Source organism: Onychomys torridus, chromosome 22 (genome assembly GCF_903995425.1).
Source record: "Onychomys torridus chromosome 22, mOncTor1.1, whole genome shotgun sequence".
In the NCBI taxonomy this organism is placed as follows: Eukaryota; Metazoa; Chordata; class Mammalia; order Rodentia; family Cricetidae; genus Onychomys; species Onychomys torridus.
The window spans coordinates 4,754,232-4,818,492 of NC_050464.1; the positions used below are offsets into that span (position 1 = coordinate 4,754,232).

Genomic DNA, 64,261 nt, shown 5'->3' on the forward strand with positions numbered 1-64,261 from the left:
GGCATAACTCTTATGGCTGCTGTTAGGATCCAAGCCAGGAATATCCTTTGGGAATGGATATATGTAGCTCTCCATAGGAACCTTGAATGAGGGATTTGTCTTCTAAACACCAGAAACCCATTGCCTCAGTTCTAGAGGCTGGAAGACAATGATGGAGGTGTCACAGAGCTCCTTCTGAGGTCTCTTTCCTTGACTTGTTAGAGGGCTGTCTTCTCATGAGTTGTGGTGGCACAAGCCTGTAATCCGTGCACTCGCTGGGCTGAGACAGGAGAATCTCTGACTTAAGAACAGCGAGACCCTGTCTTAAAGAGAAGGTGTGGAGCTGCAGCACTGGGGAGAACGGGCCCTGCACCTCACTTGGGCAAAGCAGTAGAGCTGGCCCAAGTGGTGTGGGTTAGCCAAACACAAAAGTGTGAGAGCAGGAGAACTGGTCCTGCTCCTTGCTGTCTGTGAACTAGCAGGGGCAGTCCTGGAGAGCTCACCCTGGTGGTGTCGATGAGGGAAAGCTGGCAGGCTGGCCAACCCAACAACCACCCAGGCCCAGAACCAGGGCTGTGAGTTAGCCCATCCTAACATCCACTGAGGGACTCCTTTTCCTTGGGGGTCATTGGCCACCAGTCCACTAAAGCATGGGGACCAGAAGTGGCGAGGAGGCTTTGGAGGGCCGTGAGCATGACAGAAATAACTTCCGGGAGTTAGCTTCAGAGAAACAGCCCATTTGATTGTTCCAGGGGTAAGGCATATAAGAGTTCTTAAGGTTATGGGCAGGGAGGGCTGTTGGTCATGACACAGCACCTAATTAGCGTAGGGGCAGGAGGAAAGAGCAGGACTTCCGTGCTGAGTCATACAGAGTTTGCAGGGAGCTCTGTGCAGGGTCATCCTCCAAACAAGGTCAGCCATCTGAGCTTAGAGACCCTCTCCAAATAAGGCTAGTGGAGAGGAGGAAGCCCCACTGAGAAAGGGGGTCCTCTATTTTGCACCAAGCTCAGAGAGCTATCCGGACATGGTGGAATGACATCTTAAATGCAGGGTTCTCCGATACCTCTACCTGTTCTAATTTATAATAGAGAGGTGTCATCATAGGCTTTGAGAGCCTTACAAGCTGTATCAGAGGAGTTCAGGGTCTGATAGTGGACCACAACTTGATTGGTGGTCATTCTAGCGGTGGGTGGTCTGTCACTGGAGAAACTGTATAAGGCTGGGAGTAAGCATCAGAATAAAACAGCATAATTAGAGGGCAAGCAAGGAGTAGGAGCCAAGAAAACAAGGGACCTGCCTAATTGTTCAGTGGGTTGGAATGGTCTCAACAACATTTGATTCATTTGCATGGAAGCACATTCTTCTCCCAGTAGTGTGCAAGTCCCCCATGTTCAGCAGTTACTCAATCTAGACCCTCTTTGTTTGTAGTACAAACTCCCGCTAGGAAGAGGGTTTTTTTTGGTTTTTGTTTGTTTGTTTGTTTGTTTGTTTGTTTGTTTTTTGGTTTTTTTTTTGTTGTTGGTGGTGGTGGTGGTGGGTTTTTTTTTGTTTTTTGTTTTTGCCACTGAAGAGACTCAAAGCTGTTTGTGGTTGTGACTAGTAGCCAGGCAAGTTCCTCACGTTCTATGGGTGGACCTGTGAGATAATCATTACAGGGGTGCAAACACCTGTAAAGGATGAGTTAAGGCAAGGGCTAGGGGTGCCTTGACAACAGAGAAGGGCATGGGAGCTAGCACAGACTGCTTTAGTAACAGTGATGTGGGAAGAACACCTGGGATGGGTTTAGAAGAGGGCCCCACAAGGCAGAGGGGGAGGTGGGTGTCAGCAAGGGGGAGGTCATGGAGCTTTTGTAGAAGAGAGGGAACTGAAGAATTCTATTGTAAGGAGACGTTAATGGGAACAGCTGTAAGCAGGGGCTGAGAAAGTGAAGCAGGAAAGAAACATGGAGAAGCATTAGGGTGGGATGTGGGGGGCAGCAGGGAAGCAGCATACTGCACATACTGTAGCCAGGGTGGGCCGAGCATTTCTTAGTTATGTCTCCTGTTTAAAAGTGTTTTTATGGGTTAGTGTGGACTGGGAAGCCCGCACCAACTATCGAGAAATATGAATATCCCCAGAGGGATGTACAGCATAACCAATGGGATATAGTTTTCCCATGACTCCTGCTCTCCATCTTTCATCCCAGGGGCCCTCTATAATAATGGTGAGATGGTTATTTAGGTTTTGAAACAGGCTGCTTCTGTGGGAACTGAGTTCAGTTTTGCAGAGCTAGTAACAGCAGCTGCCATAAGGGTCCTGGTTCGTGAGGCAGCTTCTCCTTTGCAGCCCTTTTGTCCACAGGGGAAGCAGAGAAAGGGGTTGGAGTTAGGGTAGGCAGGAATAGAAATGGAGTTTTGGCATCTTTGGTTGGGGCGATGCACGGACCTGATCTCCTGGTTCTTGCCCTCCCTCGTAGGTTTCCTGAAGGCAGAACACAGTGGTGTGTGTTGGGTTGAAAATTAGGAGGTTGAAGGATGGCAGGACAGTCTTGTGAGATAACAAAGACTGTCACTAAAATAGCAGAGAGGGAGGCTTGTGGGGCACATGCCTTGGGCAGTGGCCACAGGTCACGGACTTCCTTCCAGGAGGTCTTGTTGCTCTGCAAAGGGGTGGCCTTTCCTCCGTCTCTTCTGTCCCCGACCATCAGGGAGAGGTAGCCATCTTTCTGGTTGGTGGGGTGATGTCAGACATTTCTGGCTGGGACCCAAATCGGCTTTGGTTGGTCCTGCAGAAAAATATAAGCAAAAGCCCCTTCCCTTTGTGACGAGGGGGTTAAGTCCCTTTCATATTCCACACAGGGGGTCACTCCATCGAACCAAGATGGGAGGGATTGCTCCTGGTTTGTGCCAGTGGAGGGAAATGGAGGGGTGTTTGGAATCTTGTAGCTATTGAATATATTTAGGGTGTCGAGGGCCATTGCCAATTGTATGCTAAAGGTATAGATGCTTGTTTTTTGTCTTTTAAGTTGACCCTTTAGAGTCTGATGTGTTTTTTTTTATGATTCCTGGACCCTGGGAATTGTGAGGAATTCCCGTTTGGTTGGCAGTCTCTCATTGTGAGCAGAAGGCCTTGAATTGGGAGCTAGTAAAGGTGGGACTATTATGAGTCTTTAAGATTTAAGGCGGGGTTGGCTTGGGGATTTAGCTCAGTGGTAGAGTGCTTGCCTGTAGCAAGTGCAAGGCCCTGGGTTCAATCCTTAGCTAAAAAAAAAAAAAAGATTTAGGGTGGGGTATGTGAGCCTTACGCTGTGACAGGTAGGATTGAGGGAAGCTGGGAGAACCTGGCAGCCAGGTCCAGCTTTGATATGTTAAATAGACATCTCAGTCATTTGTCCCAGGTTTGAAACAGGTATGTATTAAAGAAAGAAGGTAAAGTTAATTTTTTTTAATTTAAGCAAGCTTAAATTAAAAATGTAAATACTGACCAAGATGGAATTTGGTCAGGACCACCATCTGGAAACTCTCCAGCTGTGTAGCCTCGAGATATGTGTTCTTGGGGCTAATATGGACAAAACCCACTGGCCACCATTCTCTCCTATGAGGCTTTGTTGTTTTCTAAGAACTACAGCTCCCCAGCATTTCCAGAAATTCCAGTTACCTGGTCTTTGGGCAAGTGGAGCTTACAGGTTAACTTTGGGTCTAGTACTCCCCCTGAAGCTGTACTCTGGTTCAAATCCTTGACTCTATGATGGGTACTGTAAGGATTCTGCCTTAATCGTACCAGTTTACATTTGGATCTGATAACCACCAGCTTAATGGTATACCCAGATAGGAATCATCATTCAGTTACTGTAGGAATGATGTAAGAGCCAACTGTAATGAGCAGAAAATAGGAGGGCCAAAGGCCCCATGATGGATAATATCTCTTTGTTTTGCATAAAGCAGGCCAAGTGTCCTATCATATTGTAGAACCATTTCAGTTACTGAATCTACCTGTTGGTAAATCTGAGCCCATTTTTCCTGGTATATCAATTGGCATTATAGGTAGCCATTTTGTCCCCTGTGTCAGGGAGTTTCCTTAGCCTTTTTCAGTTGGTTATGGGAGCAAGGACAATGTATTCTCTTCTGTAGCTGCTTCCAGCTGAAATGGGGTGTTGATTGTGAGGGCTCAGGAAGGCTGAAAGGCTAGTCAAAGGCTGGGCAATGGGGCATTTATCAGAAGCATCTGATTGGCTCATCCAGGTGAAGTGACAGGTAGCAATCACAGCAGCTGGACTGGATATGAATCAGCTTTCAGCAAGTCCAGAGCTCAGCAGCTTGTAGTTTACAGGTGCTCCCTGGGGAGTGTGTCTGTCAGCCAAGTGGAAAGCTGCTGAGCTATAGACAAGGGACAGAAGTTAAAGTTCAGGAACTTAAGGAAAACCTTACATTTGGAACCTTTTTGTTTGACCTGTTGACGAGTAGATCTAAGCCTTATGACCTTTTTTGATTTCCTGAAGTTTATATGAATTTAGTTTACTAAAAGAGAGAAAAGTTTTAGATACACTAGCATAACCATTGTATTGAAATCCACATTGTAGAAAAGGCAGTTAACTGGTCTGTAAAACAGCTGAAGTAACCTGGTGGTGGTGGTGGTGGTGCACACCTTTAATCCCAGCACTCGGGAGGCAGAGCCAGGCGGATCTCTGTGAGTTCGAGGCCAGCCTGGTCTACAGCGTGAGATCCAGGACAGGCACCAGAACTACACAGAAAAACCCTGTCTCAAAAACAAACAAAAAAAATTTAAAAATAAAAACCAGCTGTAGGGAGCTGCCATTCTAAGATGGCGCCGATTTCCTGACAGCTTTGCTGTAAACAACTCCATATTTGGCTGTGCTTGCTGGGCTGTGTGCCTCGAGGCTTGTGCATGCGCATATATGGTAATTTGGCCTTATGTCCTCAGCCTATCCCGTGGCTCCCCGTGCTTGCATTCTGGCGGGATCCAATCACAGATTGACCCGTTCGCTTGGTTCCCTATATAAGCAGCTGCCTTTTGGTTCTTGGGGCCCCTCACCTCCTGCTCTCCCTCAATCAAGAGGTGCTCCAATAAAGTGTGATCTGAGAAGAATCCTCGAATGGTGGAGCTCGCCGCAACCAGCTGAAGTAGATTCATGTCCATGAGTCCTAGCAAAGCTATAACTTTGGGTTAAAATGCATGAACATTTTTTTTTCTGTCTAGAGAGCCAGATATAGATCTGACAGAGATGTCTTTAGTTCAGTGAAAAGCACCTTTAAGTCTATACTTAGAGGACAGCCAAAGGGAATTTAAAATCTTGAACTTGTGACTATGACAATAGTAGCCAGAGCTACATTAATAGCTTGTCAGAACTCTATCGGTTATTGCTAAAACTCTGAACTTTTGAAATCTTTATGTAACAATAGTGTAGTGAGGGAAAGAAAAACCATTTCTTATATATCTTAAGCCATCTTTTTGTACCTTTGCAAATTGTATCCATCCACATACCTCAAAACACTTTCTCAGATCCTCACAACCCCAGATCTCCATGACTTGCATCTACACACCTTAAGTCACTCCCTTCACGTTCTCAGACATTTATACAAACCTTAGAACACCTTCTGAGACTCTAAAACATTTTCTTCCATCCTCAGAACTTAAGCTTCTGTATCCTCAGCTCTTACATAAACGTTACACCTTTTTTAGTTGATCATCATAAGAAACAGGTGGTTGATTAGTGAGAGCAGTCATTGTGAAGACTTTAAATAAGCAATAGTAAAAGTTACACTGAAATCTGTTTTGAGAGTTTACCTCCTTTTTTGGAGTCTGGTAGTGAAAAGGTAAACTGTGTTTAGACCCAGTAGTAGCTCTTAGGAAAGGGAGGCTTGTGGCCTGAATTCTACACACGAAGAGAACTAAGAAAGAGCCTTGGGAAAGGAGGTGGGAGCTTGCTGCTGTTAAAGCAACCTATTTATCAAGATTGTATATTATAATAAAATGTTTTGTAAACTCAAAATGTTTCATAGCCTTATAAAATTAAATATTTTTAAAAGCTGTTTCTTAAAATATATCAAGTATTTTTTGTACTTTAAATGTTTTATAAAGTTCCCAAATTTTCTCTTAAAAAGGTTTAAAACCTCTCAGAAATAAAGTACCCTTTTCTACTTCAAGAGAGAAAAAACAGGGCACAATCATAACCCACACAAGGCAAAAACAAACTCTAATAGTGCAAACTATTTAATATTTAATATCTGGCATTTATTTATAAACTTTGTTTTTAGGATAAGATAGGAATTGTTGCACAAAAATCCATCCTAACATAAAATACCTTGGAGACCTATTGTTGCCTCCTTGGTAGGCACCCTCCACGTGGTCACTGTTAGTTAAGATGGCAGTGAGGTCACATGGCATCCATCTTCTCCAACCCTGGAAAGATGGTGACCAGCCACATGGCTGCCTAAGATGGTAACAAGCCACATGTTGCTTATATCCCAAAATGGTTTCTTTAAGACTACCTGGGGTGAAGGATTTAGTTCAGTGGTAGAGTGCTTGCCAACAAGTGCAAGGCCCTGGGTTCGATCCTCAGCTATGAATAAACAAACAAACAACAAAAAACAAAACAAGATTGCCTATGCATAGATTTTTAACTACCAACCACAGGTTACAAGTTTTAAGTTAACCTTCTTCATAGATTTTGTAGATTTTTAACCGTATCCAATAAAATGAATTTATAAACCTCGAGGTGTAGAATGTTCACATTAACCAAGTCTAATTCTTTGGCTGCTCTGCTTTGCTCTCAGCTCCAGGTGAATCAACCTGACACAAGGCATATGGAGCTTTTAAACATGCTGGAATCTAGAGAGGGGTGAGCCAGAACCCAACACTAGAGCCAGCTTTCCAATAAAATAGCATAGTATAAAAGAACTCTAATGTTATCCCCACCAAAAAGGCATCGAAACTCCTGCTAACCCAAATCCAGGGACCAGAGAGCTCAGAGGTCTATTCTGAGGCCCAGCCACCAAAGCAGACGCATCCTTACTGGTGGCAGTAGAGACAACAAAAATACCTGACCTATTTTTGCCTCCTTGTCATATTTAAACATTTATGGACGCACTAGAATGCACAGACAGACAAACTTCCTAATGACACAGACAGATACAACTTTCTCAAGAAACAGATGCACAAAACTCTCCATGGGAAACACATTTTGTTACCAATTGTATAGATTTTAAACCATGCCTGATGAGCAGTTCACAAACACCCAGATAAGAGTTTACGGCATAATCTTAAGATACAGAGCAGAGTACAAAGAAATATTAGGGATAAAAGTTTTTTAAGAGGGGGGCAGAACCTCGGAGGTAAGGGACTTTGGAAATGTAGCTGAGCAAGTTTAGCTATGAGAAATTTGGGGACCATTTGTTTGCGGCAGTAACAGTTGTCAATGATTTGGGAGGATTTGGAAATCAAGCGCTCCAGTTTGGACCATTGATTTGTATTGAGACCATGTGATTATAATAAAATCTGAGTCCGTGGAGGAAGAGATGGGGTAGCAAAGCTGAACACTGTGGGGCGAGCTTCAGGACTGCAGCAGGAACTGAGAGATAGCGTAGTGGGTCTGCAGGCTGACTGCAAGGCAGGAGAAAGCCAGGAGAAAGCAGAAGAGAAAGGAGGTGTCCATGTGGGTGCAGCAGGCTGCAGCAGGCTGCAGCATTGTGCCCACGTGGCAAGAACCCAAAGCAAGACCACCACAGAGCCGATATCTGATGCAAAACACACAGGGGTATATTATAACAAGCAAGCCTGAGCTTGATCTGTGTCCAACACTCACACAGCAGGTGGAGGAGGATGGCCCTGAGGTCTCAGTCAGAGTGAGGGATTTTTAAAGGGAAAAACTGCAAACAGGGTGGTACAAGCCCTTGCATTATATGATTGGGTGAGGGTGTGTAACCTTCGAAATTACTGGTTGGGAGTTACAGTTTTCATTTTTGGGCAGGCCTTCACAAGTCCCAGGCTCTGTCCTTGAGCTGCCATGGGGGCTGGCTGGCCTCACATGTTCACATTGACCCATGCACATAGCTCTATGTTGGTGAGGGGTCCCAGACAGTAAACAACTGGCTGAACCTTGAGCAGTCAGAGTCCGTGCAGAAAGGGAGCTAATACAAGGACTATGTCCTTTGTTCATGGCCCTCCCAGAAACTGCTGCTCAAGTCTCAGGAAACTGAAACAGAGGCCTGATCTCTAAGAGAAGACTGACAGCCTGTTATGGCATCTGCTTGGTCCTTTCAGCAGGAGCCAGAGAAGCACACATGTGCCCACGTGGAAGGTGACACAGGGCAGAGGAAAGGCAGCAGCTGAAGATCCAGACTCTAGAAATCGGAATCAGATTCACAGATAAAGGATCCATGCATACCTTATTGAGGGTTAGATCAGCAGATGATGTAAGGGAGAACAGGCGTGTGCTGGGTGTGCTGCAGCTGGTCTCTCTGGCTCTGACTGCCATATTGCAACAGGGGTACGGATGGGGCATTTTCACAGTTTAGGGTGGGAGAGCAGACAGAAACAAACAGGAAGAGTAGATCTGTTGCAGGTGGGGTGGGTGGGTAGGATTCCAGCATGGCCAGACCAAGGAAATACTGAGAGAACCTAGTGAGTCTTTGGCACCCATGAAAACACCAAGTGGATACCTTTCCACAAGCCTTGCCAAGGTGTGCCACTAAGAGAACACACCACTCACAACAGAGTTAGAGGTTTTTGGGGGGAGGGGGAGGACTGCTGGACCCACAGACCCAAAGCTGCAGGATCTCCACAACACAGGGCAACAACAGGATGGATATCCAAGAAGAGTCCCAGTGAGGGCCCAGTGTGGGGGTGTAGCAGAAGCCAGAGGCCTCGAGCCAGACAAATGACTCATTGCAATGGACACTTACAAATAAAGATGTACAGAGCTGGGCGGTGGTGGTGCACACCTTTAATCCCAGCACTCGGGAGGCAGAGCCAGGCAGATCTCTGTGAGTTCGAGGCCAGCCTGGGCTACAGAGAAAGAGATCCAGGACAGGCTCCAAAGCTACACAGCAAAACACTGTCTTGAAAAACCAGAGAGAGGGATAGACAGAGAGAGAGAGAGACAGAGACAGACAGAGAGAAGAGTAGAGATAAGAGAAAATGTCTTCTCATCACTTTGGTTTGTTTTTTTGTTTGTTTGTTTTTGTTTTTGTTTTTGTTTTTTTCAAGACAGGATTTCTCTGTGTTAGTCCTGGCTGTCCTGGAACTCAACTCTGTAGACCAGGCTGGCCTCAAACTCAGAGATGCACCTGCCTCTGTTTCTCGAGTGCTGCTATCAAAGGCATGCGCCACTGCTGCCCAGCCGCTTTCATTTCTGTAAGGATGCTAGCCACACCAGGTTAATTAAGGTCTTTGCTATGAGCTTGTTTTAACTTAATTACCTTCTTAAAGACCCAGACTCCAAATGCAGTCACATTCTGTATACTACGGAGTAAGACTGTACTTTAGGACCCCAGGGGACACACTTAGTCCATGACCAAAGGACAGCATGTCAGGAGAGCAAATCCACGTGCAACTGTAGACACCAATGGGGTCATCAAAGGCTGCAGAAATGGAAGCTAGTCACAAGGAAGCCCCTAGAAGTTTCTTTGTGCTCCAATCCAGCACCCTGCTCTGGGGACCAGGGACACAGCTGTGGGTGGTCTGGCCGTGCCAGGCCTTGGCTTCCTGGCACTTGACTTTGCCGTCAGGCTCACAACACACTCAGAAAGAAACCAGCACAACCTTGACGCCCACCGTTCCCATTTAAAGCAGTAGTTTTTGAACACCAAACTTCTGGTTCCTGAACAAACTCCACATCGGAAAGACCTTGTCCTCGTCTGCATGTGACAAGAATCATAGCCAAGTGGCCCTGAGGGGCATCACTTTGCCTCCAGCTTCCCAGCACAGACAGACTAGGAAAAGGAAAACTTCTAATTCATGATTTAGTCCAACCTCTGACAGCCATCAGCTCTCACCCAGGGAACTGGATGGACCCCGAGTCCACTAAGGTTCTAATATTTTGCTCTCATAAGACCTAGAAAGAACGATTTAGGCAGTGAATGTTTTGCTCATTCCTTCTCTTACATGACAAACACATCTTTCTAAGTGCCTGCCGTGTGCTGGAGCTCAGGGAAGGGGTGGAGATCAGAGGACCCTGTGTGGAGGACAGAGGCTTCAGATGACCCTTTCAGATAGGGAAAGCTTTTGATGAGGAAAGGAGTTCCGGCAGGAAGGGCCTGAACAAAGGCCAGGAAATGGGAAGACAAACCGTACTTAGGGTGTCCAGGGAGCTGCCGTCTCACGGAATGAGAGAAAGGGCTGTGTCAGACCAGAGGGGACTGCCATCTCCATGTGTATGTTAGAACCATTCTGCCGGGGAGGGAGAACCCCACCACCCCCTCCTCTGCGTCTGCTTGAGGTAAAAGAAAGGAAGAAATTAAACGGGGGGTGGGGGTGGGGTGGGGGTGGGGGGGGTGGCGGAGATATCTTCCTTCCGGGGAAAGGATGCATCGAGAGAGAAAGCTTCGATGATTGCAGCTGCTTTGCTGAACAAGCACACTGTGGTAGAGTAACTGGAGCTCTGGATTCAGCTGGTGTGGTGGGCGGTGGGATTTGCATGTCAGAGTGGGAAAAGTGACTTGGCTGAGGCCTATTTCTGAGCATCTAAATCAGTCACCAGATGAATGATTTTGTTTGTATGCCGTTCGCAGAGTAAGTCTCAGTGCTTAGGCAAATACTTCCGTTCAAGTGGGATAAGAGAATCAACAGAAGCTGGCGCTGTACCTTGTGATGGCCCATAGGATTGGAGTCAGCGCCTATTGCAAGATCCCTGAAACACCATCGTAAGTGAACACCATGGCCTTCCCAAGGAGAGGGTTTGTGGCTGCCATCTCCGTGTCAGAGGACACTGTCTCCTGACAGCTGATCACTGCAACCATCACGGGGACTCCTGCCCAAAACTGTCAGTCAGACACCAACATGTGTGAGATTCAATGAGTGAGCACCAAGGAAACAGCAAAAGGAAGCTTGAAAAAGCCACTTCCCTTCTGGAATACAAAGAGAAAGTCAGGAGTATGCTGTGATGTGCCAATCAAAGAGGCTGCCTCTCCAGAAATACCAATGGCATTTGGATGCACAAGAGATCCAAAACACTACTTGAACCATGTTCTTTTTAAAATTGCATGTGCCTGTAAATACTCAGCTAGATCAAAAGAGACTTAAAGACACGCCAAATAAATCTTAGATCTCTTGCTGGAGAAGCAAAGGTGCCGTAAAGAGTATGATTAGGGCCACGCCTGTGATCCCAGTGTTTGGGAGGCAGAGGCATGCGGATCTCTGTGAGTTCGAGGCCAGCCTGGTCTACAGAGCTAGTTCAGGACAGGCTCCAAAGCTACAGAGAAACCCTGTCTCGGAAAAGAAAAAAAGAGAGAGAGAGAGAATGATTAGGGTGGGGGATGGCTAAGTGGCGAGATACTTGCTGTGCAAGTGTAGGACCAGAGTTCGGGGCCCCAGAGCCCATTCCAATGCCAGTGGGGACTGTCAGCCTACCTAGACCTCCAACCTTGGAAGACAGAGGCCGGGCATTCTCAGGACAAGCTGGCTAGCCAGACTCCCCATATTGGCTCTGGGTTCTCCTGAGAGACCCTGCCTCCACAAAACATGCGGGGAAGAGCAATTAATAATGATTCTCAAAATCAACCTTGGGCCTCCACCCATGCACCCACACACGTGTGTATACATCCGGAATACCGTATGCACACCACATGGACATGTGAAAATGGTTTAAAGAAAAAGAAGTCATTGGACAATGGGCCCTTATCAGGTTCATTTGACACTACAAAGACAGATAATAGTGTCGGTAAGGATGTGGGAAACTGGAACTTTCTCAAGTTGCTGATGCAAACATAAACTGGCAGAGCTGCCTTGGAGAAAGACAGAAGGTACCATACAATCTAGCAATCCCACTCCTGGGTATGAAAACAGATCCAGACAAGAATTTGCATATGTATTCCTCTTCCTAACAGCAGTCACACAAATGTCCATTGACTGACAAGTTGATAAGTAAATGTGTTACTGCCTGATGTAGCACAGAAAACAAGCCATTAAGGGATGCAGAGGGCCAAGCATGTTGGCACATACCTAGAGCACTTGAGAGGCTGAGGCAGGATATCCACTCAAGGACAGCCAGGGCTGTAGAGACTGTATCTCCAAAGCCAAAATAAACGAGAACACAGAAGAATCTTCTGTGCACACTGCTAAATGAAAGAAGCCAATACAAAAAGGCTACATGGCATGTGACTCCAACCACAGGACATTTGAGAAGAGGAAAAATTATGGACACTGTAAATAGTGCAAAAATTAAAGGGGGTGGGTGTGGACAGGTGGAGCCAAGGAGAATTCCAGGGCAGTGGGCTTGTTCTGTAGCGGTACTATAAAGATGGATTCGGGTCAACACCTGTTAGTCAGAACTGAAGGCGAGGCCCGTTGTGTCAACGGAGGTTTGTCGGTTGTGACAAATCACTCTCGTGCACAAACAGTAGAGGAAGCTGATGGTGAGGAGTCTGACTGTGGACAGGGCTGGGATACATGGGTATTCTCTATACAAGCCACTCCAGTGCCTGCCAATCTAAACTTCACATACAAAATGACGTCTAAACATTAAAAAAAAAAAAAAAAAGAGTGGAAGGAGACCCCAAGCCAAGGGACACAGAAAGGTCCTACAAACAGGGCCAGCAAGGACGAAGGTTCTCCTAAGACCCCCACAGCACTGCAATCCTGCTCAGCCATTTGTGTTTGTTTGTTTGTTTGTGGTGCAGGGTGCAGCTCTGGGCCTGGAGCTGGCTAGTCAAGCACAGGGCTACTATGTTACTGTCTAGGCCTTCTGCTCACATCCGAATCTAAGACTAAGGAGACCGTACTTCTAGCTTCCATAATCTGAGGTAACACATTTGTGTTGATGGAGTCGGCAAACATTTGATAATTTATCCTAGCAGCCTTGGAAAACCATGCAAGGCTAGGCATGTTGGCAAAAAGTCTGTCATTCCAGTGCTTGGAAGCTGAAGCAGGAGGATTGCCATGAGTTAAAGCCAGGCTGGGCTACATAGTAATTTCTAGGTTAATCTGGGCTACAGTGTGAAATAAACACTGTCTCAAGAAGAAGAAGAAGAAGAAGAAGAAGAAGAAGAAGAAGAAGAAGAAGAGGAGGAGGAGGAGGAGGAGGAGGAGGAGGAGGAGGAGGAGGAGGAGGAGGAGGAGGAGGAGGGGGGAGGGGAGGGGAGGGGAGGAGAGGGAGGGGAGGGGAGGGGGGGGGAGGGGAGGGGAGGGGAGGAGAGGAGAGGAAAGAAGGCTGGGTAGGGGTAGCAGGAGGCAGAGGCAGCCTGGTCTACACAGTGAGTTCTAGGACAGCCAGGACTGTTACACTGTTTACCCTGCTTGGGGGGTTGGGTGGGAGGAAGAAATCCATTACTTTCTGGAGAGGGGGGGTAATTACCTGTAGATCCTGAAGTGCAGGGCCACAGAGAAGATGAGCAGGCAGGACATAACCACACTGTGTCACCTTAATGAAGTGGCACCCAGGAAAGGCAGAATTACTATAAAATTAAAAACAGCCTGGGAAGACGGCTGTTCAGATCACCAGCACCCACATAAAAGCCAGGCTACATGTACCTCCAATTCTGAGGATCTGATCTTCTCAGTGCCACAGGCTCTCAGCACACACATGTACACGATTCACTTAGGCACACACATACACAGATAAAATAAGTAAATAAAAACAGTAATAAGGCGGTATGAAATTCTCAAAGAATACGTTTTATAATATTGGTGGGGTTTTTTGTTTTTGTTTGTTTGCTTGCTTTTTGTTTTTCTTTTCTTTTTGTTTTTCTTTTTCTTTTCTTTTCTTTTTTCTTTTTTTTTTTTTTTTTTTTGGTTTTGGTTTTTCGAAACAGGGTTTCTCTATGTAGTTTTGGTGCCTGTCCTGGATCTCACTCTGTAGACCAGCTGTCCTCGAACTCACAGAGATCTGCCTGCCTCTGCCTCTTGAGAGCTGGGATTAAAGGCGTGCGCCACCGCTGCCCATATTTTTTTTAAATAAAGAAAAGCAATAGATGAAAAGTGGTAGAGGGAGACACTTGGCAGCGACCTCTGCTCCTGCCATGCACAGTGTACCTGCATACACCATACACACATACAGAACATACACACAACACATACACCAAACACACATGTACAACACATACACACAGACAACACACAAGTGCATACCCACATACACTATACACACACCTACAGCACATCTACATATAACACAAACACACATGCACACACACATATAAACCCACATACTCCACACACACACATTCATATACATACACCACACATGCACACACACAGACACCAAACACATGCAAACCCACATACACTACACACAAAGACGTACACCCGCATACAGGGAGAAGGACCCGGTGTTAACTCTGAGCCCGCCCTTTGCCCTTCAGTACCAGGGGTGCCCCACTTCCTAAAGCCTCCACTCGGGGGCTTCACAGCCCTGAGTCGCCCACACTCTGCACATCTCTGCGTCTCTGATGCGGGACCCTGGGTCTCCCCGGCTGCAGATATCGGTCACCCCGACACCTTCTGTCTCTCCTGCTTAGGCGCCTTTCCTTCCACTGCACTGTCAAACTCCTGCCTCTGAGGAGCGCTGTCAGAGGACACGGGCATGCCCCACATCCTTGTCATGTAGCTGCAGCCCTGCTCCCTCACCGACCCCACCTCCTTCCTGACTGCGGGACCTGGGGCTTCTTAAAGCTGCGGGCTTGCCTGCCCTGGGCCATGGGCTTGTCAACCATCATCCTGACCGGGCACTGAACGGCTACTGAAGGGCACTAAACAGACACTGAGCGGGCACTGCGGCCTTTGCGGTTCCGCTGCAGCTCTGTCTGCCAGGTGCGTGGTCTGCACCTGGGTGGTGCGGGCGACCCGCCGGACACGTCGACCTGTTTTCACCTTAGCTCCCCACCTCTCCTCAGTTTGTGACTCACTAACTGCCTTGCAGGAAGGTCCACAGAACCATCCAGTCTTTCTATCCGCACAACATTCAGTGATGGGTTAGGAGAGCGGAGCAGGTTCTGGAACTCCCGCGTCACACGTTGGAGTGGCCTTGACCACAGAGGTTCATCAGATTCCAGTATCAACTGTGCCACTTGCTGAGAGACTGTGAGAGAGTTCATCGACCTCGTCCATCAAAAGGCAAAGATGACGACAGCGGGAAGACAGGTGTGGGGAAGACAGGTGAAGGCTTCATGTCATGTAATGTGCATATAACAGCTGTTGTCCACACCACAGACGGCCAGGCACTCAGACACTGGTCTGACATCTGCCGGGTTACCCGTGTGTGTGTGTGTGTGTGGGGGGGGGTGATGGAATTAAGCAGGTCGCCCTCGTCCACGTGGGAGGGGGAAGTGTGACCTCAGCTTCCTGGGGCCCAGCTTGCTGAGCGCAAAGCCTGTCCTCTAGGCGCCTCCCAAACTCACCCTCTCCCTGGTGGACACTGATGTTGGTCCGGTGACTCCTGTCTACTCCGTTTCCCTGGAGAACCCAGGCAAATGTGCCATGATGCGTGAAATAACAGCTCACGCTAGTAACTATGGGAGCGGATAGAGTCCGGTATCTTATCACCTCGCTATAAACGTGACCAGCAGCATCTCCTTAGCTCCACATCTCGAGACACTCATGGGCTTTTTTAAAAACTCTGATCCCACATACAGCATACATACACACATACAATATGCACACACATACACATACAATATGCACACACATACACATATACACATGTACAATTACACACAGAGAGCCTACAGACACACATATGGACCCACTCACGCACACACGAACATGAATACATGCACAAGGCAGACTCACATGTGCACATACATACACAGATTCACACATACACATATTTATGCATACACGAATGTATACATGCACTTGTACATACAGAAACACACACGTACACAAATGCACGCATACAAACAGACCCATGCATACCCTAATGCACACACTCAGAGAAACCCATAGATGCACACATAACATATGCATGCATGCATACACATATGCATACATATGGTCAAGTTTGAGGTGGTTCCAGGCCTATTGGCAGGAGACAGGGTATGCCTCCACTTCCCAGAGCCCCTGGGACTCTGAGGTTACATTCGGTCATGCTCCTCCCCCAAGTCCGCTGGGCTGTGTCCCGAGAGAAGGCGGCCTGAGTCACGTGGCGGGGTCAGCTTCCGAGGGCACCAGTCAGAAGAGCATGAAGCTTCCATGACCGCCTGTCATCTGGTCCCAGAGTGGCTCTGTTGGCTACCGAGGACCAGACGGTGCTGGAGAGACCCATCCGCGGTCCTCCAGGGCGCCATCCCCGGCCCACAGCAGCCCACCAGGAGATTCCCCAACACGCCCAGCAAGGCTGCTGTGTCCCTTCGCAGCCAGCTCAGACCCGGATGAGCGGAGTCAGCTGGGCCCTGCTGTGGAGCTGCAAAGATGTCAGTGTCAGCCTGATCAACAGGCTCCTCCCCACCGCCGGAGTAGTGACCCCCGGAACAGGACTCCAGCGTCCCCCTGTGACAAACTTCCCACAGGCATGTACAGAGGCGATAGCCCTCATTAAGGGACTGTGCGCCCCTTCTAGGCTCTTGACTCCTGTGACTTTAGGTCATTGCCTGGCCTCTGTGGCCTCAGTTTCCCCATCGGAAACATGGGAGTGACCAAGCTGCCTCGATGGATTATTGAAAACGTCAAAGCAACAGGTATCAAAGTCCCCACGTAGTCCCCCAAAATGTGTATCGAGCTCAAATCCCCAACAGGGAGGCCATGGGGGCGGGGGTAGAAGCTAAACTGACTATCGCCGCCCGCCGAGAGCTGGAGCTTCCTCGGGTATTTGAGTCCTAATACAGCAGTGAGTGGAGCCCATAGGGTGGGCCCCTGACATAGTGGGCTTACGGGACAAGGAAAGCCAGAGCTGTAACACCCAGCGTCACCCCCAGGCCCTTCAGAGCCGCCCCCTAGCAGGGAGCACCTCACCAAATGGAGCCGCCTGATCTTAAACTTCCCAACCTTCCAGCGGCTGTGCTAAAGGATGTTATTTTCTCTGAATTTTCAGCCTGTGGCATTCGGTCACAGGAAAGGATCAGTGGCTATCAGGATTATTACTGAAGGAATGCCTGCTCCCCGCAAAGCTTTCCTTCAGATATAGAATGAGGGAGATAGGGGATTATCTTTCTATGTGGGGATTGTATCTTTTAGGGCACACACACAGGCCCCCAGAGCATTGTTTCTCCAACTGGTTTTGCTATACACCAATGCTGTAGGTGAGGTCAGAGAGGTACTTTACTGAATATCTGGGCATGTCTGGTCCTACCAACAATTCCTCCCATGGTCAGTATTATTCCCATTTTAAGGTAAGAAAACTTCAATGTACCTTGTCAAGGTCACTGGCCCACCACTGGCAAAGCTGGGATTCGAACTCAGATCTCCATGTGGCACCCATGCTGTCCCTCTTCTACAGTGCTGTAAGAGTCATCCGGTCACCAGCAGGGGCTCCTGACACGCTCCTGTTTCTCCAGTTAGCGATCCATGTCTGTATTTCTAGGCAAAATCTGGCTGTAGATGGAAGTCATACAGTCACCACATTCTCTGTGACTATTAGTAAGAAATGCTAGTATATGCTTTGATGTCTTAGCCTCTAAGAGCTGCTCTTAGAGAGGACCCAGATTCAGTTCCCAGCACCCATATGGTGGCTCACAGCTGTCTCTAACTCCAGTTCCAGAGGTCTGTTGCCCTCTTCTGGCTGCCTTGGGCACTGCATGTATGTGGTCCACATACAATCACACAGGTTCACACATGTACATATAAATTAAAATAATTGAATAAACCTCAAGTTTTTATTCTATTCTATTGTAAAGAAGTTTATTGAGTTGTATAGACTTCAAGCCCAGTTAATTTTTATGTGTGACATTTTTATTTATTTGCAAGGGTTTTTTTATAATAAAGTTTATAAAATTTTTAAAAAGAACTTTTCTTAATTAAAAAATTTAAGAAACGTTTATTTATTTAGTGTGGAGAGGGTTCGAAGGTGCCTTGAGTCAGTCAGTTCTGCTTGCAGGTTGCAGGTTCCAGGGTCAATCTCAGGTTGGCCGGTAAATGGCAAATGCCTTTATTCACTGAGCCCTCTAGCTGGCCGCTCCCACGTTAATTTGTAAAGTCAGAAGCAAAGGTGCTCTCTCGTTCTCTAAGGATACCTCTCCTCCACAGGCCTTGTCAACACCCAGAGATGGGGTCAGAGTCCTGTCATTTCTCCTCCACAGCCTGCTGTGTACCCCAAAACTTCTCTGCTCAGGGTTACCCCAGCCACAGCAGCACAGGCTTTGCATGAAGCAGGAGCTCTGGGAGTGTGGCTGGAATCCTGCCAATCACTATTGCCAGGGCTTTTTTCTTTTTTTTTTAGACAGGGTCAATGTAGGTCTGACTGCCTTGGAACACACTATGTAGATACACAGGCTGGCCTCAGACTCACAGAGATCCACCTACATCTGCCTCCCGAGTGCTGGGATTAAAGGTGTGTGCCTCCACACCTCCACACGAGGCCTTTTTAAAGCTGAGGAAGAAATTGAAAACATCCATTTCTTTCGAGGAACCCTTCTCTGAGAACGCTTGTTTCCATTTAGAGAAGGAGGGATGTGGTGGTATTGTGTTCCCCAAAATATTTTGTACCCTAATAAATTTATCTGGGGTCAGAGAACAGAAAAGCCACTAGATACTTAGGCTAGAAAATGGTGGCACTCACACCTTTAATCCTAGCATTTCAGAGACAGAAATCCCTTCTGGATCTCTGTGAGTTCAAGACCACACTGGAAACAGCCAGGCATAGTGACACACGCCTTTAATCCCAGAAATCGAGCCGTCAATCCCAGGGAGTGATGGCAGAAAGAAAAAGATATATAAGGCGTGAAGACCAGAAACTAGAAGCTTTTGGCTGGTTAAGCTTTCAGGCTTTCGAGCAGCGGTTCAGGTGAGAGCCATTGGGATGAGTGATATGAACTCACCACATGCCCCCACTTCCGCCTAGCTATTTCCAGTTCAAAATAGCCCTCGCGTGACTAGGACCCCGTGGCTTTGTGTGGTTGCATAAAGTGCGCGCGCAGTCATGTGATCTACGCACATGCGTGGAGTACATGGGTTCCTGTGCACATGCAAGGCCCAGCCTTTATAAGCCGGCGCCATGTTCCCTGGCCTCACTCTTTCCCTTGACCACGTGTGTTTTCCACAGGCCTGTTCACATCTGTCTTTTTTTTCCTATCTTAATAAAAACTCTTGTTAGTGGATTTGTTGTGTTTCCAGACCTTTCCTCGCAGGGTAGGAGCACCGCAAAATAACTAACAATGAGGATTCAGAGGCTTCCAGTCTGAGGAAACAGGATCAGCTGAAGAACTGGCGAGGTGAGGTAGCTGTGGCTTGTTCTGTCTCTCTGATCTTCCAGCGTTCACCCTAATACCTGGCCTCGGGTTTGTTTTTATTAATAAGAACTTTTAAGATTCCTGCTACATCTGGCGCCCAACGTTGGTGGTATTGAGTTCTCAAAAAAGCAAGAGAGTTTGCCTGTGGTCTTTTGGGCCCCAGCTCAGGCCCAAGCTACTCTCAGCCGGTTGTGGTGGCGCATGCTGGTAGGATTTACGGAAGGAGGCAGAGGCGGGAGGATCCCAAGTTTGAGGCCGGCCTAGGAGGCTTGCTAAGGAGAAGCTTCGGCCGGGGACAAACCACAAACAGTGGCGGTGGGACCATGGAGGCAGCGGCTGCTGCTCCAAGTTGCTGGCTTCTTCCCATCATGTTGGTGACTGTGGTGATGCTGCTACCTGGGACAAAGTGTTTACTACTGATTGTTCAGAGAATTGCCAGGACCATCATGTCACAAGAAAGCATTGGCAAAGGTCAGTTTGGAAAAGTTTGGTAAGACAAATGGTGGGGAGAAATTGCTATTAAGATTTTCTCTTCTAGGGAAGAACATTTGTGATTCTGAGAAACAGACACTTACCAGACTGTGATTACTCCAAACCACAGAGGTGGCGGGGGGGGGGGGGGGGGGGGGGGGATCTGCCAGGAACCACAATCACACCTAACAGCCTAAGATGATTCCACATGGACTATGATAAAGCCATTAAGCTAATTAATACCACCAAAAGATTGACTTTGGACTACAAATTGCTTAGGACAATTTTGAGATGGCTGAGATGATCCAGCCTGACAGACTACTCGAATAAGGACTTGTGACAAGCTCTGCACTTTCCCATTATGTAGAGACTGGACAAATGATACAGGACTTGACAATTAGCCCAAAAAAAAATATTTTCAAGATCCCTTAAAGCAGGAAGTAATTTTAAGAAAACGCCCATATTCCCAAGAAGTGGGGTGGGTGTGTTTTGGTGGTTCAATGGAGTATGGATAATTGTCATTGTTTATGATGGTTGGTTACAAGTTGTTGATTGTTAATGGTCAGGAAAAAAGCTGAACAAGGAGATTAGATTCAGAGTTTTTGTTTAAAAAAAAAAAGAAAAAAGAGAATATAGCTATGAGGTAGATATGAATCTACTCTGAGAAAAAAGATAAAGAACAATAGGATAAATGGGTAGATCACTGAATCTACTGTAAAAAGAAAAAAGGGAAGATATAAAAATGACAAAAGATTACTGAATCTATTATGAAAATAAAAATACTTTTAAAAAGGAACTACTTGTTTGATTGTAAGGTTGATAGCTCTTCACTATTGCTCTGACCTCTTGGCTTTAACTCTGCAATTGGCTCTGTGTTTAATTAACAAGACTGTTCATCTACAGAGGGGCTGGAGAGATGGCTCCACAGTTGAGAGCACATACTGCTCTTCCAGGGATCAGAGTTCTGTTCCCAGCAGCCACTCAAGCAATTGGCAACCCACCTACTACTGTCAACAACTCTTGCTCCATGGAGATCCAATTGCTCTGGCTTTGCAGGTACTCACATGCACACACACACACACACACACACACATGAACACACACACAATTAAAGGTAATAAAGGTAATTTTTTTTAAGGAGGAGGAGGAAGAAGAGGAGAAGAAAAAGAAGAACCCTAGCATGGTGTGCACACCTTTTGTTCCAGCACTCAGGAGGCAGAGACAGGTGTATTTCTATGAGTTCCAGGCCAGCCTGGTCTACAGAGAGTTCCAAGACAGCCAGGACTATACAAAGAAACCCTGTCTCAAAATAAATAAAGAAAAAGGAAAGGGAAGGAAGAGAGCAGCTGGGACAGTGTGATGAAGAAATTAAGAAAACACACACACACACACACACACACACACACACACACACCTCTGTGCTCATGAATGAGCCAGAACTAACCCTAGGCACCTGTGCCAGCCAGGCTCCCCTAAAGGAATGATGGAATGATTATTTATCCAAAGGGGATTTATTAGACAGTTTGCAGGATGTGGTCTGAGCGCTCAGCAGTTGCTGTCTCATACCTGAGAGGCTGAGAACCCCGTGGTGTTCAGTCTGTGGAGCTGTGTGTCCCAGCAGTCCCAGGCTGGTGCTGGCTGGGGTCCTGCAGGATTCCTGGGCAGCTGCTGTCTTCAGTCTATGATAGAATCCTGAAAAAGTTGCATTTAGTTCCTACCAAAGCCACAGAGTAGATGAACTTGGCAAGAGAGAGGAGGCAGCTGGGTGGTGGTGGTGCACACTTTTGATCCCAGCATTTGGGAGGCAGAGGCAGGCAGATCACTGTGAGTTCAAGGCCAGCCTGGTCAACAGAGTGAGTTCCAGGACAGTCAGACATACACAGAGAAACCCTGTCTCAAAACAAAAAAATAAGGGTTAGAGCAAGCAAAAGCTTCCTTCCTTTTTTGTAGGCTGCCACCAGAAGGTGCTGCCAACATTTAGGGTGGGTCCTCCTGTTTCTAATAATCCAAATAACCCTCTCACGAGACTGCCCAGTTGTTTTACCACCACCCATTCACCAAGTCCAAGCAAGGGGCTGTGGATTAAAAAACAGAGACAAGAGACAGCGGGTCATTCCTGTCAGCAGAATGCTGAATGCCCTTTATTGAAGGAGGGAGGAAACCTTAAATACAGGCTTACAGCACAATGGAGGAACCCCGGAGGGCAGAAGTTCGCTTCCCAATGTTCTACATTCTTGCATCTAAGCTGTTTACACCAAATGCAGGATACATAAACAAAGAACTTCCCTTAAGCATTCAGGAGGGTGAAGACTAGCAGGAATCAGCATAGGGAGGACATCTGGTCAAGGTTGGCAAGCAAGGCAACAGCTACTCAAAATGGGGGTCCAGGGCCCTACTGTTAGTTATTTAGCGCTCTTACCCTTGAGGAACACGTCCCGAACACGACAAATCCACAGAAGAGGTGGATAGAGGATAGAGGTGACATGCCTGTGTGAAGCACATGTGTGTGAGGAGAGGAGAGAAGAGAAGAAGAGGAGAGAAGAGAGACCTGTGCAAAATGGCGCCGGCTTTTTAAAGAGTGAGCCGCGCATGCGTATAGGACCACATGTGGCTACTCCACGCATGCACGTAGATTACATGGCCGCACACACTTTACGCAACCATGTAAAGCCACGGAGTCCTAGCCACGCGAGATGTTCTGACCTGGAAATGGCTATTTTGAACCGGAAATAACTAAGCGGTCCACCGGGAAAGCCCAACCGTGTGGACATGTTGTGATTTCCTATCACCTACACCCAGTGGCTTGACTCCAGATACAGTCAAGCTGACAAGCAGGATAAGCTATCAGTGATAGCTTTAATTTAATTTTTCTAGTGTTCAGCTTTAGCAAATGTTTTCAAGGGTCTTGCTGTGTATTTGGTGTTACAACAGGTACAGGGGTGACAAACATGAATGACAGTCCACCCATCCTAACTCTAACTGAGCTGATGTAGTGCAGAACCTGGGCAGAGGTGGTGGTGAGGATGGGTAGGGGCGGAGTTCAGGCCCAACAGAGATGCCCACCAATGACAGGTAAATTTCTACTTTGTTATATTGAGAACTGCTCTGTTCTTACAACCAAATCATCACATAGATCAAATTTATCACATTTAGAAAAAAAAGAAAGAAAGAAAGAAAGAAAGAAAGAAAGAAACCTCTTTTTTCTCATTCTTATGTCTTTCCATGTAGTTTAAAACTTTTTAACAATCTTTCAAAGGAGCCCATTATTTAGAGAGTGAGGGCATAGAAGAATAGTTTAAATCACAGCAGAAGTCTTTACACTATAAATCAGAAATAACTGCATAACAAAAAGTGCAAACCACAGCTGGGCAGTGGTGGCACACGCCTTTAGTCCCAGCATTCAGGAGGCAGAGCTAGGCGGATCTCTGTGAGTTCGAAGCCAGCCTGGTCTCCAATGTGAGTTCCAGGACAGCCAGGGATACACAGAGAAACCCTGTCTCAAAACAAAACAAAACAAAACAAAACAAACAAAAACAAACACAAACAAACAAACAAACAAAAAAAAAAAAAACAAAAAACAAAAACAAAAAACAAAAAAATGCAAATCACAACATCTACAAGGAACACAAAGTCCAGAATCAACGAGCTGTTATCCAGCCGCCGCCGCCCCGCGCACCCTTGCTGTTCACTACCTCCTTCTGCTGATATTTATCCCATTGATTTTTCTAAACAGATATTAATAAAGTTGAAGACTTGCATTGTGCCCTTCACCTCAACACAAGCAAAACAGATGTCTCCTCTTCTGTTCAACTGGCTTGTTTTTCCGTTATTCTGGTTTGCATTTCAGGGGTCACTCACTGTGGTCATTCCTCCAGGATGACACCCATCTTGTTAATTTCGTTACCCTGTGGAGCTCAAATTAGCAATGATGCGTTGGCAAGAAGAGGATGCATAGGATGGGAATTTCAGCGACAGATCTTGGGGGCTGAGGTATAGCTCAGTGGCAGAGCACTTACCTACCAAAGAAACAGCAACTTACAACTGAGGCAGGAATGGGGAGGGAAATGATGAAGGACTATGTTACTACACTAACAAACCTAAGATAAGAAGCACTGTATAGGTGGGCAGTGGTAGTGCACGCCTTGGATCCCAGCACTTGGGAGGGAAGCAGAAGCAGGTGGATCTCTGAGTTAGTCTACAGAGTGAGTTCTAGGACAGCCAGAGCTGCACAGAGAAACCCTGTCTCAAAAACAAAAATTTAAAAAACAAAAACAAAAAAAGAGCCGGGCGTTGGTGGTGCACACCTTTAATCCCAGCACTCGGGAGGCAGAGCCAGGTGGATCTCTGTGAGTTCGAGGCCAGCCTGGTCTACCGAGCGAGATCCAGGAAAGGCGCAAAACTATACAGAGAAACCCTGTCTCGAAAAATCAAAAAAAAAAAAAAAAAAAAAAAAAAGCAAGCGCAAGGCCCTGGGTTCGATCCTCAGCTCTAGAGGTTGAGGCCATGGATACACACAAGATAAAATATTAAAAAGGGGTGGGAGGACCACATGCTCCATCACCAGGAAGGGATGAGAATCAGATGATCTGACTCCCACAATTCCCTTTGGAGGGCAGGCCTCCAAAAACCTAGGGATCCCCCACTTCACCTCTCAAAGGTTTCACCTCCTCTCTCCAACAGTAACAAGATGGCGGGGTGACCCAGTCTTCAACACATGGGCCTAAGCGATCCATGCCAGATCCAAGCTGGCCTGGGACCATGGGCAGGTATGGTCTTACCCCATTGTAGGGATGCACGTATTTGACGCTCAGAGTAGAGAAGTCTGTGGAGACTATCCTCTGCCTTCCCACCCACATTGTCAACATCCTTCTGTGTTTCTGTCCAGAGTTCTGGGACTTCTACCCTGGAGGAGAGGTGAAGGCATTTAAATCTTTTGTGTTTCATCCCCCTTCATTTTTGTGAGGTTGGCTTAGAGCAAGCTTCTCCTTTGAACAGCTTCCTTGTTGCCCAACTGAGTCCAAATCCTCAGATTTTCTTCCTCACACACAAATCCAACGACTCCCCATTTCCTCATCATGAATACTGTGCTTACATCCTCCATCTCCAAGACAACCATCCCAGGAGCTTCCTAGAGACTCTCTAAGCATTATGAGGCCCAGGGGACCATGTCACCAATCAGCAGGAGTCTGGAACAGGGGCAACAGGCCGTTAAGCTCTGTAAGAGCCGCCAATCTGCTTCCCTGTTGAGCCATTTCTCAGGAAGCCTGGGGTCCTGGGGATCTGCTATTTGTGATGCTGTGGACAGAAAAATACAGAGTGCTACACCCTCCCCTTAGCCCATTAGCCTGCCTGAGCCCACCGTGGATAGAACTCTGCTTGAAACTGTTTTGGGACTCATCTTTTGAGCCCTGTGAGCCGCACCTGCTGCTTAGCGTTTGTTATTAGGTGTCTGAACCTACATTGTTGCCAACAGAAGGGGCCCTAACACCAGGCAGTGATCTGGGCACGCTCTAGTCATGGTTATTCTTGTGTCTACGTGCACAAGCTAAAATACATAGAAAGAAGCTGACACATGATGATGGGAATAGTCACCTTTGTTCTGAGGGCACGAAACCCAGGAAGAATAAGGTCACTTTTCAAAAGATTATAGAATTCTAAATATTTTTCACCATTTGGAACTTGTCCCCTCCCACTATGATGCATGCTGGGTAAACACTCTACAACTGAGCTGCAGCCCCATTTTTTTTTTTTTTTAATGTTGAGACAGAGCCCTTACTAAGTTGCCCAGGCTGACCTTGAACTGAGAATCCTCCTGCCTCAGCCTCCCTGGTAGCTGATATTATAGGTCTGTACCATGAGACCCTGCTTGTATACTGTTTAGGAAATTAATTTGTTTAATTTTCCTAACTTTCTTTGATATTGCAGGTCTGGATAGAGGCGTCCTTGGGTGGAAGAGTAATGGCCTGTGTTATAGACTGATCTAGAATGTTCCTCTAAAGTCTCATGTCAAAGCCTTGGTTGCACCCAGGCTGTGGTGGTGCATGCCTTTAATCCCAGCACGTGGGAGGCAGAAGCAGGTGGAAGTTTGAGGCTAGCCTGGTCTACAGAGTGAGTTCCAGGATAGCTGGGACTGTTACACAGTGTCAAAAAAAAAAAAAAAAAAAAAAGCCTTGGTTGCAGCCTACGATGGAAATTGGGGTCTAACAGAGGGAAGTTAGGTCACTGGGAGCTGTGTCCTAGAAAGGGATTACTGGACTCTAGCCCCTGGTCTTCCCCTCGCTGCTTCCAGCAACATGCCCCAAAGCTCTGCTGTCCCAAAGGTTCTTTCTGTGATGTCCTGTCTCCGTACAGGCCCAGGGAAACAGGCTAAGTGACCCAGCACTGAGAGCCCTGCACTGGTGACTGAACTGGCCTTCCTTCCTCATAAGCTGACTTTCTCTAGTGTTTTGTCACAGTGATGGAAAGCTGCCTGACGTGGGCTGCCATCTCCGGTGCCAGCTGTCAGCTCGTGGCTGTCACTGCTTAATAAAAGTTACTTAAAACACCTTCTGGCCTAATTTTGCAGATGTCATCATTTGTTCCATTATAATTTCCTATTATTTTCTTTTGGCACAAAAAAATAGAATGTTCACTCATCATATGTTTACTGAAAAATGGTTATTCCTGACTAGGGAGGTACCTCAGTGGGTAGAGGGCTCTCTTAGACCTGGGCTCAGTCTCCAGCATTGAATAAAGCTGGGTGTGGTGGTACATGCCTGTAACCCCAAATCATGACACAGAGACTTATTACTAATTATGAGTGTTCAGCTTTAGCTTAGGCTCATTTCTAGCTAATTTTTTTCTTTAACTTAAATTAACCCATTTCTATTCATCTAGGTGCTGCCCTGAGGGTTGTTTATCTCATCTCCATACTGTCCATCCTGCTTTCCTGCTTCCTCCGTGTCTGGCCGGCTGATCCCCAGCTGGCTGGCTGGGTGGTTCCCCTTTTCCCTCTGTCCACCAGCCCCTCCTATCCCTCCTATCTCTCCTCTGTCTAGCTATTGGCTGGTCAGCTTTTTATTAGACCAATCAGGTGTCTTAGGCAGGCAAGGTGAACCAGCAATACATCGTTACAAAGTTAAACAAGTGCAGCATAAACAAATGTAACACATCTTTACATAGTTAAACAAGTATTCTACAACATCCCAACACCCTAGAGCTGGGGGCCGAAGGATCAAGGTACAAATGGAACTCAAGACTAGCTTGGGTTATAAGAGACCAAGTCGCTGGGTGGTGGGAGGTGCACACCTTTAATCCCAGCACTCGGGAGACAGAGGCAGGTGGAGCTCTGTAAATTTGAGGCCAGCCTGGTCTACAAAGTGAGTTCTAGGACAGGCTCCAAAGCTACAGAGAAATCCTGTCTTGAAAAACAAACAAAACCTAGATACCATGTCAAAACAAGACAAGACAAACTAAAGGAAATACCTGCTGGGCTGCAGGTGTGAGCTGAATGAAGCAGGCAGTAAGCAAAGTTGTAAATGCAGCTGCTGCCCTCGGGGACACTCCTTCAAACTGTGTTCCTGACACGGTGGGTTATATGGTGGGTTGTACGGCATGGATAAGGAAACCCAAAAAAGGCCTCCCAGAGTGAATCTGGCACACAGCATGTGACTCCAGTCCTGGAAGGAAAGTTAGCAAGCCCTTCCTTAGGTAAGGACTATGTGAACGTGTTTGAGACTTAGGGACAGTTTGTGCCCAGGTGGGGAGGCATGGAAGAGCCTAGAGTATACTGAGAAAGGCAGTCCTATTGTGTTGGCTGTAAGGTGGAATGAGTGTGTGTGTGTGTGTGTGTGTGTGTGTGTGTGTGTGTGTGTGTGTGTGTGTGTGTGTGTGTGTGTGTGTATGTATGTGTATGTATGCATGTGTATGTATGTATGTGTGTGTATGTATGTATGTGTGTGTATGTGTATGTATGTATGTGTATGTATGTGTGTGTATGTATGCATGTGTATGTATGTATGTGTGTGTATGTGTGTATGTATGTATGTGTATGTATGTATATGTATGTATGTGTGTGTATGTATGTATGTGTATGTATGTGTGTGTGTGTGTGTATCTGTATGTGTGTTGGAGCAAAATAATGAAACTGGAGAGGTGATAAATAATCTTTATGGTACTCTTCATTTATATTGTCTGCCATAGATAGGGAACCCAGTGAAGTGCTCAGTCATGAAAATCAAGCAAGAGCTGCTATTGGTGAGGAAAGTAGGCTTTTTTTTTTTTTTTTTTAATGTGTCTGGGTGTTTCTGTCTGCATTTAAGTCTGTTCCTGTGCATGCAGTGCCTGTGGAGGCCAGAAGAGGGCATCAGAGAGCCTTGGACTGGGGTTAAAAATAGTCATGAGCAGCTGTATGGGTGCTGGGAATCGAACCCAGGTCCTCTGGAAGAGCAGCCAGTGAGCCTAACTGCTGAACCGACTCCCCAGACCCTTCTCTGATTTTTGATGCCTGGTCTAGAGAAGACATTTAGAGAAAAACAGAGCTAATAGACCCAGTGTCTTGAAAGGAATGTCTTCTCCCTCCAGCAAGGATCCATTAGCCTTATCAGACTCCATATGTGAGTCAGTCAGTGCCCCACTTACTGATCTCAACTACTGGATGTCAAGATATGTATAAACTTGGGTTTACCTTGAGAGCTGAAGCTGTGGCCAGGCTATCCCTAACAGCGACTGCAAGATGTACAGCTCGGGTTACAACAGCGTTGCAGTCTCCAAGCCCTCACCTCCACACCTGTACCTCCCTCCTCATTCGTTTGGGTGCCCATGGTGATCATCAAGGCAGCATCTCCCTAAAGGGCACACAAGTAAAGACATGCCTCAGAGGCTGGGGTGCAGCTCAGCACTAGAGTGTTCAATCCTCAGGACCTCCCCAAACAAGATATACCTCAAATGTCAATTATTCTCTCTTTTTTCCAGAGGCTTCTACCCTGATGGTGAAGGAGACTCCAACAACTCTGGACCTTGCTCACCAGGCAGTCAATGCCCCTCAGCCATCGAGTGTGTTCACTGTGAAATTACATCACATCACTCTCCCCTCTGCTGGTATTGTGAACCCACGAAAGTCATCTTTGGTTCATGAAATAATACTTGGGTCATCTTATGTCCATATACAGCAAAGGGTCTGGGATGCAGGAGGGAGGGAGGACAGAGGCCACTTCCAGATGGCTAAGTTCACTTACTGACAAAGAATCCTGGAAAAGGAGATTTTCTTTCCTCTTTGGACAGTGCTGGGGAATCAAACCAAGGACCTTGAGCACAGTAAGCATCCATTCTACCACTGAGCTCTGTCCCTAGACACAGGTTTTATGACGGAGTTTCCATACATAGCTCTGGGGGGTCTGACACTTGCGTTTCTGTCTCAGCCTTCTGCCAGACTCTAGCTGGGCTTTTGTTTTCTGAAATACTCTGTGGAGAGGCTACACTGGCATTTGGACAAATAAGTAAATAATAGTGACAGTTTGTAGCATTTTAGCGACAGTTTCCAACAAAGCACGGTGCTGGAAAACCAGTGCTAACTTCCTGACTGTGAAGAACTGCCCTAATTAAGGACATCCTGTAGTTAGTCAAACCCCTTCCCCTCCTCTGCATACCTCTCCCTCCCACAGCTGACTCCCTCCACATGACCCCCTCCCTACTGCAAGACACCAATCAGAGTTCAGACTCAGGGCCAAGCACTGAGCACTTCTGGGCTCTGGTGCAAGCAAGATTTCTATAAAAAGACATTCAGAAAACAAGGAATAGATTGCCATTTTGCCTTTAATGGAAAAGTGGCTAACAGTTACAGTAAAAAAAAAAAAAATCCAACTTCTAGTCAATCACTGTTTGAATTTTCAGAAATACACATCCACTTGAAAGCCAATAAAGTCATTATAAAAATAAACTCTCAATATGTTTTAAAGGGGAAAGGCCCAGTCTTTGTGGCTGCACAAATGCTTAGTAATAATAGTAATAAAAGTCACCAGTCTGTCTGAGATGGGTCACCCCAGAGCATTGGGGGCTTTTACTTTGGAGGACAGGGCTTGCCTGAAGCGTCTCTTCAGGTCCTGCATATTGGGGGAGCGAGGCCGGGGGATGATGGAAGCCCTCCTCCGCTCCCCACTGAGGCTGTGCAGCTTGCTCACTTCTTTGCAGAGATGTTGGAACACATCACAGACATCCTCATAGTTTTCACTAGTGGAAATTTCAAGGAAAAGACTGCCCAGCTCATTGGCTAGTTGAAGACCGTCGTGTGTCTGCACCTGCCGGGCATGCAAAAGGTCTCCTTTGTTGCCCACGATGATGACAGGGGCTTTTCCATCAGGGTGGACCTTCCGGATATGCTGGTAAAGGGGCCGAATGGACTGGTAGCTCTCATAGTCTGTGATGGAATAGACCAGCAGAAAGCCCTCGGCCCACTGCACGCACTTGGACAGAGAATCCACTGTTTGGCTGAGGTTGTCTTGGGCCTGAGAAAGAACAAAATGGAACCTGATCAAAGGAAGCTCAAACCAGAGTGACCTCTGAAGGAACACTGGCTGGATGGAGAAATCACTAACTGTCGTCAGGCTCACCCTAGCTTCTGCAAGAGGCTTTCGACAGACAAAGCCTCGGACCAATGCTCACCCTGGATTCCTTTCTGAGCTGGTCTGGATGTACACTTCTAACCCCCTGCTCAACAGGCAGTCTCCAGCGAACTCTGATGACTTAATAATTACAGACCGGAATGGCTTAGTTTTCAGGGAATTAATTCATAACAAACAAAACTCTGGAAACAATCCAACATAAATATCTATTCCCAAGCTCATAAAAAATATTTTTAGCAGTCAACTTCTTGAGAACGTTACAGAAACGAATTCCTTTCTCTGCACTCTTCCACAGGACCTTTCCTCCCTAGAAGGGCTGAGCAATTAATTAAGTTGCATTCCAGACTGATAGCCAAGAGGTTATCTGATTGCAATTACTGGCCTGGAGAAACAGCCCCTAACATTTTTGGCAGCCCTGGCCAGAAGGCAGGCGCTTTTCCTCCAGAATCCAACCTACTGCTTTCTTCTTTAATGTGGTGCTGGGAATGGAACCCTGAACCTTCGAAAAAGTGCTTACTAACTACAGAGCTACATCCTCACCCTCACCTCCGCAAAGCACCACCACCACCCCCACCCCCACACACACCGGCTGTTGTTTTTAAATTGCTCCTGGTCTCTGAAAGTGTTCATACCTACCTAAGCAGCCCAGGCAATGATGGTCAGCCAGGGCTGCAGAAGAAGCTACTGTTGGGGGTGGGGGGTAGGGGGTGCCTCAGCCTGAAATTCTCACACTTGGGAGGCTGAGGCATCAAAGATTATAGTAAATCCAAGTCAGGCCTGAGCTACAAAGCAAGCGATAGGCCAGCCAGGACTACAGAGCAAGCCACAATCTTTAAAATAAATAAAGTAGTGTTTAAGAGCAAACTAGTTCTAATCAATCACGCCTTGGAGGGCATCCAGCATCCCGACCCTCAGCTCACCTGTGACAGACTGCCGATATCTACATTGAAACGTACATTAGACGTGCTGAGACATCTCACTCCAAGGCAATCACCTCAAAGTTAGATGCAGCTGCACCACACACCCTCGTTGACAGTCCTTACCTGGATGCCTCCTGGAGTGTCCTGGATCTGCAGGGATAGCTGGTCCCCCTCCACATAGACGAGTCTCGAATACAGTTTGCCTGTACAACAAAGAAGAGTTTGCATTTGCGTTTCCACGCTATGGCCAGCAAAAGAAAAAGGAGGGGAAAGAGAACTCGAGCCCAAAAGCCAAGAAGCATGAAACCATTCTAACCTGTGTTGGGTTCGTAGTCGCCGATGAATCTCTTCGTTAAGAAGCGCACAATCATTGCTGAAAAATGAAGTAAGAACATCAGCTGAAGAAGTGGGTCAAGGTGGTCGCCCTCACCGGAACGGCGCGCGTTCCCCTGGGTCCCCGGGATAAAGTGGCTTCCCCAAGGAATGTGACGGATGAGACCGGAGCGGCCCTCAACAGCCGCCAACCCGGTCCAGAGCTCAGGAGTGGACTGCCAGAGAAAACAGGCGGCGGTCTTCCCGCATCCCTGCGGGTGGGGACCCCTGCTGTCGTTGGGCGGCGCGCTGCCTTGCCCCACTCACCGCTTTTGCCCACACGACCCGCGCCTAGAACCGCCAGTTTGATGTCCTTGGGCAAGAGGTAGTCGGAGGAGGACTCGGGAATGGGAGCCAGCAGAAAGTGCCCAGACATGGTTGGCGGACGCATGGGCGCGTCCCGCGACCGCGTTGCAGGATAGCCGGCTGGACACACCGCAAGACAGGGCGCCGGGAAGCGGCGCGGCCAGCAGAGCTGCCCTCGGCTCTCGGTTTTTAAAGAGCTCGGGGAGCGCGGTGGCCGCCTCTAGCTCCTCCTATTCCCCGCCCCTTCCTGGAGTGGTGGGAGCAGCGCGCGCAGGGGACTGTCACCCGCGGGCGTGCGCACCGCCAGGCTGCCTGACACGCTCTGCTCGCCCAGTTGCGCGGGTCCCAGCCGGTGGAGTCCGGATGGTACCTGCCCCTGTAGTGGCCAACCTGGGCCACTAGCCTGGAGCGTGAATATGAAGGTGGAACTGGGCCACCAGACGGGGCAAAAGCTGCAGCTGGCTGGATGTTCCTGGGACAGTGGGAAGAAGAGATCCAATGTTTGCGCCTTTGATAGTCAGAGTGCTGATGGGTGAATTTGAGCTTCAGCATCCTGTAAATTGGGTGTGGTGGCACACCCAGTGGAGACAGGAGGGTTGGAAGTTCAAGGTTATCCTTGGTTACATCTGGGGTTCGAGGCCAGCTTGGACTACATAAGACCCTGTCTCAAATGTACATATACATATATACACATACACACACATATATATAATCTAAAAGGGTGCTGAGGAGTGACATCACTGTGGAAAAGGCTAGGGCCAGGGCACAGGCCCTAATCTACTAATTTAGTATAAATCAAGGGAATTGCCATCACTTACCTATAAACTCCCTCAGGGGACAGTTGTTGCCTACAGCTCAGCATCCAAACCCAGGCAGCCCCTGCTCTGCTGTGGCAGTGAACTGACTCATTCAAACTCAGGGAGCTTGATTCTGGCCGGACTCCCCACGGTAAATACCAGCCTGTGCGCTTGGCTCCAGGACCTACTTCGCTATTCAAACATTTCCTGGTAAGTATGAGGTGGAATTTAGGTTAGGGGGTGGGTAGGAGGAAGTGATCACAGAAGATAAAAAACATGGCTGGTTCTTGGATGCCGCCCTCGCAGTCTCTAGTGGTCCACTGTCATCTGCCCAGCTACCGGACAGCCCTACCCTCTTTCATTTCCGTTCTCTATGCCAGTCCTGTCAGCTTGCGCAGCGTGGCCGACCACACAGGACCTTCCTCTGTTCGTAATCTAGGCCAGGCTTTGACAAGCTTGATGGAGCTCTCCGAGACTGTAGCTAAGAATTTACGAGCCCTGGGGAAATGATAGGCTGGCTTGCTCCACCAGACTCACTCAGGTCTGGCAGCGAACTGCTGGCTCATCCAGGAAATTGGCAAGGCTGAGTGAGTGCAAGTGAGCAAGGCCTCTCTCTGGAGGCTGGGCAGCTCTAAAGCAGAAGCCTTCACCTCTGGTGCATTCTGTCAACCAAAGCAAACCATGACGCCAGCATGAACTCAAAAGATGGGGAAATCACGCTCCACCCCTTTAAGGACAGAGCAGCAAGCTGTAATGGAAAGGGCTAGCGCATAGGAAGTGACGGAGAATGGAGTCTGGTTTTGCTGTTGAAAATGCTAACAGGCCGGGCGGTGGTGGCTCATGCCTTTAATCCCAGAACTTTCAGTTTAATCGGAGAGACGTGACACAGGGCTTCCCTCCCCAAGTGGAGGAAAATCCCAGGCACCAAGACTACAAGACCTGTTTAAGGAGCCATGAGGAACTGCTGCTGTCCAGAGCCTGTTGGGAAGCTCTGTGGAGGCTGGACTGTTGTCTCTTGGAGTCACTGGGCCTTTCCTTGATGGACACGAGATGATTTCTGTAGCATCAAGTCCCCACCCAAACAGAGACAGAAAGGAGGACCACCTTGCTTTGCCTCTGTAACTACGAAATCAGACAGTGCTTGGGGTGGGGACATAGCTCAGTGGCAGAGCATTTGCCCAGCACGCCCTAGGGCTTGGGTTCTACCCTTAGTGCAGTATATAGCACTCAGGAAATGAAGGCAGCAGGATCATAAATTCAAGGCTATCCTTGACTCCATAGTAAGTTAGAGGCCATCCTGGGCTGTATGAGACCCCCATCTAAAAGAAAAAACATCCGTTACATCTTCATTGCAAGAACAGAAAAGATAAAACGAAGGAGCGCGCCGGGTGGTGGTGGCGCACGCCTGTAATCCCAGCACTCGGGAGGCAGAGCCAGGTGGATCTCTGTGAGTTCGAGGCCAGCCTGGGCTACCAAGTGAGTTCCAGGAAAAGGCGCAAAGCTACACAGAGAAACCCTATCTCAAAAAACAAAACAAAACAAAAACAAAACAAAAAAATACAAAGGAAAGCGATCCAAACAGCTGGCAAAGGATGGGATGGCCATGACAGCCGTGGTGATCATGATTCCTCCTGGAGAGAGACACTATTAACACCATGAAAAATGGAACATGGAGAATAGCAGTTGAGCAGGGGCTAGTGACATCCGTCACAAGCTCCCTTAGACAGAAATGCAGACAGTTCCAACTGCCTTTATTTAAACTTGAGGCTATCACCTCACTCCGTTTACTGTTTTCCACCCCTCAGTTTAAGGCAGTGGTTTGAGAACCTTCCTAATGCTGTGATCCTTTAATACAGTTCCTCACGTTGTGGTGACCCCCAACCATGAAATTACTTTGTTGCTACTTCATAACTGTAATTTTACTACTGCTATGAATTATAATGTAAATATCTGATATGTGACTCCTGTGACAGGGCCTTTTGACTTGCAACCCATAGGTTGGGAATCACTGGCTTAAGGTCCTTCAATGAGAAGATTCCACAACCTGTTCTCTGCCCTGCCCTGTGGTAATTATGCTTCCGTTTGCATTTAGTGCACCTTGCTTGGAAGAACTTGAAGTGTCTCCATTCTCCTTGGGAAAGCTCTTCACATTTACAGATACACAAAATAAGCTGACCCTTTGGCGAAGACAGTGAGCCACCAAGCTGGAGAATTATAAATAGGCTCTCTTGAATCGAGGCTGCCTGGGCTCTATTTTATTTCATGCTTGTGTCTAGAGTTATGTAAAACTGGTAACAGCTTTAAGCCAGTGTAACACAGGCATGCTGAATGCTTTTTACAAAGATAATAGGAATGCGTGGGCATAAACACCACACAAATCTGTGGGTGCTACAATGAGCGTGAAGGGCAGAATTTGCAAATAGCAAATATCAGATTGGGCAAGTTATTAACTCTTTACCAGCCAAATGAGAAGTTAAATTCTAGCCCTTCAGTGAGATTTGTCCAGGGGCCTACTCTAATTCACAAACATTCCCACCCATCATCCATATGTAGGGTCAGCCAAGTCCGTCCTACTGACTTGAAGGGAACTTCAGAGGCTCTACCTATGAGCCTCTCCCCAGAACAGGGTTAAGCTCCTGCCCTCTACCAACTCCCTCCATTATTTCAACCTAACCATCAGAATAATTGAGAACCCAGTCTTTGCAAGCTCCTGTGATGGGTGCTAGAAGAGAACACAAAGGAACAGTTTAATCAGAGAATTGAGTATCGGATGTGCCTCATGCCTTCAGATTCCCCTGTAGTGAAAGAATTAACTTAATTCAATTCATGAGCTATAAAATACGTATATCCACAAAAAAAATGTTCAAATATTATTCTCTCTCCCCTCCCCACCGCTCGCGCGTGCGTGCGTGCCTGCGTGCGTGCGTGCGTGTGTGTGTGTGTGTGTGTGTGTGTAGGGCAAAATTTAATCTCTAGCATTATTCCTTGTTGCTCTGGTTTTGTTTTTGGTGGGATTTTTGTTTTTGAGACAGGGTCTCACTATGTAGCCTTGGATATCCTGGAACTTACTCTAGACCAGGCTGGCCTGGATCTCAGAGATCCACCTACTTCTGCCTCCCAAGTGCTGGGACTAGATGCATGTGCCATGCCCTGTGTAGTCTGCATTTTCAGCAGGTTCACAGGTGATGCTGGCACTGGCAGCTAGAGAACCAAAGAAAGCAACACTTGGCGGGGTCTGGAGGAGCCTGACTGGCGGTGTCTGAGCGGAGGTGCAGAAGCCCCTGGAAAAGAAAACTGGTTGGCTCAGCCAAGTATTAGGGAGATAAAAAAATTAATTTGAAAAAAGTCTCTAAATATGTTAATTAGCAAGATTTTGGCAACCTCTGAGGATAGCTGCATCAGCATGGTGGAGGTGGAAGCCAGACCTGTAGTGGACAACCAGGAAGTTTAGCTATGGAAGGGGCCAGCAAGGCGCAGGAAAGACTGTTGCTCGCCTGCAAGCTTCCCAGGTCTGTAGGCTGAAGTCGAGGAAGGAGCAAGGGACAAGATGCCAGAGACACCCCGAATAATCAGAGAGCATGTGAGGGCAGAAAGCTGAAGGCAGCCCCCACCACTGTCCAACCCACTGCCCTCTTACTGCACACGCAACAGTTATGGGAGGTGGGCAGCCAGGAACAAGAGCCCAGCCAACTGTCTTCGTGCCCGCCTTTCCTCCTTCCCGTTCTGGTGCCCTCCAGCTTGTCTCACATAAATACTTGTCTCCTCCATCTTCCAGGTCGTCACCGTTTAGAGCAGGGCTGTGTGGTCCTGTCATCTTTGACCTCCTTCCACAGCAGTGTGCCTGACCCTAACAAGAAGCTGGAAATAATAAGTTTATTAAAAACTCAGACTCCCCAACAAAAAGATATATTGGGTCATAAGTAGTATAAAGAATAAAGGAACGAAGATGATAAAGGAGTTTGCTATTTTTTTAGGCCATTAAGAGACAGTCTTGACAAAATCTGGGCAGAGGTTGACTATGGAAAGGGGACAAACGGCAGGCATCTATGTAGGACAAGCTTTCCAGCAAAGGAAACACCAAGCACAGAAGCTTTGAAGAAGTGTGTGCCTAGCATATCAAAGGCACAGCAAGGAGGGGAAACCAAGCCAAGCTCTGGGCTAGGAGTCACATAAGGAAAAGGTCAGAAAGCCACAGTGCGGGTGGAGGGTTTTGTAGGCCAGGGTCACTGTCAGGATAGAACTGATATTCAAAGCCATGGAACCAAGTATCATCTGGAGAACTAAGATACTTCAGTAACGGCCAGAAAGGCCGCCCCAAACTGCAAAGATGAAAGGAAACAGAATCCAAACTCAGTAACACATTTTCTCCTGCCAAATTCACAAACTCTTAATAACCGATACTGGTAAAAGCCCTAAAGGGAAAGCTTTTTTATTATTATTATTATTATTATTATTATTATTATTATTATTATTATTATGTATACAGCATGTATGACTGCAGGTCAGAAGAGGGCACAGGATCTCATTACAGATGGTTGTGAGCCACCATGTGGTTGCTGGGAATTGAACTCAGGACCTCTGGAAGAGCAGTCAGTGTTCTTAACCTCTGAGCCATCTCCCCAGCCCCCAGCTTTTTTTTTTTTTTTTTTTTTTTTTTTTTCTTCGTTTCAGAACAGGGTTTCTTCGTATATCCCTGGTTGTCCTGGAACTAGCTCTATAGACCAGGCTGGCCTCGAACTCAAGAGAGATCTGCCTTCCCCTGCCTCCTCAGTGATGGTATTGAATTAAAGGCATCACCCTAGCTTTGTGTGTGTGCCCGTGCAGGGGTGGGGGGGGGGTGGGGGGGTGTTACCACATGTGTGCAGTACACACAGTGGCCAGAAGAGGGCATTGGATCCCCTGGAACTAGACCTACAGATAGTCCTGAGCTACCATGTGGGTGCTGAGAACTGAACATGGTCCTCTGCAAGAACAGCCAGTGCTCTGACCACTGAGCCATCTCTCCAGTCCCCTTGTTTTTCACTAGCCAAAATAATTCAAGCATCAGCAAATCACATTCTTTTACCCAGAATTGTGAAGAAGCCTAAGGAGGTTGCACATATTCACAGCTAGGCCATTTGTGTTTTAGAAAATTCTTGTATACGAAATGGAAAGAATTCTCTGAATAGGTGCCCTTAATAATGGCCCTAATCCAGTGGGTCTCAACCTCTGGGGCACGACCCCTCTGGGAGTTGCAAGTCAGATATTTCTGATTCATAACAGTAGCAAAGAAATAACTTTATGGCTGGGGGTCACCACATGAGGACCTGTATGGGAGGCTAGAGCGTCAGGAAGGTTGAGAGCTGATGCCCATCCCTTCTTCTGGTAGTTGCTCCTTTCCTGTCAACTTCATTGGCCTCCCAAATGGAGGCTTCTCCTCGGGTCAGGGTCAATCATAAATCAGACTGTAAGCGCACAGAGCCTTTAGGAATCCTTCTTCATTGTGGCCCCTAGGCCATGTGATTGTCAAGGCAACAGAAGGTAAAGACAAGACTTTCTGGGAAAGAACAAAACACTGTCCTACGTCTCCAGACTTTTCCACATCACAGGAGGATCTAACAATCCCAAATATTCTTGAGCAAAGTGTTGACTAGACTTCAGAGAAACACTAGTTTTATAAAGCACAGCAGAATATAAGACCAAACATATAGAGATTAAGAGTCCCCAGTTTGGCCAGGTGGTGGCACACACCTTTAAAATCAATGCTCAGTAGGCAGATCTCTTTAAATTTGAGATCAGCCTAGTCTACAAAGTGAATTCCAGGACAGCCAAGGCTATACAGAGAAACCATCTCAAAAACAAAACAAAACAAAACAAAACCCAACAAGTCCTCAGTCTTTTTTGTTTGTTTGTTTGTTTGTTTTTTTGAGACAGGGTTTCTCTGTGTAGCTTTGGTGCCTGTCCTGGATCTTGCTCTGTAGACCAGGCTGGCCTTGAACTCAGAGATCCGCCTGGCTCTGCCTCCCGAGCTCTGGGATTAAAGGTGTGTGCCACCACCACCCAGCCATATCATATCAGCTAACCTAACGGAGTCTAGCCTCCACACAGCAGTCAAGCTGTGGTGAAGGCAATTTTGGTGTAACACGGCATCAAGGCTCAGCTCTGCCAGTCTCTTGCCGTTTACGTACACATAAAACATATCAGTCCTCACATCTCAAAGCTGTCATGAGGATGAAATAGTATACCCTCACAGACCATCAAGAACGTTAGTACTACATCCAAAAAAGAGAAAGGCAGGTAACAGCAACTTTTCAGATGGCGGCCTGACAGGAAATGGTCCAGTCTCTGCCTTGCTCAGAGCTGCCAACCTGTGTGGCTTGCATGCAGATGGCCACCACCTAGGAGCACTGCACCTCCCTACTTTAATAGTAAACACAGCAATCAAGAACTCCATAGCCCGGGCAGGTGGTGGTGCACGCCTTTAATCCCAGCACTAGGGAGGCACAGTCAGGTGGATCTCTGAATTCGAAGCTAGCCTGGGCTACAGGACAGGCACAACACAGAGAAACTGTCTCAAAAAAACAAAAAAAAAAAAAAAACCCTACTACAGGGATCTGGGTAAACCGTATCTTCTGTGTTCCCACTACAGGAACCACAAGTTGTGGTTGAAGGAAGAAATGTTTGAGAACTGGAGTTTTTGTTTGGGGACAGGGTGTCACTACACAACTCTGGCTAGCCTTGAACTTAGTGATCTGCCTGCTTCTGTGGTATAGGAATTCAGCAGTCACTGTATCCTGGGTAGATGTTAGAGTGAACAGCTATTTTTTAGTACTTTGACCTTGAAGAATCCTTGTGGAAAACAGTGATTGTTTTCTCTGATTTGTAGAACTGTTTCACTGAAGGAGCATTGCAGCCATCCCAAGACTTTGCTCACAAGATGCCTCAGGCACACCTGAGGCTCTTGTATTACTATGTATTGCAAATGATACATAATGAAGGACAAGTCATGGGGGGATGTGATGCTCTCCTTCAGTAAGACATCTAAATTAATTAGGGACCTGAGTATGAAGAAATACTTTGTGTGACAGTCAATAAATACAACTTTGTTTGGTGTTCAGTCCATCAGAAGAGGCTGGACCTTCCTGCTGTTACCACATAGGCCTTAAAACCTCATCTTGGGCTGGAGAGATGGCTGGGCAGTTAACACTGGCTGCTCGTCCAGCAACCACATGGTGGCTCACAACCATCTATAGTGGATCTGATACTCTCTTCTGGCATAAAGTAGTACATACAGACAGAGCACTCATACATAAATAAATCTTTGAAAAACAAAACATCTTGGAGCGCCTTCTTCACTGACCCATGCTGCATAGTGCACCCCGGTAAGGTATGCAGGCCACAGCAGCCAGCTGGGAACTAGATTTTCAAGATTTTTAGATTAGGATGCTGAGGAAAATGAAGTCAGTACCTGACAACCCAAGGGCCCAAGAGAAAACCACAAGACCAGAGCAGAACCAGATTTCCCAAGGCAATAACCCTAGCAGTTGCTGAACTAACCACTTGCTTTAAAAAAAAAAATCACCACTAAGGGTTGAAGGTATAATTCAGACAGAATCCCCACAACTAGGGACAGCAAAGACCCCACCTGCCTCAAACAAGATGGAGGGTGGTAGTCCTATGAACAATGTATGAGACACATCCATACCTTGTGTGATCACAGCTCACCACCAGCAGTTAATGAACTGTGATCACGAAGTAGGAAGAATGATGCTCCATTGCTTGTGGTTAGGAATGGGCACTTCACCTAAGGTTTAAAAGCAGCCCCACTTCCAGAATAGATTTAAAGTTAACCATATCGAAGCAGTGGGTTTCATCTAACCTTCTTCACTGTCCAATTTCAATACATGCTGCCACACCAAGCACCAGAATTAACACAATTAACCACCAGTATCTGGCACTGCAGCGTCCACTCCAAATTTGCTGGGCCACAACAGAAGCACTGCCCATGTGGGCCTTAGAGAAAGGTGAACCTGGATAGAACCCAGAGCAAAGAACAAACTGACCAGGCCTGTCAAGGGCCAGTAAGATTTTGCTCCAAAGATGGAAGCTGGGCCATTTCTAATATTTAAATCAGGGTCAAAGACACACGACTCTGCTACTCATGAGCTGAATGCCATGGATTTAATGTGGTTCTTCAAAATCCACGCTGGACTCACTCCCCACTGTGAAAGGTCACAAGGCTTTGGGGGTTTAGACCAGGGCCTTCTTCACCAACAGTACAAACTGTAGGGCCACACTGCCACCCCTCTCCTGGCTTAAGCTTTGTTTACCCTCTTTGAAGGATACAGCTACAAGACACTCTCTTACCGTCAGGGGACCACACCTGACAAGAACTCCCCTGATACCCCCCACTTTGTATAGTGGCATGCCACACGGCCCAAGCTGTTCTTGAAGACCCTCCTGCCTCAACCTCCAAGTGCAAGGATTAGAGTTGCACCACCATGCCTGACCACCCACTAGTTTTTCTGTCTTTCCCTCTGGTGATTTAGAGCAACTATCTGGCCATATTTCTAAACAAGAGTGTGTCTTTAGCACACTAAGTCGTATCATTCAGCAGGAAAAAGTTGAATAGGAAAGACACAATGAACTAGCACAATTAAAATCTGCTTCAAAATTGTCTTTCAGGAAGGAGACACGACACACTTCAACGTAAGAAAAGCCCTTTACAGTCCATATCTTTTATTTCTTTTTGTACATTAGGCCATGAATTCGTATGGAATGGGCTCCAGCAGCTCAGGCTCCTTCCCGTTAGTCCTCACAAAGTGTGCTTCTCTGGGTGGGGCGGGCTGATAAAGAAAGAAAAGGATTATGGGAAATCTTAAAGTGCTCTTTGGAATTAACAAATAATTTTTTTTTTTTTTTTTTTGGAGCAGAGGATCGAACCCAGGGCCTACCACTGGGCTAAATCCCCACCCCCGAATACTCCATTCTTAAACTTCACGATCAATAGCAAACACACTGCCTGGTCAGGCTCTCACCTGGCGCTTCAGCTGAACCCAGGTGCCCTTCTCCTTAGCTTCCTTTTTCTTCTGGTCGTTCTCCTTCACGCGCTTCAGGAAGCTGTCTCGGCTCTTAGAGTGCTTGATGTGCTCAATCCGCACGTTAATTCTCTTGGCGAGAATCTTGCCCCTGGAAAGACCAATAGATTTTCTAAATGCTTCAGTCAAAAGCCCAACAGAAACACACACCGTTATTTGACAACTAACTACGTAGGTTAACACTGCTCTCATGCTCATGTCAATCATCCTTACCCAAAGGAAGAGGCCCGAGAGCACACTTCAAAGCTACTTTTCTGATGAACACAGCCCTGAAACAATAGTAACTCAGCCAAACCAGGCAAACGAAGCTTGTAATGAACTTTTAATGCTACTGACACACCAGCACCAACCACTCCCCCAGACTCCCGAGTGAACATCATGTCTCCCCTGACAGGTTACAAGACAAACACTTAAGTTTGCCTGAGTTTTAAAAGGCTATTTCCTTTGCCCCACTTGAATGGCCAATGAAGACATGAAGTCCAATTGGCAAAGTGAAAGGGGGTGTGACCAACCACTTCATCACAACCAATAGCATTTCACTTACTTAACTTGCTTGTTTACAATGATGCCCACGGCATGCTGGGTGACATTGTAGACTCTTCCGGTTTTGCCATGGTAACACTTATGAGGCATTCCTTTTTGAACAGTGCCCATTCCCTAGTCAAGAGACAAAGAATTACTAAAGCAACTCCTCTTTCCAAATCCTTTTAAGTAACCAAGGCTCCCTTTAAATGGCAACTCAAGAACTCTCAGAGCCGGTGAAATGTGGTTTTCACATTGCATCAAGCAATCAAATAGACAATCATCATTAAGTTCCAGAGTGCCAGAATATATCCAACTAACCCCAAAGTGCAGCCTTCACTGGGGCTTTCATAAAAAGCAACTCTATCTTTAACAACAAATTTTATTATCTTTTGGGACAGGGTCTAACTGTACAGATCCAGCTGGTCTTGAACTCAAGAAATTCACCTGCCTCTTCATCCTGAGTGCTGAGATTTTTCAAGACAGGGTTTCTATGTAGCCCTCGCTGTCCTCGAACTGGGCTCTGTAGACCAGACTGACCTCAAACCCACCACGGCCTCCTAGATGCTGGGATTAAAGGTGTGTGCCACCAAGGCCTGGCTCCATTAATTTTAAAGGTTTCTTTTACCCCTCCCCCATTTGTGCTATTAAATCAACATTCCTAACTTTTATTTTTCAAAATAGGTTTCTCCATGACTGCCCTGGTGGAACTTGCTTTGTAAACTCAAGGGATCCGCCTGCCTCTGCCTCCTGAGTGCTGGGATTAAAGCCGTGCACCACCAACATCCAGCTAGCGCCTAACTGCTAATACTGATCTTTCCTCCACTCTAATTTACCTTGATGTCTACAATATCACCTTTCTTGTAGATTCGCATGTAAGTGGCCAAAGGAACAACTCCTGCAAAAGAAAAAAAAAAAAAAAATCAAGACCCTGTCTAGACCCACAAGGTACTTTCATAACGGTACTAGTTTTCCACACGAAGCACAAATCTTTGGCAGTTACATTAGGTAATGGACAATTTCTCCTTATAAGCAAAGCTAGTCTAAGACTAACAGTCTGACACTTCTTTCCAGTGCTAGCCTACATGGACACTCAAGTTGTGAGACTGAGTGAGATCCATGCTTCTGCTTATGACACAGTACAGGTGAATGCTGTTAACCACAGATCAATAAACACACATCACCAAGGATCACGCCACTCACCATGTTTCCTAAAGGGCCTGGAGAACATGTAGCGGGTGCCTCTCCTCTTTCCCTTTGTGTTCGTCATTTTGGCGAGTTACTGGAACCAGAAAAAAATTTAATGTTAGCAACTATCCCCTTAAAACTAATCAGGAAACAGAATAAAAAGCTCGGTCACCACACACACACCTTAATGTCATCTTGTCACAGACCAGGCTCCCTCAAACTCAGCACCTTCCTGCCCAAGCCTCAAAGTGCTGGGACTGTAAATGGGTGCCCATGATTCCACTTAAAGACTTTAAATAGAAAGCTACCTTTTTTAAAAAAGGATTTTGGCTGCAGAGACCAAATTCTGTCATTAAAACCATCAGGATTGGTTGTTAAATTCAAATGCAAAACAGAACACACCAACGTATACTACATCCTATCTACAAGTAGAATAGTCTAGAATGCCAAAGACATTGCAACTCCCAACTTCAGGATAACTTTGTGGTTGGAGACCACAGAACTCAGCCTACACTTTGATGCTGTTAATTTTCTTTCATTATTAACCGAATTCTCTGTCAAATTAGCAAATGGAAGCGTAGAGTTAAGAGACTACCATCTGCTAAGGTATTAGGAAGTATGTAGAGAGAATCAATCCCTGGTAAAACTGATATAAGCCTCGACGATTCTTGCTACAAAAACCTACTTAAGCTGACATTCCTGCCTGTAAATGGCCTTTCCATTTTTATAAACAGCCACTGTAAAATGGACATAGAGCCCCGAGTGACTCTTGACACAGGGAGATTACTCAATCGGCAGCTAATTTAGCACCGTCTAAGAACTTACCTGCTACGGATATTTACAACCAGAACTTGTTTTCCAACATACCAACAAAGTTTGGATCACTCCAGCCATCCAGGGCAGAACTACCCGCCACTCCTCCGAACCACACGGGAACCCCTAAAGCATGGTGTTGTAAGTAACCAACTCGCTATCTTAAGCATTGGTGTGGCAGCCTTAACGTTACCGTCCCTTCCTACGCTCGTCTTCTAGGGCCAAAATTTGCAAATTACGAACTGTTTCATGCATCCCGAAGAGGGATCTCCTTTACATCATTCCCCAGGCTGACTCGGAGGGCACTCTCCTCGCCAGAGCCAAGTCCAGGCTTGCACACACCCAAGTCTCGTGAAGAACCAAGCCGACTTTTAAGTCCTAACCCGACAGCACATGCTCATGTTTGGGGTTAGGGGGACGTCCGGCTGCGAGCACTAAGCCAGGCCCGGCCTCTCCGGATAAAGGCCCCCGGCACCCACCGCCCAGGCCTGCGGCCTCTAGACAGTCTCCCCACGACCCTCACATGCAGTCTCCGCGGCCTGAGCCCCTCGTGCAGCGTGTAAAATGCACAAGCCGCGAGAGCCACGCGCCCACCGACCTGGAAGATGGCTGCCGCGGCCAAAAGGAAAGGGGCGGGGCCGCGCGCTCTTACAAGGACCGCGGGCTGCCCATGGCGCTGCCTGAAGACAAACGCCCGGCCTGCGAGGCTCTTCGAGAGAAGCGCGTTACTCTGATAACCGGGAGATCTTGTGAAGAGGCTCTCCTCTGCGCAGACTAAAGGCAGCCGGCTAACACAAACTCATTCAGGCATTATGTTAGACAGCCCGGAAGAGGGCCCTCGCGGGAGTCCAGCCGGACGCTACTTCCGTAGCGTGCCGACGCCAGCTGGTGCGTCCTGTGACGTAGGAGGCCGAGGTTCGCCTCTCCGCCCGGACTCGCTTACGTCCTGCGGCGCGGTGCAGTTTAGCATTTCTAGGGGCTGTTGAGTCGCGTAGGCAAATAATTACGTGTAGACTAAAACTGTGAGTTTTCCAAGTTTTTCCCCTGATGTGGTTAAACAACACACCCATTGGTCAGCTGAAACTTTGGAAAGCCGGGCGTGCTGCGCATGCTCATAATACCTGCCTTCCGGAGGCAGAAGCAGGAGCCGTCTAGGGAGACACTGTATTGTGTTGTTCGACACAACAAAAACCTCACTTTGGTTTTCTTGCAGGGTTTGGGGAGAGAGAGGTGGGGGAGGGGGTTGAGGTGGAGCTCACCAGAACACATACCTGTAGTTTGAACCTGATTAGTGTATATTAATTGTACAAAATACTAGGTTTCATTTTGACATTTTCAGGCAGGCATATGTGGTAACATACGCTGATCATTTTCACTCCCGTTACCCTTACTGTTCCTCCCCTTCCTGACTACCTCCCTGGCTGTAGATGAAGGTATTTAATCAGTCATTACACTGGAAGCAGTATTCCCAGTCATTAGATCAATCAATTTATTGTCATAGCCGGATTGGATATTGAAAATATTCCAATAGTAGATATGGGTTTTGAGAGGTGGACATTGTTTTTATGATCGCTATTCCGATCCATTCCTCCTACGCAATAGCGCCTCACTTAATTTTGGAGATATTAATTCTTGTCCCCAGTATAGATTCTTGGGAAGGTAGTCCTCACCATCAGGAAAACAAAAAGCCGGACTCTCAGTGTGCTCCTACAGCCAGGAGGCTAGAATGCATGCCTTTGGTCTTTACTCTGGACTGAAGACTATTGGGACAGAGTTGAGGAAATGGCAGCACAGCCATGCTTAAGGACAGCCACAGTCGGCCTGACTGGAGGGGTCTCTCTTCCCTCAGCTTCTACTTGGTGCCAAGCCTCATCCTTGAATATTTATGAACTCTGAAAACCACCATATCCTGCTAATAGATCCCAATAATAAACTCAGTAAAATCCAATGAAAGATGTGTCCAGCTAGGGTTAGGTTCGGTTGTTTGAAATCCCATTAATCCATGCTAGAAGATAAACATTTAACTCAAAGACATTGAGACCCTATCTCAGAGTGTGTGAAAACGTGACTGGGATTGGGGATAAAGCTCAGTGGTAGAGGGCTTGCCCAGCAAGCACAAGGCCCTGGGTTCAGTCCTCAGCTCCAGAAAAAAAAAAAAAAAAAAAGAAAAGAAAAAAAAAAAGAAAAGAAAAAAAATGTGACTGATCTAGTTAGCTAGGGGTTTACTAAGAGACTTCAATTATTGGGAAAATTTTAATATCTGTGACCAAATTATGTACAGTTAAATAATTAACTTTTATCTTAGACATAGGCAGGTTTTATTCCCAAAGCAGTTTTTCTTTGATTTTGAGATAGAAAATTCTTTTGCCATGGCTGGCCTGGAATTCACAGAGATGTGCCTGCTTCTACCTCCTGGATGCTGAGGTTAAAGATGGGCACCTATATTACTTACTTTAGTTGATTTGGGTTGAGTGTAACCAAAATGATACTAGTACTAGCCTAAGAGTTAAGAAAATAAAAGTAGGGGGCTGGAGAGATGGCTCAGAGGCTAAGAGCACTGATTGATCTTCCAGACGACCTGGGTTCAATTCCCAGTACCCACATGGCACCTCACAGCTGTTTGTGACTCCAGTTCCAGGAGACAAAACACCAATGCACGTTAATGGAATTCAGTGTGTGTGTGTGCATGTTATCATGCCTCTGTGTGTGTGCACGTGTATTGATTGAGAGTTTCAAAACCCTTATGCTAGTGTGCAGACTCTAAGTGTACTAACACTAAGCTTTATAACCAATCCATCCCTGCAGACAAGATACGGAATGTCCCCTCCCCCAATTCCTGGAACTTCCTTCTAGTTGATCCACTCTCCCTCCAGATTCATGAATCATTCTAATTTCTTTTTCCTTTCTTTCTTTTGTCTCTTTCTTCCTTTAAACAAACAAAACAAAACTTGTAGGGAATTGAGGCCAAGGCATGGTGTACGCTAGAGAAGTGGTCTAACGATGATAAACTATTACCCACCACCTCCCCACCCCTTCACCTCATCCTCATCCCCATTCTCAGTGGCCTGATTCCTATAAAAATACTGTTGTCGCCGGGTGGTGGTGGCGGCGCACGCCTGTAATCCCAGCACTCGGGAGGCAGAGCCAGGCAGATCTCTGTGAGTTTGAAGCCAGCCTGAGCTACCAAGTGAGTTCAAGGAAAGGCGCAAAGCTACACAGAGAAACCCTGTCTCAAAAAAAAAAAGTTGTTTCCTGAGTTCCTCATGAGCAATTTGTCTGTAGTTTGAGAGGTCATTAATACACAAAGAAATGAGGAAAATGTTGAAACAGCTAAAGAATAGCCAGGCAGTAGTGGCACGCATCTTTAATCTCAGCACTGGGGAGGCAGAAGCAGACTTCTGAGTTCGAGGCCAGCCTGGTCTACAGAGCGAGTTCCAGGAAAGGCAGAATTACACAGAGAAACCCTGTCTCATAAAACAAAAACAAACAAGCAAAAGAAATGTGAGCAGGGTGGTGGTGGCACACACCTGTAATCCCAGCACTCGGGAGGCAGAGGCAGGCGGATCTCTGTGAGTTCGAGGACAGCCTGGGCTACAGAGTGAGTTCTAGGACAGGCACCAAAGCTACAGCAAAACCCTGTGTCAAAAATACAAACAAAAGAAATGTGAAATAAATGGAGTGGGAGAATTCACATTTAATTCACTATTTATGAGCATGTGGATTCAGTCAGGTACAAGTGATGAGGCTATAAACATTATAAACATGAAATATGGTCCTCAAGCGCTGTGGGAGTTGTGCAAAGGAACCTGATGTCCCTGGATTGGAGGAAGTGGGCAAAACAGGAAGCTTCACACAGTGAGTCTAACCTAGGAAAAGATTGACACTGGTCAAAAAAAAAAAAAAAAAGCAAGCGGAGTGCTTCAGGCCGGAGGAAAGCTTGTGGATGGGAGGAGTCATGGGTCACAATTTGGACTCTGCGAACTGAAAATCACCCAATGGCTGTGGGAAGGAAGCTGAGCAGCAAGAACACGACTTCCTACAATGAAGTACCACCTGCCTGTGTAAAACACTAAACGAAACAGCTTTGGGCCGGGGGTGTAGCTCAGTGGGAGAAAACTTCCCTAGCATGTAGATCACCGTTAGTCCCAGCACGGAAAAACATGAAAACACTCTAGGGAATAGAGAAATTTTTGTACATTTTGTGTGTTTTTCTTATGAAGTACTCTCTAAAGAATTAGTAGGGTTGGGGATTTAGCTCAGTGGTAGAGTGCTTGTCAAGGCCCTGGGATCGATCCTTAGCTCAAAAAAAAAGAATTAGTGTGTGTGTGTGTACCACGTGCAAGCAGTGCCCACAGAAACCAGGACAGGTGTCTGGAACTGGAGGACAGATGATTGTGAGCCACCATATAGGGTTTGGGAATTGAACCCGGGTCCTCGGCAAGAGCAGTCAGTGCTCTTAACCACTGACCCATTTCTCTATGGCCAGAAGGGTTTTTTTGTTTTTGTTTGTTTTTCTTTGTTTTTTTTTTTTTTTTGGTTTTTCGAGACAGGGTTTCTCGGTGAAGATTGAGCCTTTCCTGGAACTCACTCTGTAGCCCAGGCTGGCCTCGAACTCACAGAGATCTGCCTGCATCTGCCTCCTGCGTGCTGGGATTAAAGGCGTGTGCCACCACCACCAGGCGACCAGAAGGGTTTTTTTTTAAAAGTATGTTTGCATTTTGGCATAGGGCTTTAATCCCAGCACTCAGGAGGCAAAGCCAGGCAGATCTCTGTGAGTTTGAGGCCAGCCTGGCCTATAGAGTGAGTTCCAGGACAGCCCAGGCTATACAAGGAAACCCTGCCTTGAAAAAAAGAAGAAGAAAATACAAAGGGATGCTCAGCTACAAAGCAAGCCAAAGCCATCCTGGCCCACATGAGATCCAGTCACATGTGTACACACAAAGAAGTGGGGGGAAGCTTCTGTTGTCTACACAGAATTATCATCTCCAGAAAAATGTCACTGAATGATAGCGATGAGGGAGTAAATAATGTGAATAATTGAAATGTGTATCATTAGGAATAATTTTTTAAAGTAATTAAGTAAGCCAGACAGTGGCAGTGCACACCTTTAATCCCAGCACTCAGAAGGCAGAGAGGCAGGCAGATCTCTGAGTTCAAGGCCAGCCTGGTCTACAAAGAGAGTTCCAGAACAGCCAGGACTGTTACACAGAGAAACCCTGTCTCAAAAACAAAACAAAACCAAACCCCTAGACTCAGTACATCGCAAAGACTCAGGAAATTCTGAGGGGTGTTAAGACTCTGAAAGTAAACAACTCAAAAATCCCAGGAAGTCCCCAGAGCTGATCCGATGGACAAGGCCCCTTCCCACCCAACATTGTGGATCACTAAGGACTGCTCAGGAGACTCGGGGCAACTGATCTGCTTGAAAGACATTTACTGGCCTGTTGAGTGGTGCAGGGAGCTCTGGGCTCCAACTTTCATGAGCTGTCACTCACACCGGGACAGGCTAGAGGGGCTGTCACTCACACCGGGACAGGCTAGAGATGCGGCTGCCTTTGCGCCCTTCCTGCTCCTGTGACTAACCCCAATAAACTCACTGATTCACTAAACTGGACTTCTGTGGTATTGGTCCTTTGATCTGGTGTCCATCCCCTATATAGAGTGAATAGACATTTGTGCTGTGTCTCCCCAGGAAAAATGTCACAAGTAATGTCTTCCTGAGGGAAAAAAATCAATCTTGTTTGCGAGAAAAAAGACAGGCACTCACTGGTTCCACTTCCTTACTTCATACTGCTTAGAACACTGGATTGATGCTGGAGCCCTGACTAGGAACTTTCTGAGGCTGATGCCAGGTTCACTGAGAGTCAAAGACTGTACATGTCTGATGGAACTCACTGAAAAGAAAAGCACATCCGCAGGTGGTCTGCATTTCACGCAGGGGGAAAGCCAGGATTGTTTGTTTGTTTGTTTGTTTATTTATTTAGACAAGGTTTCTCTGTGTAACAGTCCTGGCTGTCCTGGAACTTCCTTTGTAGACCAGGCTGGCCTCGAACTCACAGAGATCTGCCTGCCTCTGCCTCTGCCTCCCAAGTTCTGGGATTAAAGGCGTGCGCCACAACCTGGCTTGCTTATTTGTTTATTTTTTAGCAATTATGCTTTTTTTGGGTGAGTCTTTGACCCAAATATGCAAACTTCTATAGTGATCTTAGATCTGCAAACATTTCTCCAGAAATGTCGATTTATAGATTCAATTTCATTTCTCTTTGTGAATTCTACACAGATTTTAGTACAGCTTTGTTGAATTGCCCCAAGCTGGAGTTTGGAGTTTTGTTTTTTTTTAACTTGAATTTGTCCCGTAAATGTGTGGCTTTTTGTTTGTTTTGTTTTTGTTTTTGTTTTAAAGAAGTGATTGTTCTTTTGGAAGAGTGTCCTTCTGTGTCCCAGGTTGGCCTGACCTTGAGGAGCCCAGCTTCTGCCTGGACTAGAAGTGTAAAGGCATCATGTCTAGCTTGATTTTGCTGATTCTGTTGTGGCTGTAGACATTTAGAGAAAGCACTCATGATCCAACCTGCTCTCTCTAAGGAAGTAAGTTAGTGGTTAGCTATGCTTTTATTAAACTTTATTTGGGGGACATTCTTCAAGAGAGAGCTTCAAAATTTTTCTCAAGGTTGTATTTCCAGCTGTCAGTTGAAATGCTGAGCAGCTGGGATTGTGTGTTGTGACCCTAGAGGATTCCTGCAGATGGGCTCAACGTCCCATCTCTGCCATTCAGGTATGGGGCTGCATTTTTAACAGACCAGGAAGAATGTGTGGGAATTATTTTGACTGTCATACTCACTGAGCAAAAACTAAAACTTTCCTGTCCGTTAGAGAAATCACTCTGGCTAACATTTGCTGTGATGCCAGGAAATTTTGAAATAGGCTGTTTTTGACAACAGACAATAGTCATCATAATGGACCACAATGACATCAAAATATTTCTGTAAGATAATTGATACCAATCCCCTTGAAAATTGTGGTGCTGGGATCTGTAGCTGAAACATGAAACAAAGAGAGGAAGCATTTGCCTGACATCGATGCAGCTAATCTGTGCCATGCTTTCAAATTCCGAGGATGGAATGGGACTGCCAGCAATTTCTCCAAACTAGCTTTAATATGCTTATGATGCTTAAATTCTGCATCACAAGTGTCCTTGTGATGACTGCTCTCCGTTATCAGAGCCACTGGGTTTGGGGTTACCTAGGAGACGTATGTTGGGTGTCTCTGTGTTTCTGTAAAGCTCTTACTGAGGAGAGAAGACCCACTCTGATTGTAGCAGTGCCATCCTATGACCTGGGAGCCCAGGCTGAAGAAAAAGGGACAAAGGGGCCGGTGAGATGCCTCAGTGGGAAAAGTGCCACCACACGGAATCAGGGACCTGAGTTCAATCCCTGAATCCCGTTTAAAAATGGGAGGAGGACACTGACTTCAGAGACCTCTGACCTCCACATGTGCAGCATGGCACACACATGTCAACAACAACAACAACAACAACAACACCACACACACACACACACACACACACACACACACACACACACACAGCTACCAGATTGGCCCAGTTGTGAGGGAGCAGTTCCTTTTAATCAAATCTTCCCCACTGTGCTGGGCTCCTCTCAAACTGGGAACCAAAATAAGCCTGCCCTTCCTGAATCTGCTTCTTGTCAGGTACTTAGTCACGGCCATAAGAAAAGTAACTGATAACAAACCATGTGATGATTAAATATTAGATTTTTTTTTTCTTTCCCGAGACAGAGTTTCTCTGTAGCTTTGGAGGCTGTCCTGGAACTTGCTTTGTAGACCAGGCTGGCCTTGAACTCACAGAGATCTGCCTGCCTCTGCCTCCCGAGTGCTGGGATTACAGGTGTGCGCCACCACTTCTCCACACCACCACCGCCTGGCTCTCACCTTTTAAATCTCAGTTGGTATGATTTTTTTTTTTGGGGGGGGGGTCTTTAGTCTTTTCCTTACTCACCTATAGGCTATGCTTCTGCCAATACCGTACAGTCTTGATTACTGTAGCTTGGTAATATGCTTCTAAGATGGTTATTGTAGATATGCATACAAACGTCACGATGTTGTAATGCAGATGTATTCTCTGTCCCCTCTTCCTCCGCATCACGGTGCACACAGCCTTCAGGCTTTCCTCTTCTAGTTCTTTATGAAACACTAACAATTTGTCCCGATGGGCAGTGAGGCTCCCGTTCTGAGGACACACCTGACTCCATTGTCACCAATCTCTAATGTTCTCTGTGCAACATTTAGAGACATTCTTTGCACGTCCTTTTTTTTTTTTTTTTAATTAAGAATGGGGACATTTTGAGTAGTGTCATGTGCCATCTCTGGATTTCTCCTCAAAATCGTTACTGCTTTGTGTCTAAGTGAATTTTCTGGGCTCTCTTATGCTTCCCAGACTGGCTTCAAATTCCTGAGCTCTAGCAATCCTCCTGTCGCAGCCTCTGGGGTAGCTGGGACTACAACATTCAGTTAATTGAACTCATTGTAAAAGAATTTGTGGACCAGATTTGGCAGAAATTTCCTTAAATATGTGGAGCAAAGCAAACAAAACACAGCACCAAGTCCCTTTCAGAACGGCCCTGTGGCCTGGCACTCGTCAGGGCTTAGCTAGGCATTGCTTGAAGGTGAGGGGGTGGGATGCGGGGGTGGGGGGGGGGGGGGGTGGATGGGGGTAGAGGTGTCTGTGCGGGATTGCAGGGAGGGAAGGAGCTATCCAGGCCTTCTAAATTCCCAGGAAGCTGGGGTGGAGGTGGCGAATTCTTCCTTGAGGTGTGTTCTTCTCTGACTTTTTTTTTTTTTGCTAGGCAAACCCTCTACCACTGAGTAAATCCCCAACCCCCTCTGACCTCTTCATCTCTAGGATTTTTAGTCAACTAATTGCCCCATATTATCCATGCCACAGGTAATGAAAGTTTAAAGTTTATTTACAGTCTGCTTCAAGTGTTTTCCACCAACACCACGGGGAAGTGGCCCCGACCCTTGGGTCCGGGGACAGCCCCATGTTTGGTACCAGCAGTCTAATGCAAGCTTCAGCCCTCAAGCCTGCAGCCCAGTCACCAAGCTGGGGGAGCAGAGTAGCAACCAGATGATTCCAAATGACCGCAAAACTCTTAGGGGAAGGAAGTCCTGCCCTGCTGGCGATGTGCTTTTGCTTAGGTTATAGTTTTGGAAAACTGGTCGGTTTTGAAAGCCTATTCATTGCTTTTGTGAAGATTTAAGGTTTAGGGCTTGTTTGTTTGTTTGTTTGTTTGTTTTCCACTATTTTGTTGTTTTGTTTTTTGAGACTGGGTTTCTCTGTGTGTAGCGCTGGCTGTCTTGGAACTCACTTGGTGGACCAGGCTGGCCTTGAACCCACAGAGATCTGCCTGCCTCTGCCTCCCAAGTGCTGGGATTAAAGGTGTGCGCCACCCCTGCCCGGCAAGAGTTAGTTTCATGATTCTAATTCCTCTGACAACTGTCCAAAGGAGAGATGGAGAGAGATGTGTGTGCTGACAAATGCCCATGGCAAGGGCATCGGTTCCTAGTTCCTAGCCTGTCCATTTTGGCTGGCAGTCTTGCACAGCCAAGAACTGATGTCCCTTGAAGGCCACAGTTCCGCCAGAATGCAGCCTATGAACGCTTTCTGTACATGCTGAGGAGGCACTCATAAAGATGTTCCTAACAAGACAGAAACTGCATGTCTACCTTTCCCCAAAGCACTAGAGGGAAAGGTCTGCGTCTCTGGCCCTTTGGTGACCACCCAGAATTCCATTACAGGTGTCCTTCCTTCACAAAGGCTAAAGGACAGAGAAGGGTTGCTTTAAATGACTTGCTCTTTATTTAATTATGGATAATTTTAACATCTCATCTGACTAACAAGTCACCTCTAATGAAATAGAACTGGAAATAGACTTTATTTCTTTTTCTTGTCTAGACTATTTAATTTTGTTCTCCGTTGCCATTGTCTACTTCTGAAAGCTGAGTGTGAAATTTGTGGGAAGGATGCTATTCAAAGTTTCATTTCATTGCATAGTAACCTTGGAAAAATCCAGCAGAAAGCAAAGGTTTCTAGAGGGTACGAAGAATTTTTTGAAAAATGGAGGGTTCACAGACAATTTCTCTAAACTAGTGTGTTCAATCATTGCAGCTGAAAATTGAGGCCTAGAGTGATGGTGTTTGCCTTCAGTCCCAGAGGCAGGAGGATCTCTGTGAGTTCAAGGCCAGTCTACAGAGCGAGCTCCAGGACAGCCAGGGCTGCACAGAGGAACACACACACACACACACACACACACACACACACACACACACACACACACACACACACACACACATACACACACACACACATACACACACACACACACATACACACACACACACATACACACACACACACATACACACACACACACACATACACACACACACACACACACACATACACACACACACACACACATACACACACACACACATACACACACACACACACACACACACACACATACACACACACACACACACACACAAAGAAAAAGAAAAAGAAAAAAGAAAAGGGTTGGATCACCGGTATTCTTTAAGGGCTCTGTGGTTATAAACGCTAACACGTCTATAAAACACAAGCAGGTGGCCTTATGTTGAGAGTAGGGACCCTGGGCACAGGACTGTCAGAAGCTCAGCCCCCACCCTGGCCTTCTGAATCAGTCTAGCTGAGGACAGTCTCTGGTGACACAGTGATACATGAAGTTTGAAAAGCACCAGGTTGAGTGGTGATGGCGGCAGTGGCGTATGCCTGTAATCCCAGCACTCGGGAGGCAGAGGCAAGCGGATCTCTGTGAATTGGAGGCCAGCCTGGGATACAGAGAGAGTTCCAGGACAGCCAAGGCTACACCGAGAAACCCTGTCTTGAAAACCAAAAAAGAAAAAGAAGAAAGGGAGGGAGGGAGGGAGGGAGGGAGGGAGGGAGGGAGGAAGGGAGGGAGGGAGAAGAGCAGCCGGTAGAGCTGTTTTCCATTCTGATATTTCTCTGATCTGAGGATCCCAACCCCTCCCCCCACCCCCTCCCACACAGTACCCACCAGGCACTCCACCCCCATCCTGTTCCTGCTCCTGATCTCTTCACCAGACTATTTTCACTTCAAACTCTGATGCTTCAGACTCTCACGTTACTTACTAAAGATTTTTAAAAGTTGCACTTTTCTCCCCCAGAGAATTCCACCAAGCTAGGCTAGTTATAATACAGTATGTCCCCACTGTGCGGCTCGCCTCCCTTCACCCATGCTGGGGTCTCATCTCCTCTTCTTTTGCATTATTTTGGTGAAAACCCCAGCTACCAGCTCATTCCATCAACAAACAGTTCAATATGCAACTTTAAAATAACCAAAATATTAGTACCACACTTTCCAAAGTGACCAATAATTCCTTGATATCTCCACTAATGATTACATTGAGGTTTTTTTTACAATTTTGTAAATTAAATTTAAAATTTGTAAGTTAAAAAACCAAGGTTCAAGTAAAGGCCACTTAGGATTATTCTTTCTGTTTTCTTTTTTTAAATATCTTGATTCTTTTTTTTTTTTTTTTTTTTTTAAGATTTATTTATTTAGTATACAGAAGAGGGTGCCAGATCTCATTACAGATGGTTGTGAGCCACCATGTGGTTGCTGGGAATTGAACTCAGGACCTCTGGAAGAACAGTCAGTGCTCTTAACTTCTGAGCCATCTCTCCAGCCCTCTTTCTGTTTTCTAGACTTCTTTTAATTTGTGTGTTTCTCCAAAGCCTTTGCTGCCCTTGTAATTTATTTGTGGAGTAAATCAGTTGCTGCTGTGGTGTACCCAGTTTGTTTTTTGTTCACTGTACCCCATGGTGTTATAGTAATGTGTTGTTTCAACCTATTTTCTGCATATTATTCAGTTTGATAAGGACATAAAAATCAAACGTGCCAAGTTCTAACAATACCCCATCACGTAGGTTTCCTGGGTGGGGGTGAGGGTGATGCTGGGTTCATGAAGGGGTCACGGCTGAGGTTGTGGATCAGGACTTTCCCGGAGTTTGCTATAGTTCCACGGCTTATTTCTGGAAGGTTCATTCCTAGCACACAGATCTGTTAATAAATCTGGCCCCTTCAGAAGATGAACAGGAATCTCACTTACACAACTTAAGTAAAACACAGCTCTCTGAACAGAGGAAGATACGTTTCTTCTGTATCCCAGGATCTAATCAATATTTATAATTCAGCTATTATTTGGCTTAAAAGGGCTTATTGGGAAATGTTATCACTTTTACTATTTTCTACAGAGAAAACATTTTCCAGTTTCAAGTAACTCTGGACTTTGGAATTATAACCTGTTTTTATGTTCAAACAAAACAAAAAATTTAAGTGGAAAATGCTGAAGGACCACTGAACTTGATGTTGTATTTACATATCTATATCTGTATAAAATAATGATTATAAATGTTTGTTTAAAAAGGAAAAAAGGGGGGGAGCTGGAGAGATGGCTCAGAGGTTAAGAGCACTGACTGCTCTTCCAGAGGTCCTGAGTTCAATTCCCAGCAACCACATGGTGGCTCACAACCGTCTGTAATGAGATCTGGCGCCCTCTTCTGTATACATAGTAAATAAATAAATCTTTTTAAAAAAAAAAAAAAAAAAGGAAAAAAATCTGGCCCCTTCTCTTCCTGTATTAAGTGAATTCTGGAAAGTCCCTGTAAGGCCATAGGTATCTGTTGAGAGATCTAGAAACTAGAAAGAATCCCCCCTTGCCCTTCCCTCCCGAAGCGTCCATAAAGTTAGCTGGCCTTGGTTGGGACCGTGGATCATGAGGGCCTCATTTCAGAGGAGTCCTGCTTTGCCTGTGTGTGTAGGAGTGAAGAAGAGGCATTGAGTCCCAGCAGACAGGCTCTGCGAAGTCCCCAGACTGTTACCCCGTCAGCTCTGACTTGTGTTCTTCCAACCACTATTCTCTGTCCATAAAAATACAGTTTCCGGGCTGGAGAGATGGCTCAGGGCTGTTCTTTCAGAGGTCCTGAGTTCAATTCCCAGCAACCACATGGTAGCTCACAACCATCTGTAATGAGATCTGGGGCCCTCTCTGGCATGCAGGCAGAACACTGATTATAATTATAAAAAAAGAAAATAAGAAAAAAAAAAAAAAAAAACACAGTTTCCAGGGGTTAGGGATTTAGCTCAGTGGTAGAGTACTTGCCCTGGGTTTGTCCCAGTTCTGAAAAAATACATACATATATACATACATACATACATACATACATACATACATACATACATACAGTTTCCATACAGGCAGTGGTGGTGCATGGCTTTGATCTCAGTACTCAGAAGGCAGGTGGACCTCTGAATTCAAGGCCAGCCTGATCTACAGAGTGAGTTCCAGGACAGCCAGAGACACACAGAGAAACCCTGTCTTCTCAAACAAAACAAAACAAACAACAGTTTCCAGAGCTGGAGAGATGACTTGGTGGTTAAGAGGGCCTCCTGCTTTTGCAGGAGACCCCGACTTTGGTCCCAGTATATTATTACATGATGTGAATGGGGGCATGTCGGGGTGCTGGGTAGAGGTCAAAGGACAACCTTGGGGCGTTGGTTCTTTCCTTCCACCCTTGCAGGGTTCTAGGAGTTGGACTCAAGTGTCTTTGCCTGCTGAGACATCTCACTGGCCCCGGTTGCGTCAAATCTACATTCCAAACATTCTCATGCACGCTTCCGTGTAGTAGGGTCTCTGTTGTGATGCTCTAGACAGGCGAAGTATAGACACTGTCTCCCTCTGAGACACCATTTAAGCTTCACAATGAATGGAGTGTTCCCACAGCGGGCAACTGACATTACCTGGGCACTGTGACCCAAGGCCTGGCATTCACACTCCATCATGGCTCTCTAACAGCCCAAGCTGCCTTTTTAAAAAAAATAACAATCGGGGGCTGGAGAGATGGCCTAGCGGTTAAGAACACTGACTGTGCTTCCAGAGGACCCGGGTTCAGTCCCCAGCACCCACATGGCAGCTCACAACTGTCTGTAATTCCAGTTCCAGGGGACCCTCACACAGACATACACACAAGCAAAACATCAATGCACATAAAATAAGAATACATCAATTTCTTAAAAAGAAAAAATAATTGATTAATAATTTCCTGTGCTGGTGTTTTGTCTGCATATGTCTGTGAGAGGGTGTTGGATCCTCTGGAGCTGGAGTATAGAAAGTTGTGAGCTGTCATGTGGGTCCTGGGAATTGAACCCAGGTCCTCTGGAAGAGCAGCCAGTTAAGAAACTGCCAAGCCACCATCTCTCCAGCCCCCTAAGCTGCTTTCAAAGTGGGAAAGTCATCAGTAGAAAAGGTGACAGGTTTGGTGTACTGGCAGCTCTGCTTGCCAGATTCATTTCCTCCATGGAGTTTGGTGATGGTCAGGCTTCATGTCCTGCAGCCTGGACTTGTGTATGCTCATACTCTGTTCCCACTCTCAACTGGTAGCTTTATGGTACCCAGGAATTAAATTAGGGCCAGAGTCAAAACATGATTCCAGTTGCCTCTACAATCAAAAGACTACTTAAGCAATCATTAGGGCCAGATAGTTACTATCTCTCACTTTTAAAAACTGTCCCCCACAAGACCCTTGGGACTTCCACAGTGTAGGCCTTTCAAGGACTTATTTCTGCTCCTTGACACTCATGTGTTACTGATATTGACTCTTTCCTGCTCACTAGATCCAGTTCTAGACATTCTTGCTATCAGTGGCAGTGATCTGTGTAACTGTGAACTACCAAACAAGACCCCAGAGGAACTGTATCAGGAATGGAGGAGCTGATTCTGCCTGAGACAGGACAGTGGCAGTGGAGATGTTTTGCTGTCCTTGATTGTGATAGATAGAAGAGCGTAATAAAAGCGTTTCCAGATCATTAGCCACAAACTGGGTGCCAGGGTGTTGCCTTGAGCATTCTACCCATAGCAACCACAGGGAGAGAAACCCACAGTGATAAATATGCAGCCTCACTTAGCTACCACCCTCCCATCTCCTACTGGGATCTCCAATTAGCCAAATCCAGTGAAAGCCAATCCTACAGGTCAGCCTGAAGGACTCAGCAGAGGAGCTGGGATTGTGGGGGAGGTTACAAACAGAAGCCACCCACTGTGCTGTCATAGCCCATCATACAGGAAACAACACACACACCCCGCTGTAGTGTTAAGGGAGGCTCTTTTCTCAGGTATGGCACCAAGTTGGGGGGAAGCTCTAGGTCACAGGATGCATAGGTACACATGCCTTGGAGCAGGGATTACATGTAGGAGCAGTCTGGGATGTGAGACTCTAGTGTCCTCTTTGCATTCATCATCATTTCAACAGTCTTGTTAGTGGCTAGAGCTCTGACCACGAAAGATGATTCTGCTTTCAACTCAGGCCCAGGTACATTCTTCCTTCTGGAGTTTAGCAGGAGGAATGAGGCATTAATATGGATGCATGGAATGGGAAGTATATTTGTCCATCAGCACGGAGAAACTGAGGTGAGAAGGTTGCAATTCTAAGCCAGTCAGGGCTATGTATGTAAGGAGACTGTCAGGAATAAACAAAAACAAACAAACAAAACAAAACAAAACAAAATATTAGCACCTATGGATGATCCTTACGGATGTCACACTCAAGGAAATAAGTAAACTGTACAAGACAAATACTAAAGAATTCCATCTACATAATTTCTGAACCAAACCCATTTTGTCTGTTGTGCAGTGTGTCAGTCAGTGAGCTGAGACTTGCCATCGTGTTCACTGGTGTCAAAAGGTCACCTCCTCATCAGGCACCCACAGACCTAAGCAGAGGTTTGGTGGTTTCCATGGGTTTGAGTGACCTTTTAGTTCCTGAGAGACAACAGTAAAGTTACCATCAGCACTCATACGTCAGAGGTGCCCTCTGTAGTACAGCTAATCTGCTATGTGATTCTAAAGCTGGTAATTGGGGACTGGAGAGGTGGCTCAGTGGTTAAGAGCGTTCGTTGGCTGTGCTTCGAGAGGACTCTGGTCTGAATCTCAGCAGCCACCTGGCAACCAACAACCATGTGTAACTCCAGCTCCCAGGCATCTGTCAACCCTTTCTGGCCTGGTGTGTACCTACACTCATGGGCATCCCCTCCACCAATAGTTAAAAAAAATTTTTTAAAAATCTTGAACACTCACAAAGTTTATTTCTACATATGCTTTTCTTAAAACATTTAACTGAGGATATATGCCTTCCAAAATGAACAGGAATCCAAAACAGAGCGGAGGCATGGAATTCAAGAAACAGGGAATTAACTTAGGAAATAAAAAGAAAACCACAGGCATTAATACATCACAGGCTTAGAAAACTGTAAGATCACATTAAAACAGGAAGGGAAAGGCCTCTAAGAAGGTTATATTTAAAGAAAAAATTATACACATTGACAGTCTCAAACCCTGGAAGTGCTTGATGAGAAAGCGAACATTTGATTAACTACATGTGAGTTCACATACAGCCCTACCATATATAAGGAAATTTAGAAACTTGAAACTGTGTGGGAAACATTTTGTACACAAAAGTCAAAATTCTAATATAAACCTAAATAAAACTACATGATATATATATTTTCCAGGAAACTTCTTTTTCTTGAGATTTTATTTTTAATTATGTGTTTGTATGTTTGTGGATAGATGCACGTGAGTGCAGTAGCTGAAGGGGCCACAAGAGCAAGCTGACCCCCTGGAGCTGAAGTTACAGGCAGCTGTGAGCCTCCTGATGTGGATGCTGAACTCATGTCCTCCGGAAGAGCAGTCCATACTCCTAATTGCTGAGCCAACTCCCCAGCCCTAAAAATCTATTTTGTTTAGACATATCACAGCTTTTATGACATAGACTTTTATGGATAGTCAAATCACTTGTTTCTGCAATGGACCTGTAAGTCTTTAAAGACTTAAGGTACCACCAGAACCTTTGATCTATTCATTTACTCCTTAGGGGAAGAGCTGCTAACAGTTTTTCGTACTTTGTTTCAGAGAATGTAAGAGATTATGTCTGCAGCTCTTATCCTGTGGTGGAACATGCTTCCCGCTCTAACCCCTGTGACTTAAGGTAAGGTGCCTGGGGATGAGTTCAGAGAAAGCCACCAAGATGACTCAAAACAATCCCCTTCGGGGAACAGGAATGAGTCAACCAGGACAAAGATGGCTAGAGGGTGACCAAGCAAAGATTCCTTACACAAAGACAGGAAAATGGAAGCTATCAATCCAGTCCCAGGAGGTGTTAGACAACCAGGCTGCCACCGAGCCACACGTCCAGCCCTTGTTTGGTTTTCTCATAGGGCTGCTTCGCTGTGTAGCCTAGGCTAGCCTTGAACTGGCTGTGTAGCTCAAGCTGGCCTCTAACTTGTGATTCTCTTGCCTCCCAAATGCAAGATTTTTAGTTACGTATGTCACATCTGGCCTCCTGGAAGTCTTTTTGAAGGCTGAGTCTATCCCTCCAGCACTTTACAAAAAGGTGGGGAGTTCTTTCCCATATGCAATGGAGAGAAGGTAGATTCCGGAAGGTCTGGGCTGGGCTGATCAGGAGAGGTGCAGGATAGAAGCGGTGTTCTGTGTACCTCTCCGGGTGCTGGCCAGTGTTCTCTCTCTTTTCCTTGATGTGTTTTGCAATTGTGATTGATAATTGACTTCCTTTTGAAGTTCCGTAATCTAGCACTCTCTTCTGTGCTTTTGTCAAAATTATTCTCCCAAATTGCTACATATGGGCTTTCCTGTTTTATGTTGGAATTTTTGGAATCATAAAAATGTTATCCTTCATAGATGTATTTGAATTCTGGAAGGTAGTTACACTGAGGTACACGTTGTCTTACTGACTCACATCTGGACTCATGGGATGGGAGAAAATGAGATACAAAATTAAAGTAATTTATCAGCTTCAAAATAATACTTGAGGATGTTATGTATGAATTAAGCTACACATGAAGCTGAATGAATTTTTTTAAAGTTTCTTTTTATACACTAAAAGATGAGCATTAAAAAAAAATTCCTTGCCAGGCATGGTTGAACACACGCACACACGCACACACGCACAATCACAGTACTTGGGAGGAAGAAGTAAGAGGAATGGAAGTTCAGGCCCCGCCTGGTTTATTTGCGATTCCCCTTGCCCCCCCCCCCAATTGAAAATCCTAAAAGTATATTCATCAATCTCATTTTAGAAAATTGAACATGCTGGGTGGTGGTAGCGCACGCCTTTAATCCCAGCACTCGGGATTGAGAGCCAGAACTCTGTGAGTTCGAGGCCAGCCTGGGCTACCAAGTAAGTTCCAGGAAAGGTGCAAAGCTACACAGAGAAAAAAAAATGAACGTTTTTGTTGTTGTTTTTATTTGTTTGTTGTTTGTTTTTCAAGACAGTGTTTCTCTGTGTAGCCTTGGCTGTCCTGAAACTCAATTTGAAGACCAGGCTGACCTCAAATCTGGAGACCCCCTTGCCTCTGTTTTTCAAGTGCTGAGATTAAAGGCCTGAGTCACCACTGTCTTGCCAAAAAACCTCTCTATCTCACCTCAGGTCTGGCCACTAGCCTACACTGGCCTTGACTCAACCCCTGAGTCCTGGGATTCCAGGCATGTGTTAAACTAACTGGCATAAACAACTTTTACTTGTCCTCTTTATCATTCCCTTATTTCTAAACAGGAGGCAACAGCTTCCATGCCCATTTCAAGCAGCTGGTATGGTGGCAATCGACCCAAATCAGACTACCCTTGGCTGTGAAATTCTATAGTACAATCTCATGTCTCTGTAAGATACTCATCCTTTTAACTGAATCTGACAGAGGGCACTATCACCCAGGGCCCAGTGAAAATCCTACACAAAATGACCTCCAGTCACTTTTGCAAATTCTCTGAGTCATCTTTTCTTGATGCATTATGACCAGAACACCAGCTGCAACATAGAAGAACTTTTTTTTTTTTTTAATATGGTAGAAAAATTTGTTATCCATGGGCAATCGATGTGAATTTGAGGCCAGCCTGGGCTACAGAATAAGTTCCAGGACAGCTAAGGCTACACAGAGAAACCCTGTCTTGGAAAACCAAAAAAAAAAAAAAAAAAAAAAAAAAAAAAAAAAAGGAAAGAAAGAAAGAAAGAAAAAAGAAATTAAGAAAAATTGGTTATTCAAATAATAGGCCATGAACTAAAAAGAGACAAATTCATTTTTTTCCCCAGAGCTGAGAACCGAACCCAGGGCCTTGCGCTTGCTAGGTAAGCGCTCTACCACTGATCTAAATCCCCGACACCCAAATTCAATATTTTTTATTACAAACATAAAAATGAACTTTGCTATGGCCAATACATGGCAGATAAAAAAGAAGAGGCAAAGTATAAATTTATAGAAATATTTAAGATAAAGGTAGAAACCTCCCCAAAAGAACATTAGGAAGCCCACAGACAACAGAAGTGTCAGCAGGTGCCAGAATCACAGACACGTAAACTACGAAACCAGGAAGAGCAGATTGTTAACGAACACGCAAAGTTGCTGTCCTGAGCAAAGAACAGCCAGGAGAGATGGGAGACAGTTTTAAAAGTCTGCTAACAAACATCTGAAAACAACGCCCTGTCAAAGAGAAGTGATTGGGAGGAGGGCCTCCGCTCCTGACTAGAGGAGAATGTCCAGG

The 64,261-nt window shown here is 46.3% G+C and overlaps 2 protein-coding genes and 2 non-coding genes across 5 annotated transcripts; all 4 read right to left on the reverse strand.

Annotated features, from left to right (window-relative positions):
• Nucleotides 1-29,759: 29,759 nt before the first annotated feature.
• Nucleotides 29,760-32,409, reverse strand: Rasl11a (RAS like family 11 member A). The gene is made up of 4 exons (XM_036172257.1): nt 32,140-32,409; nt 31,817-31,873; nt 31,624-31,703; nt 29,760-30,463 (listed from the first exon to the last, which is right to left on the reverse strand). Exons 1-4 carry the CDS (start codon nt 32,261-32,263, stop codon nt 29,996-29,998), a joined length of 729 nt encoding a protein of 242 aa, XP_036028150.1. The 5' UTR covers nt 32,264-32,409; the 3' UTR covers nt 29,760-29,995.
• A 9,254-nt stretch (nt 32,410-41,663) lies between these two features.
• Nucleotides 41,664-45,244, reverse strand: Rpl21 (ribosomal protein L21). 2 transcript variants are annotated; one of them, XM_036172040.1, is made up of 6 exons: nt 45,174-45,244; nt 43,778-43,856; nt 43,411-43,472; nt 42,597-42,709; nt 41,993-42,143; nt 41,664-41,800 (listed from the first exon to the last, which is right to left on the reverse strand). In XM_036172040.1, the coding sequence occupies exons 2-6, from the start codon at nt 43,842-43,844 to the stop codon at nt 41,711-41,713; spliced, it is 483 nt and encodes a 160-aa protein (XP_036027933.1). In that variant the 5' UTR covers nt 43,845-43,856; nt 45,174-45,244; the 3' UTR covers nt 41,664-41,710. The 2 variants fall into 2 exon arrangements, with proteins under 2 accessions (XP_036027933.1, XP_036027934.1); XM_036172041.1 differs by lacking the exon at nt 45,174-45,244 and adding an exon at nt 45,099-45,149.
• On the reverse strand, nt 42,429-42,557 carry LOC118572860. Its single transcript, XR_004943555.1, has one exon. It is a non-coding gene; the product is annotated as a small nucleolar RNA SNORA27 (small nucleolar RNA).
• Nucleotides 42,797-42,867, reverse strand: LOC118572856. The gene has a single exon (XR_004943551.1). It is a non-coding gene; the product is annotated as a small nucleolar RNA SNORD102 (small nucleolar RNA).
• Nucleotides 45,245-64,261: the final 19,017 nt, after the last annotated feature.

Excerpts from the sequence above, each read along its gene's own strand:
- Rasl11a (XM_036172257.1), bottom strand. The coding sequence starts at position 32,263 with ATGCGTCCGCCAACCATGTCTGGGCACTTTCTGCTGGCTCCCATTCCC. Across the intron at positions 31,874-32,139 it reads GGGTCGTGTGGGCAAAAGCG|CAATGATTGTGCGCTTCTTA; the intron begins GTGAGTGGGGCA and ends TTCATTTTTCAG. Across the intron at positions 30,464-31,623 it reads ACACTCCAGGAGGCATCCAG|GCCCAAGACAACCTCAGCCA; the intron begins GTAAGGACTGTC and ends GTTCTTTCTCAG.
- Rpl21 (XM_036172040.1), bottom strand. The coding sequence starts at position 43,844 with ATGACGAACACAAAGGGAAAGAGGAGAGGCACCCGCTACATGTTCTCC. Across the intron at positions 42,144-42,596 it reads ATTGTAAACAAGCAAGTTAA|GGGCAAGATTCTCGCCAAGA; the intron begins GTAAGTGAAATG and ends TGGTCTTTCCAG. Across the intron at positions 41,801-41,992 it reads GGGTTCAGCTGAAGCGCCAG|CCCGCCCCACCCAGAGAAGC; the intron begins GTGAGAGCCTGA and ends TTTCTTTATCAG.